Source organism: Malus sylvestris, chromosome 15 (genome assembly GCF_916048215.2).
Source record: "Malus sylvestris chromosome 15, drMalSylv7.2, whole genome shotgun sequence".
Taxonomy (NCBI): Eukaryota; Viridiplantae; Streptophyta; class Magnoliopsida; order Rosales; family Rosaceae; genus Malus; species Malus sylvestris.
Window position 1 is genome coordinate 24625246 of NC_062274.1, and position 53447 is coordinate 24678692.

General features: G+C 39.4%; 1 protein-coding gene and 1 pseudogene across 1 annotated transcript; one reads left to right on the forward strand and one right to left on the reverse strand.

The window, feature by feature from the left end:
• Positions 1-339: 339 nt before the first annotated feature.
• LOC126601317 (cyclin-dependent kinase inhibitor 6-like) lies at positions 340-1791 on the reverse strand. The gene is made up of 4 exons (XM_050268008.1): positions 1385-1791; positions 1206-1261; positions 806-970; positions 340-692 (listed from the first exon to the last, which is right to left on the reverse strand). Exons 1-4 carry the CDS (start codon positions 1640-1642, stop codon positions 623-625), a joined length of 549 nt encoding a protein of 182 aa, XP_050123965.1. The 5' UTR covers positions 1643-1791; the 3' UTR covers positions 340-622.
• A 27549-nt stretch (positions 1792-29340) lies between these two features.
• LOC126602847 (uncharacterized) lies at positions 29341-31621 on the forward strand (annotated as a pseudogene).
• Positions 31622-53447: the final 21826 nt, after the last annotated feature.

Here is a 53447-nt window from a genome sequence, read left to right on the forward strand (position 1 = left end):
GTCATGTCAATTAATGAATGTATTTGATTAGATGTTGACTGTATGCATTACTTGTTGCATGTGATGGTACACCATGTGGTATAAATATGTGGTCTCAAACAATAATAAAAAAAAGGCTAAAATGCATGAAAATTATTGACTGCATTTGCATGTATTGTTGGTACACTATAGGTCTGGAAAGTTAGTATTATTATCCTTGAACACATATTCGTGATATAACAAATACTGTTGTAGTATTGAGATAGTATGATCGTACTAAAACAAAATTAATAACGGGATATAACAATATTAGCTACTATTGTAATAGGAGATAGGTAGAGAGAATGAGACACCAGAAAATGAAGTGAGATCAGAATTCTAGAAGCTTTTGTTATTCCAACAGTCGTTTGTTCTCTTCTATACTTCAGATCGTACACAAAAACAAAACAAACTGCTTCTTCTTCTAAACTAACTTACAGTGCTAAGCTTAGCTGTACATGATTAAAAGAAGAAAAACAAAAAAACTAGCGAAGAACGGAACTTAATTAGGAGAACCTAATTAAATAATAATAATAATAATAATAACAGATTATGCATGAGAATTACCGATCCTTTTCGATTCCTTTCGACCCTCGCTCGTGTTTCATGGCTTTAATCGAACCCACTCGTATCGTCCTTCGTGCGGCTCGTCCTTGGCAACATCAAAATTGTACCTGAAAATATATCACCAATTTAGAAATTTCATGCTCGGACAATGAGAACGTAAAACCTAAATTCGAACGAGCTATAAATTTAATTTTTTTTTTTTTAAAATGAGTTGACTTACATCTCCTTAAATTTTTGCTGGCTTTCCTTTTCCATGGCAGCGAAGAATTCTTCGAGCTCCGACGCGTTCACTACCGTCGGTGATCGTCGTTGAGACTCATCTTTAAGCCTCGCCGTCGATTCTGCTTCCGCTCCAACTTTGCTCGTCGCCGCCGTCATCTCTCTCCTGCCGCGAAAGCACAAAAACGCACGCAAAAGCGAGAGAAGTGAATTGAGAGACAAATAATTTAGACACTGTGCAAATTTAAATACACTTCACCTACGTGAGTGAAACCAATTCGAATTTTGAAACAAAAAATTAAACTTTTGAATTTTGAAATTTAAGATAGGACGCAAAAAATACAGTAATAAATGTTCGAGTATATTATATACATGTATGTGTGTGTATGTTTGAATAAAACCTTTCGTCTCTGCTGGAATTATACGTCCACGATTCGACCTGGTCACTCTCATCTTCCTGCAAAAAATAATTAATTAAAATTCCAGTTAATTAAAGCGCGACGAAACTGAAAGACTCAAAGAGTTACAAGAGAATTGAATTTATTGCCGAATTTATTTCATTAATTAATTTTGAATTTACCAGCTCGCTCGAGCCGTTACTCGAGCAGCAGGAGCTCTCCGCGTGATCCGACGTCCAAAAGCCGTCGTTGGAAGTCCGTACGCTCTCCACCTCCCTCTTGATTTTCGGCGCGCTGCTAACCACGACGACGCGCCTTCTCGGCCTCTTGTGCTGAGCCACGTCATACGACGACGGCAATTCGACTGATTCTCCGTCCGCGCTGCCGGCCTTCCTCTTCTTCGCCGCCGTCGCTGACGTGGCAGCTCGAGACACCTCCATCGTCGTAAATTCCTCTTCTGCAAGCTCTTCGTACTGTTGCTTCACTTCCTCATTGTCGTCTCTCTCTGGACCTCGTTTCTAGACACATAGAGAGGAGAGAGACAGAGCGCGATGACGATGATAATGATGGTGGTGATGACGAGTCCGTTGGACGGCTGTGATTGATTTGGTTTATAAGTGCGGGTTGGCCAAGGTGGTCCAGACTCCGTTAACAGTGATGGGGAATCTGAAAACGGGCGTTTTGACGGCGCCGTTACGTAGATCTGGGCCGCACCGAACATTCCTCGAATTGCTTGCCGCCACGTGGATGAGATGCACGTTGAAGATAATGAGATATTTTTAATATGAACCGTACACGGGATGATACACTACGTATTACTGGATATATGTGTTAAAAAGTTAATAGCTTAAAAAATAAAATTTTTCATTTCTATTAAAACACGTGGTGTACCATTTGTGTTCCCATCATAATTAAAAATTTCACGAAGATAATAGTAATGATGAAATGATGAGAGATTTTGCAATGTGCTGGAAACTGGACTCGGTACACTAAGTGTTATGATGTAAAGAGTTGAAATTTTTTTTCCAAGTATTTAAACACTTGTATTATAAAAGTGTACCAAGTCGTATCATCGACTCATTAAAAATCTGTCTTAAATGATTGCCTGCACGAGGGTTCAGGTTTGGAGGCTGTACGGTTGTGGAAGCAGAACGGGATTCACTGAATTACGGGCAGTTAGAACAGAGCTGAATTACTTATATGCCCTCGTGTTTATTTGGAAGCATCTGTGCTGCCATCAACTAGTTTGTTTTACTTGTTCGGTAATTACAAATGAGTTAATGATGGTTTGTGCATGTTAATCTTCATGTTTGGGCCAATTAATTACTGTAAAAGGTTCTTTAGATATAGACTATTTCAACTTTTATTTTTTAGATAAAAATTCACTTAATTTTAAACATCCAAATAAAATTTTAATTTGAAAAAAATTGTCAAATAGAAAAGTAATTGATCTAGTATTACAAAACATTTACAACTTGTGCCACAAACGAATTAATAAATATTATTACTTACCTTAATTATAATGAACAAATAATTATTGCACATACTATTACTCCTAACATATATATATATATATATATATATATATATACACACACACATTCAAAGAATACAATACTACTATATCGTATTACTTTTTATAAATACATTCCAAAGTATACAGTACTACTAGAAATATAGATACATTCAATAGTATATCGTACGACTAAAAGTTCAATATATATATATATATATATATATGGGATATGATCAATTGACAAACATTTTGACAAATATTTTTACACTTCTTTTAAACCTTTAGATTACAAAATATCCAAAGGTCCATATTCATTCATTAAATGACATGAATGCTTAAGTGGATTTTAACTAATATTAAACATAAAAATAAAATTCAAAAAGCATAAAATATGAAAGGTAATTAAAAATAAAATTAAAAAGGAGAGAGGAAAATAAATCACACTTTAGAAAAGGAATTTTTTTTTTAATGGATTCCTTTAAACCTGCATATGACTTTTAACATGAAAGATGGTTAATCCATCTAAACCCATCATCTACGGTATTGCCTTCGGTGTTGCTTCTACAATTGTAGACTTAAAGTAGTTCTTTTCTCAGATTTTTTTAATAGATTTGATGTTTTACTCGAGAGTATAGGTCTAGTTGAAGGAGAATCACCATAAGTAGTGAAAACAAATTCATTAATTAACTCATGGCTTTGTTGAATTAATTTATTGGCAATCAATCTTTTGCTCATTCCTTTTTTGTTATTTATTAGGGTTCATTTTTTATAAAATGAAAGAGGAGAATTCATCCAAGGCATTGCAGGGAGGGAGATGGAGGTTATAGTATTTTTCATGTGTTTGTTTTTCTTATTTTTTTTATTTTTTATGCTAGGTTCAAAGTTTGATTATTGGTTTTTTTTTCAATTTTATCCTATTAGATATTAATTTTTAATTTAGATTAGTGTTTTCTGTATTAGTTATAATCCACATCATCATCCAAGTCATTTGATTTTAAAACTCTCCAGAGCACTCTTAATCTAGACCGTTGAATGTTATAAAATCTAAAAGTTACAAGGAAGTGTAAAAATGTTTGTCAAAATATTTGTCCCTTGATCCTATCTCTATATATAATTTACTTATATGTATATACTTCTACTATACGTTCAAATACATATATGCTCTATGACATCCCACATCGCCCAGAGGAGTGATCCTTAAATGTATATTCTCATCCCTACCTAGCACGAGGCCTTTTGAGAGCTCACTGGCTTCGGGTTCTGTAGGAACTTCGAAGTTAAGCGAGTAGGAGGCCAGAGCACTCCCAGGATGGGTGACTCACTGGGAAGTTGCTCGTGAGTTCCAAAAAATAAAACCGTGAGGGAATGGTAAGCCCAAAGCGGACAATATTGTGCTACGGTGGTGGAACGAGCCCGGGATGTTGTGGACTCGGGTCAGGATGTGACAAATGGTATCAGAGCCAATCCCTGGCCAGAAATGTGCCGACGAGGACGTCGGGCCCCTAAGGGTGGTGGATTGTGACATCCCACATCGCCTAGGGGAGTGATCCTTAAATGTATATTCTCATCCTTACCTAGCACGAGGCCTTTTGGGAGTTCACTGGCTTCGGGTTCCGTCGGAACTTCGAAGTTAAGCACGAGGCCTTTTGGGAGCTATGGGCTTCGGGTTCTGTAGGAACTCCGAAGTTAAGCGAGAATGAGGCCAAAGAACTCCCAGGATGGGTGACTCACTGGGAAGTTGCTCGTGAGTTCCCAAAAACAAAACCGTGAGGGAATGGTAAGCCCAAAGCGGACAATATCGTGCTACGATGGTGGAGCGGGCCCGGGATGTGACAAAATGGTATCAGAGCCAATCCCTGGCCGGAAGTGTGCCGACGAGGACGTCGAGCCCTTAAGGGGGGTAGATTGTGACATCCCACATCGCCCATGGGAGTGATCCTTAAATGTACATTCCCATCTCTACCTAGCACGAGGTTTTTTAGGAGCTCACTGGCTTCGGGTTCCGTAAGAACTCCGAAGTTAACCGAGTAGGAGGCCAGAGCACTCCCAGGATGGGTGACCCACTGGGAAGTTGCTCGTGAGTTCCCAAAAACAAAACCGTGAGGGAATGGTAAGCCCAAAGTAGACAATATCATGCTACGGTAGTGGAATGGGCCCAGGATGTGGTGGACTCGGGCCGGTATGTGACATGCGCAGTAATAACATATATGTTAAAAAATTATTATATGTAATTTACCTCTATGTAAATTTATGATTAGAAAATAATATATTTTGTTGGTAAATTAATAATATTTTGCAGGTAAATTAGTATTAAATAAAATAATATTACTTTATTATGTAGGTAAATTAATTTTCATGTATTTTACATAGATAGGGTAAATTATTTTGAGCAATCTAACATTTCAAAATTTTAATAGTAGGTGCATTTGAATTAAATAATAATATTTTTTTCGTAAATTATTTTGCATGAATTTTTACATATATTAGGCATTTTTTATATATGTGTGTGAAATAATTTACCTACATTAATATGTAAAATATAATTTTAGTGACTTAATTAAGCATGTATATATATTAAACATGTTATATATTGTTATTATATATTAGGCAATGTGTGACAACCCGTCCCTAGTTTTACAATTTTATAAATTTAAAAAATATGAATTTACGAAAATGCCCTATAGGTGAGGATATTGAATTTCGTTGACCAACGTATAGTGAGGCGTACGAAATATTCTTTAGGCATATTCTCGAAGTACTTAAAGATACGAACATGTAGGCTTAAGTAGAATCGAAATTAGAGCTACGGTTAATGTTTTACAGAGCTACGAATCCGAAAGTATTTTTGAAGAAATCACTATTTTAATTATATTATTGTTTGGGCCCAAAATAACAGTTTGGGCCGAGGGAGGAATCACTTTCGGCCCGGGAAGACGTACGGCGAGAGGGTCATGGGGCGTTCAGTTCATGGGCTTCTAGGCCTAGGTCGGTTAAATCAGAGTGCAAGTCGAGTCCTAATACAATAGGGACCCTCGACGAGATCAGTAAAACTAGAAGGCGAATCCGGCTCAGTTAAGGACTAGATTCGTAGTCCTAGCAGAGATAGGACTGATCGAGGTAATGTTAATCCGGAGAGGGAAACCTAGTTCGAATAGGATTGGAACTCGGGCTTGGTGTTCTGCTACTATAAATACAAGACATTCAGCAATGGAAAAGCCCCGACAAAATCAATACAAAATTGCCCTGCGCAAACTCTCACAACTTGAGATCTTTTTCTTTTCCTTTTTCGCTGACACATCTTCCGTTGGCATCAACAGCACTGTGGAAGCAACCGGTGGTATCTTAAGTCGGCATAGATAGCTCTATCACCGTAGAGTCGGTCGGTCTCGCAGTATCTTCCGTTGGCATCAACAGCACTGCGGCGAGAACGGTCGGTTACCTATCCAAGTCTCGGTCGAGAAGGGTTTTCGAATCCTTGGTGGTCGAGGTCATCTCATTAGCCTTCTCGGCGAAGTGAGGTGTCACAGTTATTACATTCGGCACATTGCAAGCCGAATTCGGTTCATGAACTTTGTAAGAAATAGCAGCCTTGTCTTCAGGCTCGAGAACCCAAGAAGCCGAGACGTGTTCCTTTCTCGGCCGCAATCGCAAGACGCAGAAGTCAGTAGCGCGACTCAACACAGCATTATCAAATTTACTTCTCGACCGAGCCTCGGCCGACGAGTTGGCACGCCCCGCAATCACCGAAGGACGTAGTTAGCTTAGAATATACTCGGCCTGCGCGCCACGTAGGCTTTGTAATTTCTAGGGTCAACATTTTGGCACGCCCAGTGGGACCTAGTGCTAAACTACGAAGTTCATGCCAATTGAAACACGATCGGTAAAAAAGAAAACCACTATGGGAAAGTCGATAGCTGATTTGCCGAATCAAAGCACGGGACAAAGTGTGCCACAGGCGCAGAATCCCCATAGCGCCGTGACACCTGAGTCCACGAGTGCGACCCGCCGAGAGAGAGAAGTTAATCTCGGCAGTCAACTCCGCGGTCCAGAAATCCCTAACAGGAACACCTGTGTTCTCACTGAAGGGATAGTGGAAGAGTGTGACGAGGATGGTGGTGAAGGATCTGATCCACCAACAAGGTTGTTTCTTCGAAAGCGATTGGACGAGCAGTCTCGGTCAGTCGAGCAGACGTTTAGTCGAGGCATTGACAAGCTGCATGATGCGATACTCAGTTCCAATGATCGACAAACCAGGCTGCTTGAAATGCTAGTTAGTCAAGTTGGTGGTAGCAGGCCTCTCGAGCTTCGCCAACATTGTTTACCAGGAAACAACCCGGTACCGATTGTACCGGCCGAGCCTATTCCTGCCCCGCTCAAAACAATTAACTTGGAGAAGGGAGGAGGGTCGAACAGTAGGTCAGACGGGACCGACCAAAGGGTCGAAGCAGCATCTGTTGATATGACCGAAGTTCAGCGGATGATCGACTCGGCTATGAAGAAAGGGCCGAAGTTTCCCAAGTTTATTCATCCGTACCCAGCTTACGTGGAGACGTTTGGATACCCGAAGGGCTTCAAGATCCCAGATTTTAGTCTTTTTGCTGGTGAATCGTCCCTGTCTTCGTTGGAGCACGTGGCTCGTTTCACCGCGCAATGTGGAGATGTGAATAGTGATTTCCACAAGTTACGGCTGTTCAATTTTTCATTGACCGGCTCGGCATTTGCCTGGTACATCAATCTCCCGCCTAATTCTGTCCAAAACTGGGAGGAGTTGGTCGAGAAGTTCCACGAGCAGTTTTATCGGCCGGGGATGGAGATGTCAGTTTCTTCATTAGCACGGATGGCTCAAGCATCTGATGAGTCACCAATGGATTATCTTACTAGGTTTAAATCGGCTAGGAATTGGTGCCGAGTGCCCTTACCCGAAGTCGAATTTGTCAGGCTTGCTTTGAATGGTCTTGACGTCGAATACAAAAATAAATTCTTGGGGGCAAATTTTAGGGATATGTACGAATTGGCCCAGCATGTCGAGCAGTACGATTATTTGCTCCGCGAGGAAAAGACTTCGAAGACTCCAACTCGGGGAACGATTTACAAGAACCCTACTGTCAATTATGCATCAACCGAGGATGAATGTGTTAGTGTGGATGCGGCTGAGATAGTAATAGATAAACCATACATTTGCAAGGCATTGACTCAGGTTGATTCTAGAGAAGCCAAAAGTCGCTCGGCCACTGAGGGAACATCGAAACCGTCGAAGGTTTATACTTTTGATATTACCAAGGCTGACGCAATTTTTGACCAACTGTTATCAGCAAGAATCATTAAGCTTCGGCCCGGTCATAACATTCCTAAGGCCGAAGAGCTTAAAGGAAAGGTGTATTGCAAATACCACAATTCGAGCAAACACACGACAAACAATTGCGTCGTATTTCGTGATAACGTCCAAAGCTGGATTGATAATGGCAAACTGAAGTTCCCCGAGAAGAGGATGAGTGTTGATACTGATCCGTTCCCCACGGCAACAGTAAATATGGTCGACGCGTACCTACCCAAGGACAAAGGGAAAGGCAAGGCTGAAGTGGTTGAGACACAACGCCCGCGGAATCAGAATGTTCGGCCACGGTTCATGGCCGATTCGCGTTCAAATAAACCATCTGCGGCCTTAACGGGGCCCGCTATTGTCAAATCTATGACGGAGTGTAGCGCAGATGAAGATAGTGGGACGGCGGTTCTGTGCAGGAAATGTAAAGTGAAGGTCGACAGTGAACTATGTGAGAAACCTTCTTCGCAACCCGTGGCCGTAACTCGGCAAAAGATAGCCAATGAAGACCAACATCATGGGGTTTTTGGGAGGCTCGGTCCTAAAGTACGGATGGAAGAGACACCCCCGGTCAGGCGGCGCCTCGATTTTGATGCTTCATTTTATGACGATGATTACTATAAGCGTAATTCTAGCAGTTCAGGATCATCACGGAGTCAAAAGACCTTCAAGCCTCCTGAGCCTAGAGATCAACGTTGGTATACATACCATTCTTCGAAGGGCGTCTATACCGCGTTGTCCAAATCTCAGAAACGCCGGCATCAACGGATAGATTGTATGGCTCGCCAACAAGCAGCCCAAGAAACTTCGGCCCCTAAGTGGCGGCCGAATGATACAATTGCCAATGATGCGGAGCGACCACCACCAGCAATTATGACAGAGTTGGCTCAGGGGAAACGGCTGGTCGATCAAGACGTCGAGACCATGTTTGAAGAAGCTGATAAACGGATCAAACTTCTTATTCGACCAGGGGAAATGAAGGCACGCCTTGAACATTTCAGGCAAGAGGCCGAAAGCAAATTATCCCCGCTAGTTATACAAGAGCCTTTGGTCAAAATTAGACGGAATTTGCATCCCCCGTTCCTTGGGGAGTCTTTAGAGTATATGCGAGAATTTCATAAGAGTCATTCGGCCAACGATCTGTATGGTTTGCCGAAGGCATGCCAGGACACCATTGATCTGATCCTGACTTGTCCGGATGCCGAGCGAATCATCCAGAAGACCTCAGACCCCGGATTGAAAGCAAGGTTCCAGCACATACGAGAAGCTCGTGTTTTTGGGTTTGAAGTCGACCTGTACATCGATATCAATGCAGCCGACCTTCCTTTCTCGCTGGAGGACCTTCAGTATTTACGGTATCACTTTGAAGTATTTTCGGCGGTTTCTCTCTTCGGCCTTACGACCGATGAAATCGCACGTATTGCCCGTCTGGATGCTTATCTTGACACTAGGGATGCTCGGCTACACTACCAGGAGCAGGTTCAGGTTTTGACCCCAAGTTCATTGTCAGTCTCGACCTTACCTGAGGCGGTCACGCAGAACCAACAAGTGGCCGAAGCGGCTCCGCTGAGTGACATTATTGAAGAAGGGACGGAAGAATCTCATTGTCCGACTCTAACGATAACTGAATACGAAGTCGCTGACCAACCGAACGAGGAAGGTCTTGACCAGTTGGGCCCGTCAGTCTTGGATAATATGGAAATCAGTATGGTTCATGTGTTACCTGCTGATTTTCAATCAAGCACGGTTCAACCAAATTTCCTCGATGGAGATGTGGTTGCTGAGGAACCCGGCCATGTGGATTTTGTATCAATTGTTGAAGGCGAGCCAACAAAAGATGATAGTCTAAAGGCTGCTTTGGCCGAATTGTTCCCTCGTTTATCATCTGCCAAGCTTCACCATTTAAAGCCATTGTATGTAACGGCACACATCGAGGGATATCCGGTTTCTAAAGTTTTTGTCGATTGTGGAGCTACTGTCAATATCATGCCCCTGAACATCATGAAGGCCTTACGCCGTTCAAATGACAAACTTATTCCGTCAGGGATCACAATGAGCAGTTTTGTCGGCGACAAGTCCCACACCAAAGGTGTGCTTCCGTTAACTGTGAATATTGCCGGTCGCACCCATATGACCGCCTTTTTCGTGGTTGATTCCAAAACCGAGTATAATGCACTGCTCGGCCGAGATTGGATTCATCAAACCAGCTGTATTCCTTCCTCATTGTACCAAGTGCTTGTCTTTTGGGACGGCAAATCGGTCACTGTTCATCCAGCCGATAGCCAGCCCTTCGAAGCCAACATGATTCAAGCACGGTATTATGACGATCACGTCGGCTATATTACGTTGCAAGGCTTCAATGAAGAGGGACGGCCGACTCGGATTTCCGTTCAGAAAGCTATCGAGGTTGGCGCCGAGACTGTCCAGCAGGATTCGACGAGACTCGGATTAGCTAACTTTCTCCCCGAAACCGATGTTTGACGCCGATCGGGAAGCACGTAGGGCCGCGGTTTCATCTACTATGGAACGACTGCTGGCCCATTGGTATACGATATCTAAACAACCAAATTCGGGCGTCAACCTCGTCGAGTTCCTTGCTGAGGGAGATAATGGGCCTGTATTATCTTTTGATAAAATTCGAGCCGCCCCGGCCGAGCTCGAAGATCATCGGCCCCTTGTTAAGGACCCGTTGGAAGAGATTAATGTTGGGACGGCCGATGACCCACGACTTTTGTTTATTAGTGCGTTACTTCCTCAACAAATGAAGGACGAGTTGCGGGCCTTGCTTACGGAATTCAAAGATTGTTTTGCTTGGAGTTATCATGAAATGCCCGGCTTAGATCGTGCTTTAGTCGAGCATGAATTACGTATTAAGCCCGGATTCAAGCCTTTCCGTCAGCCACCTCGTCGATTCTCGACTGAAGTACAACTCAGTGTCAAGGACGAACTTGTTCGGCTTTTGAAAGCCGGGTTCATTCGGACAGCTCGATATGTCGAATGGTTGGCGAATATTGTTCCTGTATTAAAGAAAAGTGGTGCACTGCGCATCTGCACCGATTTTCGAAATCTGAATCTGGTAACGCCCAAAGATGAGTATACAATGCCGATTTCCGATCTGTTAATCGATGCCGCGGCGAATCATGCAATCTTATCCTTTATGGATGGACATGCCAGATACAACCAGATATTTATCGCTGAAGCCGATGTGCACAAAACTGCTTTCCGTTGCCCGGGGGCACTCGGCACTTACGAATGGGTTGTCATGCCATTCGGCCTCAAGAATGCCGGCGCCACGTACCAACGGGCGATGAACACCATCTTCCATGATTTAATTGGCACCATCGTCGAAGTTTATATCGACGATGTTGTCGTCAAATCTAAACGCCGACAGACACATCTGGACGATCTCCGACAGGCTTTCCTCCGTATGCGTCAGCACAACCTCAAGATGAATCCTGCCAAGTGTGCCTTCGGTGTATCGGCCGGGAATTTTCTTGGTTTCCTCGTACATCATCGTGGGATTGAAGTCGATGAGAATAAGGCACGCGCAATCATCACCGCCCCACCCCCAACAACGAAGAAACAATTACAGTCCTTACTCGGCCAGATCAATTTTTTACGCCGATTTATTACTAATTCGGCAGGTAAAATGAAAGCATTTTCCACACTTTTGAAGCTCAAGGACTCAGATAAGTTCATGTGGAATGAGGAGCACCAGGCGGCGTTCACGCAGATCAAGGTTTCCCTTACAAACCCACCTGTCCTGGTCCCTCCTCAGCGCGGTAAGCCTCTCAAGCTGTACATTTCGGCGGCCGACGAGTCCATCGGTTGCCTCCTCGCGCAAGACAACGATGCCGGACGGGAACAGGCTATCTTCTACCTCAGCCGTAATCTGAGTCCTCCGGAGATCAATTATTCCGCCGTTGAGAAGCTCTGTCTCGCCGTGTTCTTCGCTGCATCCAAGCTTCGGCATTACATGCTCCCGTCGGTCACCCAAGTCATTGCCCAGACCGACGTTATCCGGTACATGCTTACCCGGCCAATTGTGAAGGGCCGAATTGGGAAATGGACGATGGCGTTGTCCGAGTTTAGTTTGCAGTACGTGCCGCAAAAAGCTGTGAAAGGACAGGCGTTGGCCGATTTCCTTGCCCAGCACCCTTCGCCTTACGATTTCGGGGGTGCTGATGTCGAGATTGGCATGGTGGTGACCCGCGACAACTATTGGACGATGTATTTCGATGGTTCCAGTACTTCGTCCTCGGCCGGCGCAGGCATCGTCATTCAATCTCCTCACAACGATCGTTGGTATTTTTCGCTCAAGTTGGATTTCGACTGCACCAATAATCAGGCCGAATACGAGGCTCTGGTCATTGGTCTAGGCCTCCTTCTTGACCTACATGCCACTCGTGTCCTCGTCCTCGGGGATTCTGAACTAGTGATTAACCAAATTAATGGGTCTTTTCGCTGCATGAGTTGTACTCTGGCGCCTTACCACATGGTCGCCAGCTATTTGGCCGAGTCCTTTGACGGTATTACATTCGAGCATGTTTCTCGGGTTCATAATACCGACGCAGACGAGTTGGCTTAAATCGCCTCCGGTGCACAACTCCTGGGGGGCAAGCTAGGCCGGGAGATACCAATATTACAACAATTATACCCGGCCTTGGTTGATCAGCAAATCCTCCGTCGAGACAATGTGATACGCACCAGGGTCATGTCCTTGCCTTCGTTGTTAGATCGGCAGGACTCTATAGAAATTTGCGCGGTCGAGGTAGTACCAGATGATTGGAGAAAGCCCATTATGCAGTACCTGGACAATCCTAACGGAAAACATAGTCGCAGGACACGGACTCACGCCACGAACTATGTCACGTACCAGAACGAGTTGTACCGAAAGGGCGAAGATGGTTTGTTATTGCTATGCCTCGGCCCCCAAGAGAGTGCTCGAGCGATCGCAGAGGTTCATGAAGGGGTATGCGGAGCTCACCAGTCTGGACGGAAAATGCGATGGCTACTCCGACGACACGGTTATTTTTGGCCGAGAATACTGAAAGATTGTATCGAGTTTGCACGAGGATGCGTGCAGTGCCAAATCCATGGGCCTATACAAAGGGTCCCGGCCGAATCGCTACATTCGGTCATTAAGCCGTGGCCGTTTAGAGGATGGGCCATGGACGTAATCGGCAAAATCACGCCGACTTCTGGAGCTGCTAAGCATGCATGGATAATAGTCGCAACTGATTACTTTACTAAGTGGGTCGAAGCAAAATCATATGCCGAGTTAACATCTAAAGAAGTTTGCGATTTCGTGGAGGAACACATTGTGACCCGGTTCGGTGTGCCAGAAACGATCATAACCGACAATGGAACAATCTTCACAGTCGAAAGGTTTAAGGAGTACACGGCCAATTTGAAAATTCGGCTGGAACAGTCCACACCGTATTATCCACAGGCGAATGGGCAGGCCGAGGCAAGTAATAAAGTGTTGATTGGCATCCTCGAAAAAATAATAAAAGAAAGGCCTGGCATGTGGCATTTGAAGTTGAACGAGGCGTTATGGGCATACCGAACGTCGCCCCGATCGGCGACTGCAACAACCCCATACGCATTGACTTATGGACACGATGCGGTGCTACCAGTCGAGTTGAGCATAAATTCGTTGCGATTAATTGAACAAAGTAGTTTGTTTAGCGCCGAATATAATCAGTCCATGAGACAGGAACTAGAAGATTTGGAAGAGGCGCGACTTGACGCTTATAACTTACTGGTGGCACAGAAACAGATTGCCGAGCGAGCCTATAATCAAAAGGTACGACAGAAAACGTTCGGCGAGGGTGAATTGGTGTGGCAAACGGTGTTGCCCGTAGGAATAAAAGATCCTAGGTTCGGCAAATGGTCGCCGAATTGGGAAGGGCCGTTCATTGTGCATAAGGTATACGGCAAAGGGGCGTATCATTTTAAAGACCGGACTGGAGTAGTTCACAAATTACCGATTAATGGGAAGTTCTTGAAGAAATACTATCCGGTCACATGGGAAATGCGTGAATAAAAAATTTGTTGTAGAAAAAATCATTCCATTAAAATTGATAGGTATTACAAAAATGAGTAGGTCGAATACATTCAAGGAGACGAGGGAAGAAGAGTGCTGAGCAGAGCTTTCAACTCCAACCACCGCACGTCGGCCATGATGACTTCGGCTTGCCGATTCTTTTTGTTCAGCCTCAGGCGCTCGACCCGTTTTTTGGCCGCCGCATACTCAGTTAGGCGATCCTTCCCGCCTGACTCGAAGTTCCTCGCAAGCTCAGAAGCAATGACCGACCGGCGTTTTGCTAGTTCGGCCATCTGATGGTCGAGCTCGGCTAACGCTTCTCCTTTTGCCCGTAGATCGTCAATCTTCGGACGGAGGGTGTCTTGAACGGCCGTGGCGGCTTGCAGGTCCTGTTCGGCCTTCAGAGCAGTCTGGAAGATGCTAAATGTCTCCCGAACGCGCTCCAAGGCAGACGATGCCCGAACAATGGCATCTCCACTTAGGCGACCGTCGGCTCCAAGGTCGTTCAGACACACGCCGAGCAGATCAAGACCTTTGCGCTCAAGTACTTGCGATGGTGAGAGTGACAGGACTTCTCGCAACTGGGCTAGGGCGCTTGGATCGGCAGCCTCAGTCGGAGCGGCCGAAGGGCCGGACTCTGCAGTCGTGCTGGAGAGGAGAGCTTTGAATTCAACCTCCCATGAAGCCTGCACGAATAAACAAGGTTAAGCTTAAAGGAAGTCATGACAAGAATAGCAAGAAGGTGTCGTTTTTAACCTGCCGAGAGGAGACCTCGGCCATGTCCCCAGGGTCGTTGCTCGAACCTAAAGAACTCAATGGCCGAGCCCAGTGTCTCAGATTGCTTCTCACTTGACGCGGCCGATGGAGGTTATCTATGTTTGATGGCCACTGAGGCGGCCAGGAAATATAGATAACGCCCTTCGGCGCATAGAATTGACGGTGAAAAGAATGTACAGGCACCTGACATTTAGTTTTTCCTTGTTTAGAATTCTAAAGCAGAAAAGCAATCAGGAGGAAAATTGAAGGTACTTACAAAAGCCGAGGTAACCTCCTGTGGAGGAATGTGAAAGCCTTGGTCTTGAGGATGGACCGGCGATTCCGCCGTGGCCTCGGGTTCCTCGAGCAGCCGTTTGCCACGCTCGGCTGCCGATGGGCCGACTGGCGCAGCTGCTTCAGTGGAGGCAGGGATGTCCTGGTCCTGAGAAGGAACGAGAGGTTCGGCCACCGGGGTCGGTTCCTCGACCGTGCGCTTGCCACGATTAGCCGAGGAGGGGCCGGTTTGAACCGCCATCTCGGATACTGGAGGAGGTTGTTGACCGTGGGCTTTGGATTCTTGGGAGAGGTTCCCTCGGTCGTAGGAACCGCCTGTTGTGATACAGGTGCCTTCTCGACAGAGGGAGGTACAACTGATTTGCCGGCCACAGAGGCAGGCCGTGCTGGGGCCGTCTCTATGGCCGAAGCTGGCTGTTTCTTGACCCCAGAATGGCCGGCGGCGGGACAAGGGGAAGCACTGGGAGTCGTCGTGTGGCTGGAGATAACGTGGATCTCCCGTGCACCTTTCTTCGCCAGTTGTTTGACCCGCTTGGCAGGCGGGGAAGGCTCGGTAGCCGGCCCGGCCTCTTGGCGAGGCCGTTTGATCAACACGGCCCTACCAGCGGGTTTGTCCTTTTGGGCCACGACCGATTTTTTCCCGGCCGTAGCAGCGGCAACTGCCTCCGTCTTTCTCAAAGGTCGACTACCTAAAAAAAAAAAAAAAAAGATAAAGACAATTCAGTGAGGCAAATCAATATGCAAGGTTGATGGAAAGGAGGAAAATGGAACAGGTACCTTGAGTATGAGGGGCCGAGGCCTTCTTAGGTCGGTCGCCGAAGAGTCTGCTCACCACATCTTCGACCGGCGCACTAAAGAACTCTTGGGTGTAATTTTCCCACCACTCACCGAAGGTGTCGGTACAATGAGTTTCTGGGGTGGCTGGTCGAAGCCGGAATTTTTGGCAGTGCTCTTGGAATTCCCTCACGGCGGTTCTACACTCATTCTCAGAGGAACGAGGTTCGCGTCCACGGCTTAGGACCGTTCGGGAGGAGAGAAGGGGGATAGGGCAGCCCTGAAGGTAGCCGAGCTGTCGGGCAAGGAAGTTCGGATGATATACTTCCCAACCTGACCGTTTCCCATCACAGCCGAGGGGGAGGTCGCGAGCAAGCACGAACGACCCCCAGGTCTGACGAAGATCGGCGTCCTCCTCCGCGCTCCATGGGGAGGTAGGCAGCCTGATGGAAGAAGGATAGTCTCGACGACGACATATTAGGAACTCGTCGTTGGAGAAGTCGTCGAGAGCGAAGAGGTACCGAAATACCTCTTCGGCTTGATGGGGAGGTGTCGGTCGAGAGGCCAGTTGAGGTCCAAGTGCCTCTGTTGGTGAGAATTCAGCTATGGTCGGCCGAAAGGAGGCGAAGTATACTTGCAACCAGAGTTGGAAGACCCAGAGATGACCATTCTGGTGTGGGTCGACCTTGTGGAGGGTCGCCTCGGCCAGGCAGCGGAAAAGTTGGGCGAGAATATTGGAACTCAGTGCCAAGACATGACCACTAGCCAGGGCTTCGGCTACCGGCATGTTCTCGACCAAACACTTGTTTGACTTGGTACAGCAAACGTATTTGTTGTACCAGTAGAAGAGAAAGGCTTCATGCTCTCCCTCTCGCAGGTCCTCTTCTCCTCGGCCGGCGAAGTGAAGATAGAGGGTGTTGTAATTGCAGAAGTTCTTGTGGAGCTTCTGAATATCTTCCTTGGACGGGATATGACCGTCACGGTTCAAGGTCTCGAAGGCCCGACGGTCGAAGAGCGTTTTCAGGTCGATATTCAACGGATGCCCAGAGAGGGTCGCGTCGAAAGGGATCCCGGTCGCCGAAGTCCCCAGAATGGCAGTGATATCCAGGACGGTGGGACCAATGGGACCCAGAGGAAGGACCATCGTGTTGGTGGCCGAGCACCAGAAGCACAGAGCGGCTTGGAGAAGCTCCTTGTCGGGGACGATTTCCATAGACGAAAGGAGAATGGCGTCGTAGAGGCCAAGGGCCTTCCATTGCTCGCCGAAGAGTCGTTCCATTCGAATGACCCAGGCTGCCCAGGATGTGGTCGTCGAGGGCCAGGAGCCCTGGGGTTTAGCCGCATCCCATCGCGAACATTCAAACCCTTGAAGCAAGGGTGTTAGGCAGTGCTCCTGGAGAAGGCCGACGATAGTCGGCGGTATTGTAGCCTTGAATAGAGGACCCAGGATTTGGTACTGGGTGCTCATGTCGTTTTCAAACCGGATGGTCTTGATCGAGCTCCGATCAACAATCTTCTGGTGTTGGTCACATTCCCTGGAAAGCTTGGTGATGAAGGACGCCATTGTGAGAAAGAGGCACGGAGTAAAAGGGTTGTCTGGGTTGGGGATTTAAAGACGAAGACTTGGAATAGGAGAAATGCACTAGAAATCAATGGCAGAGGATTTCAGGAAGTTTGAGAGCGTAAAAGTACAAATGAGGGAATTTCGGTATTTATAGAGTTATGGGGGGGAAGAGCAATCGTTCGAAATTCAAAACAAAGGGCAAAATCGACCGGAGGAATCGTTGATCACGATGAACATTTGGGAAATGCGGTTGAGAAGACCGACGGTTTTAGGTTTTGGGGGCGCACGATCGCGTGTGACGGCGAAGTTAATGACGAAAGACGGTTCGACGCCTGCACGATGACAGGTGGGCTCACGGACTGATGTAATGGCTCGCGGATTGAGATAGTGGTCATAATGGCAAGACGGTTCGGGCAGGCGCACGCTTCAGACGTCATTATCGGGGATTGGCCATGTTGGAGGATGCCACGTGGCGAGTGGTTTAGCAGGATCAAGATCGTGCGATCGTGTTCAATAAATGCGCCTTGGAACTCGGGTATTGGGATCCTGAGTGGTAGATTCGCTTCTTCAAGGCCGAAACTCGGCCGAAGGTTTCAGGCCGAGGACCTCAGAAGCGAGGGGGCAATGTTTGGGCCCAAAATAACAGTTTGGGCCGAGGGAGGAATCACTTTTGGCCCGGGAAGACGTACGGCGAGAGGGTCATGGGGCGTTCAGCTCATGGGCTTCTAGGCCTAGGTCGGTTAAATCAGAGTGCAAGTCGAGTCCTAATACAATAGGGACCCTCGACGAGATCAGTAAAACTAGAAGGCGAATCCGGCTCAGTTAAGGACTAGATTCGTAGTCCTAGCAGAGATAGGACTGATCGAGGTAATGTTAATCCAGAGAGGGAAACCTAGTTCGAATAGGATTGGAACTCGGGCTTGGTGTTCTGCTACTATAAATACAAGACATTCAGCAATGGAAAAGCCCCGACAAAATCAATACAAAATTGCCCTGCGCAAACTCTCACAACTTGATATCTTTTTCTTTTCCTTTTTCGCTGACACATCTTCCGTTGGCATCAACAGCACTGTGGAAGCAACCGGTGGTATCTTAAGTCGGCATAGATAGCTCTGTCACCGTAGAGTCGGTCGGTCTCGCAGTATCTTCCGTTGGCATCAACAGCACTGCGGCGAGAACGGTCGGTTACCTATCCAAGTCTTGGTCGAGAAGGGTTTTCGAATCCTTGGTGGTCGAGGTCATCTCATTAGCCTTCTCGGCGAGGTGAGGTGTCACAGTTATTACATTCGGCACATTGCAAGCCGAATTCGGTTCGTGAACTTTGTAAGAAATAGCAGCCTTGTCTTCAGGCTCGAGAACCCAAGAGGCCGAGACGTGTTCCTTTCTCGGCCGCAATCGCAAGACGCAGAAGTCAGTAGCGCGACTCAACACAGCATTATCAAATTTACTCCTCGGTCGAGCCTCGGCCGACGAGTTGGCACGCCCCGCAATCACCGAAGGACGTAGTTAGCTTAGAATATACTCGGCCTGCGCGCCACGTAGGCTTTGTAATTTCTAGGGTCAACAATTATATTATTTTATATTACTGATTTGTTAGGCCACATGGGTGCGGCTGAGATGGGAAAAGAAAAGAATTGGGGAGAAGGAGAAACATGAGGAAGGAAGGGATTAGGCAGAGCTGCCCAATCAAATGAGAGAAGCTGAGAGGGCTGCTGCCCAATCAGGAAGAAGGAGATGTTGCGCGACCGGGTGGTTTTTCTAACCATTTTCTGACGGTTTGAACCTCGCCACCACCTGAAAATGAATCCTCGTCCTTCCCTCTTCCATTTCCACGCAAAACCCAGTTCCATTAACCCCCAATTTGATGAGAATGGAGCCATCAAACCCGTGAAGGTTCCGAAGGGTGCCATGGCAGAATCTGCCATCCTTGAAGCAAACTTTGTCAATCACAATCCCTAATAGACTTCCCACTACCCTTAATAGACTTCCCACAACCCTAGGAACAAGGCCTAAGCATTGGATGAGGCGGTGGAGCTTTAGATTTGACAAATCGAAGCACACCTAATTCTAGGGTTCTGGCAGGTACGTGGCTATTTGAAGCTTTTCCTGGCCAAATTGGACTTGACCACAAGTATAAAACTTGCTCTACTCATTGAGATCTTTATTTCTATGAAATTTGAGAATTTTTATAAATAGTTGATTTTTCCGGCAAGTCGGGGCGGTTGACCGCTGTGCGGCGACGCGTGGGTCGAGGAACCCCCTGACCTTCCTAGGCTAAGTTTGATACACTAATTCCATAGGTGAAGTCCGATTGATGAAATCATCGTTTGAACATAGTTTTGATAGAGATCGCCACTTGATCCTTGTATGAATCGATGATCCGATCGTTGGATCGTCACCGAACTTTAATACGTTATAGCTCGTAAAATAAAACGTTGACCGCCACTTGAATTTGCAATTAGTGGAGATCCAACTGTTGGATCGTAATGAAACTGTATTATGATATTTTAGAAGCATACTGTGGATCTTTGGAAGTTACAGATTGAAATTCGAGGTGCGAATCTTCCGAATTGGGTTACGTAGGGTTGTGGGCCCTACCATCGACTTTTGACCGACGGTTGACTTTTAGTCAATGGGTTTCAAATCATTCTAGAACGTCCATGGGGATGCGTTTTATGTAAGTTACGTGTTCTATCAATAAGAATTCTAAGACATGATTTAAAAATTATTCTAGGTGCTGATCGTTCAAGATGCCCCGATATTCGTGCTAGGGAATTGTAGCGCTAACTTCTAGTGAGTGGGTCTTTTCCTTTTTATAGTGTGTGTGTATATATATATATATTTATTTATTTATATATAGTTTCCACAAATGCTTTTGAAATTATTTATGGATTTCATGCCATGATTAAGAAATGTTGTATTGTTGTGAAATTGTGAAATTCCAAAATGATCATACGATTCACATGTAAGTTCAGGTAAGTTTATTATGTTGGTTAGAATTATTTCATCATTATGGCATGCTTATATTCATATAGTTTACTCATCATTGCTACACCCAGGTGTTAGTGCTCAGCCCAGGGCCAGGCTAGTCTTTCACATGTTGTTCACATCAGCACCGCACGCTCGCCTTGGATCCAAGTAAGTGCCAGTCATGTCGTACAGATTGCAATTGGCAATTCTGACTCGTATGTGACAGTGAATAACGATAGTCTTCACGTGATTGTAGCATTAGAGCGTATATTATTACACATAGTCATGTCATACAGGTCACATTAGGTGACTCTAACTCTTGTGCTAGCATAGATTGATGAGCAATAGGTTCAGTTGTACAGGTCGCATTAGGCGACTCCGACTAATGTGCTAGCATAGGTTGTTGAGCACCTAATTTTACTTATATTACTGTGGAGATTTTGTGATTTTGGGATATCATGCCTTATTTATGTTATGCAGACTACGGTAAGTATTTTCATACTATATGTAGTATGTATATTTTGGAAACTATACATGTTTTATGGCTAGGGGTTATAACGTTTTCAAAAGGTTTTTAATTAAAACTTTATTTTCAGGCCCACTCACCCTTGTTTTTCGCTCCTCCAGGTTTTAGTAGCTGAGCTTTCATATCGACGAGGATTCTTGACAAATCTTGGGGTAGACAGTTATCTTCAATGGTATAATTTCTCACCATATTTTACTGCACTGTACTTATGCTCTGTCATCACATGTGAATTGGGCTCATTCTCGCTCACAACGCACTCTTGTATTTAGGCACTTTTAGGTTTAAATTTATTCATATTTTCCCACATCACTACACTTTATGGCTTCGTCACCTTCCAGGTGTCGGCCAACATAGCTTAATTCGAAGTCCTAGTGGACATTCTGGGTCGGAGTGTGTCACAATGAATTTATAACATTAATGTTTTTTTTAGTAAAATCATTAATTCTCCCTTATAATTCGCATGACATTAATTGTGTACATCAAACATTCAAATATGGGTATTTTAGGCATCCATAAAATTTTAAATGTGTTAAGTCAAACATAATTAATGAATTTGCTGATGTGGAATATAGTAAATGGGTTTTATTCGATAAAAAACTTATGTTGGGCTTTATGTGGAGAAAATTAAGTTTTAAGGGTTAAAGTTATATTTTTAGTAAATTATTTAGATAAGTGTAAAGGATCAACGGCGTTATCTTCTACATTCAAAATAAAAGTTCTCTTCTTGACTTTTTAACTTTTAAATAAAATTAAACAATAAGTTTGACTTTTGGTGCGGTCCATAATACTAAGGACCGAATACTAATTTTTCCTTTATTAGTCCATTAGGTAGGATTGTGTGAAATTTGTGACAAGAAAGGGTAAGAATTTATGCTTTTGAAGCTACCTAAAATAAGGGCGTCATATATGCCTATCATCAATATATTTTATCCATAAATACGGCGAATACAAGATTCACACTTATGAAGAAGGGTAATGCTACCCTTAGAAGAATTTGACTTCTAGTGCTTGCAAAAATATATATGAAGATAAAAAAAAAACTGAAAATATAACTTTAACCTGGAACTCAATTTTCTCCATATAAAACCCGACGTAAATTTTTTGCTCAAATAAAACCCATTGACTAGACTCTACATAAGCAAATTCATTAATTATGTTTGACTTTACCCATTTAAATATTTTTCGATGCCTAAAACACCCTTATTGAATGTTTAATGTACACAATTAATTCTATGCAAATTGTAATAGAGAATTAATGATTTTACAAAAATAATATTTTGCATATAAATGTAGGGATTTGTTGGTTAGTTTGGCTCTCGAATTCCAATTTACCATTACAACGTGTCCATATTATATATAGGTAAATTATTGTACTTTAAAATATATAAAAAAATTGTTGTCAAAGTAAAAATATATAAATTAAAGGAGATAAAAATTGCAGGTAAATTAATTTTAGGACAAAGAAAAAGTTAAGAACCAACTATAGGTAAATTATTTACATATACAGTCTAGATATTTGATTCACATAAAAAATGTAGGTAAATTACGTGTGCATAATTTACCTACTATTATTGAAATTTACCTACTTGCATAATTTACCTACTATTATATTAATTTACCCACTTGCATAATTTAGGAAAAATGCCAACAAAACATGAGAATATTATTTGCATATATCATAGGTAAATTGCCAAAAGAAATATGAGAATATTTTGTTTATATACTGTAGGTAAAGTATAGACTATAGGGCGATATTATTTATATAGGTAAAGTAGGGACGTTTGACTATTATATATAAAGAGAATAATTACACCAAATAATAATGTAGTCATTATTTAAGGTAATGCACTAGATTGTTGTAGAAATTAAAAATAAATAAATAGAAAAAACGTCAGGATGATTAATTAGATTTTAAGGCCCTTGATTGAAGCTAATTTTCAAGTGTGGGTTGTAGCAAAAATTGTAAATAATTTGTACTAGTAGGTTACTTATATTCTTATGTGGCAGTTTATTTGACTTTTGGATTATTGTTGGATGTTTAATTATATATAGGTTTATGTTTAGAAATCATGACTTTTCAGGACCAATATCTAATGAACCCACAAAAAAAAATTACAAATGTTGCAAGACAATGCTAAAAGATACGTGAAGTATGAAAAGACTCAAAACAATTGTAGGACAAGAAATTGACATGCTTTTATCTAGACACTGCAAAGAAGAACGCGGCTCTAGATCACTTCATAATCCTAAAGCACCATGCATTAAACAATAGATCCAACAATTTCAATCAACTTACCTACGGTAATATGGTGAAGAACTACCAAATGTAAACAAACTCACATATAACAAAAATATCAAAGTTGTGTAAAATGAGACTGCAAAACTCGCCTAGAGCAAGACTTTCGATTTTTTAAAGTTATTATAAGCAACAAAGACATAGACCGGAAAGAGAATTGTGGCACTCACAAACTTAACTTGATTCCAAAAACGCCAGCACACAACTCAAATAAAACAACAAACAAAAAAATAACACACAATTTTACTTCGTAAGATCTACCCATATCAACTCCTATCAAGCACTTACCGGATTGGCGTCATTGCCAAATATAATCAAACATGGTTCCATAGAGCACTAGTTGAGGAGATCAATATGTTATGCGACTAAGATAGAAACTAGCTAGTCATGACTCGAAAGCCTCAATAGCTTGTGGGATCCGAAGTTGAAAAGTCGTTTGTCCATCGGGAACACAAAGAATCAAGACAAACAAACAAACACAATTGAATGAAGATTTCACCGAGACAAAACAGATGCCAGGGATTTAACCATGAAAATCCGTCAAACAGAAGAGATCCGCTTGTATCCTCCGCCACCAATTAAAATCCGTCAAATAGAAGAGATCCGCTTGTATCCTCCGCCACATATTAATATTGCTTTGTTTTTCTTCGCTCTTCGTCTAGCTAGGGTTTTGTTTTGTTATCCGATTTTGTCACACCCCGATTTTTTTGTTCTTCATTTAAGGTCGTGAAAAATAAAAATTATAAACTAAAGCTCAAATAAAACTAGACGAGAAAAATCCTGAAAGAAACTTTTATTCAAACAAAAGTAATTTACACGGTACTAACTAACAGTTAGGTCTCCTTGTACAAGGTTTCCGCCGGACACGGGGTTATTTTTTAGGCCGATCCCGATTCCAGGGCATGACAAATTTACTTTAATCACATCCTTTTTCTCAATTTGTTGTATTGATTTGTTATCCAATTCACTTTAAAGGGTAGAAGTACTCATCACCTACGAGATTTCAACCGATATTTGTCAAACTCCGCTCTTTAATCATCAATCAACTTTGTGCATTACTGACGAATAATCACTATTGGATGAAACTTTATGGATGACACAACCCGACAGTAATTAAAGTCACCATTGTAATACTTTGAGCTTGAGAGAGCACATTTCTGGTACCATTTGGCTGTCCTTGGGTACAGTCACCCCACCCAGAGTTCTACAAAAGGTAAATTAATTTATACGCCCACAATATTAGGTGTAAGAGTATGTTGTACAATAAGTGCAAGACTATTGTGTCTTATACTAGTCATGTAACCTAATATAACACATATGCATGGGGATGGGGGCAACAAGTACAAAACTACATACCATATGTATATTTTTATCCTTTGTCTTCGTCGCGCAATTGTTTTCTTTACGACCTTTGTGCGACAACATGTAGGCGACAAAATTTCATTGTGTCAGCTTTGTCGCAACCAAAATTTGCTTAGTGCGACAAACTTCTTTTCCTCGCGCAAGCTATTTACTGTAGTAGTGGGGTTAATTTCACATATATTGCTTTCACATTTATTATGTCCTTCACCAAAAACACTAGAACCAAACTATACGAGCTCTACCTTACTTAATACACCCCATTACAATAACTAGGGAGTTGCAAGGTCCCCTCTCTACAAATGTGACGTTGGTTTCTAATGCAACCAAGCCTAGAAGACTAGGGTTCGGTTAACTTTGAAGTTTCCTATAAGTAGTTTCTGAAAAACCACTTAAAAAAAACACATGTTATGTGATTATCTTGAAGTAGTAAACGAAATTATAACTCAAAGAAATTTTAACAATTTTTTTGCTAAAAGCTAATGAATGTTGTAATATGAACTAAGTATGACATTAGATGATTAAACAGATGATGAAAGATAATGACAAGACCTAAGCCTTGGAGGTTAGAACGACACCACCCACTATGGGTAGGTTAAAAGTTGGTATCGAACTTAATATTCAAGAGATTCAAACCTAAGACATATTACTTAAAAGTGAGAGTATAACCGTCGTACTAAGTGACAGAAAATTATAGATATTACAAATAGAGCTCGTAGTGAACCTTGAACTTTTCATAACAAAATCTTAAAGCAGTGTTACAAGTTTTGGTAATTCGATAATGATTTTTAGTCATCTAAAAGAAGTGTCTCAGTCACAAGTACTACACTTTAATGTTATTCCTTTTCATTTATAAGTGAAAAATTCTAGCTTTGACTCTCTTAATTAACAAGTTTGCTATTAAATTGCGAATGACCTATTGTGTAGTCCAAATTTTCCAATACTATTTTACACTAGAAAAAACTATGCATCTTAGAATTCTAAAATAAACTTTTGTGAAGATAAATATATATTAATTTTGAGGCATTGGTTTTAGAGGCATATATTGGCAGACAAGATCATTTAAGTTTGGGCCATAATGGGATAACGGTTAGGTAAGTGCATAAATTAATTTGGAATAGTGGAGTGTTGGTTATAAGATGACCTATACGATGGACCACCATGCAAGCCATAAAAGGGTTTTCTCAAGTAGAATTCATTACAGCTACCGCTTTGTCCTGCCTACCTTCCCAAATTACAACAAATTATAACGGAGGCAGATTTTCTGCCCTCTCATTTTCCGTGCCCTTCCGTGCCCTTCTGTTTGTATGGTCACGGTTAAACTACGTCAACATTTTATATTACTATTCATTTTTGTCTTATTATCTCTATAAAAAATAATATAAAATGTTGACGTGGTTTAACCGTGACCACACAAAACAGGAGGACACGAAAAGTGGGAGGGCAGAGAATCTACCTCCAATTATAACACCCCCTTTCACTAATGCAACTATTTGGTAGTTGAGTAGTGCACGTTTAATTTCTTTTCCTCTTTCGGGGATTGCGTAAATGTTCACGGATCGATACAAGAATGAACAGCTTTCTAACCATAATTGTAACAAAACTATGTTTTTTTTATGACAAACAAAGTGAACTTCATTTAAAGAAAAAGCTAATACAAGATAAAGACAACTCCAAAAGAGAGTCCAAAATAGCCAAGCAAAAGTCCAACTCCATAAACGAAAACTACAATGAGAAGGGCCCAAAGTGGGCAGCCCATAGCAGCAACCAAACCGAAAAACCTAGACAGCCACCTCCATCAAAATAGCCGCACCGCCACCGCAAATCCGTCACGACCACCCGAAAGAAGGGCCAAAGAATCAAATGGATGAACGGAAAATGGGGGTAGGCAAGCTACCCGTGCTAGGAGCGCTCCCATAATCCAACCAAATAGTGCAAAATGCACTTTAAAAGGGTAGCAGGTAGAAGATTCATAATCGAATTGTTTAAACTCAGATAAACTCAGGAAACCGTCATGTAAAACTTTCATAATCGAATTGTTTAATCTTCTAATCTTCAATTGAAGATCATCCCAACATAAAATCATTCGATTTAGATATCATTTAATTATCAGAATGTATGAAATAAATCAATTGTTCATCCTGCTATTTGGTACCTACATCGTTGATTTATTTGTTAAATTTAGATGACTAAACGATATCCGATTTGACAATTTTTGTTGGGTGGTCTTCAAATGAAGATTAGGAGATTGAATGATTTTGATTATAAAACTTCTACAGTGAAGATCAATTATTTACAATTGGGGAAATGAATTCATCCCCTCAAGGGGAACGCAAGTATTATCCTAGCATTTTTTTTTTCTAAAAATAAACTATGTGATAAAAGGGGGAAGAGAGAGAGAAATAAAAGTTGCAACTGTCATTGAAAAGTCCAAATTTTATTTCTTAGAAAAAAAAAAAACATAAAAGCATATGAAAAATTGAAACAGTGGATTAGAGAAGTGAATGAAACGGCTGCGGTTTATAGAAGTTTAAACATAGGAGGAATGGTTTCTTCTTCCTCGCCAAACTGAACAGCGACTTCAGTGCCGCTCTTTACAGAACACTTGCTCACAAATCGGCGAGAGTGAAGATGTTTAAACATTGGCTGCACACATCCATGGAGGTCTCCACCTCCACCTGCCTAATCGTTGGGGGTCCCGGAAGACCTTCACATGTGTTTCTATGACCTCCGAAGGGTTCTGGGACCACACAGTGTAAGAATTATTGTGGGTATCAATAACTTGTCAATTACATCACTTGATTTGGGTGATCTTGCAGCTCTTGTATGGCTAGAATAATAGAGTCTGAAGTTTGATTGACCCATTAGGTATTCCCTATTTGGTAAAACTTGTTATGGAGGGATATAAAATATGTAATTGTGATTATGAAAATGAATCTCTCTCATTTAAAAATAGGCTTGAATGAGAGATATTCTAGCAACTATATAAAGATTGGCCTTGCTCTCACAATCCACACGTTCTATTCCGAGCAAACCTTATTGTTGTTGGAACACTTCCGTTTGTTGAGAGTACAAGCCTCATTTACCATCTGTAAGAGCCATGTCTTCCTTTTTACATATAAGTTCAATATAATTAGTTCATCTCTATTATATATTGGATCGATTCATTATATCGGTGATCCTAATGTTTTATTGTTATGCTTTTCAAAATATGACTTACACTAGGTCCCTATGTGGATCCGCCTCTGGCTGGTCCACAATAAAAACCAGTCATGAATGAGAGGAAAGGTGACTATTTTGTCTATGAGGACATGGAAACTGAATTTTTTGGACATCAACAACACGTAAAATTTTAGTGTGGTATTTCATTGAACAGTTAGTGGGTTATAATCATTTGTCAAGCTATATTGCGTGCTTGTCGACTGATGCCAACAACTTCCAAATGAATTTGTCAACAGATGTCTATATACGCAAAAAAAATATGTTGATAAATGCCAACAACAACTTACAAAGGCGATACCAAGTCTCACTCAAGCATTTGTCAAACAATTTATATGTATGAAGTGGCTACTACCCGAACAACCAAGAAGTCACCGAAGGCACTTCCAAGGGCGGAGCTACCATGGGCCTAGGGGGTGGATGCCCCCACTGAAGTTTTTCTGATGCTGGCATGCTGCTCAAACTGATCTGGTTTTGCAGCAACAAAGCCCCCACTGAGATGTTTCTGGTTCCTGCGATTTGGTTCTGCAGAAGCAGAGCTTGGTCTTTGTTTTTTTTTTTTTTTTTTTTTTTTTCAAAACCAGGCCAAAACGACGTCATTTTGGTCCTGGTAAAAAAATTAAAAAAATGTAAACGAAACGACGTTGTTTCGTATATGTTTGGGAAAAAAAAGTTATGTTATAGTGGGGGACCATTTGTCCCCACGGTCCTAGACTCCCATTCCTTCCATCTCTTTATTTCATTTTCATTAGCCTTTGCGGCTCCAATCAGAAAGCAGAGCAGCGTGGTGCTGCTCTTCCCCCAACGCCAACAGCTTGAAACAAAATGGAAGTTACGGAACAGGAGCAAAGTTGCTCTTCCCCCAGCCACTCCAGCCAGCCACCCCAGCCGACATATATATATTTAGGTAAATTTTTTAATTCCTAAATCTATAATCCCTAACCCTAATTAATTATTTAAGACGAATTTTTGTTTAATTGGTATAGAAATATAGAATCATATGAATATGGTCATACACTAATATGGTTATTGACTTATTGATTATTGATATGAATTCTATGATTATTAATGAATGAAATTATGAAATGGATATGGGTATACATTTATTCATATGATTAGTTGAATTAAATGTTTATTTGTTGAATAATTTGTATGCTTATTGGTATTGGTTAATTGAATTGTTGCCTTGGTTGGATCTTGGTTTGATTAGAATGCTATGTTAATCAAAATGTCCCATGTAGTATCTTATAGGGTTAAGGTTTTACATAAGTGTTAAAATGTCTCAGTTGCATATCTAACTTGTTTCTCATGTGTTTTCATCCTGAAGGTTAGAAAAGATGGGATTTTTATTGAGATTTTTATTCTAAGAATTTTATTGAGATTTTTATTCTATAAATTCTATAAATTACGTATGAACCTTATATGTTATTGGGGCATCAATTTGAATGACTTTGCAGACTGAAACATCATGGAGAGGTTTTTCAAAAAAATATCAATGCCGCCATCCCCAGTTATTGAGAAAAATAATGATACTCATGGTCATGGACAAGATAGTACAAAATTTATTTTATCAAATCTTCCATCAGATCCTGGTAAGCGAATTCGAATTTTGGATTACAACCCTAATATGCGAGATCAAGTACGAAGAACGTACGTGCTAGCTGGTCCTCAACAACCTAAAACCCATAATTTTCCTTACAAGAAATATAGAGACACGCAAAGACGATTCAACCCTACTTGGTTTGATGATTTTCCTACTTGGTTGGAATATAGTGTAGAAAAAGATGCTGCCTTTTGTCTATGTTGCTACCTTTTTAAACCAAACATTGGAGAACAAGCAGGTGGTGATTTCTTTGTTGGCGAAGGATTTTCTAACTGGAAGAAGAAAGAAAGACTTCTAACTCATATTGGAGGCGTCAATAGTGCACATAATCAAGCATGGAGTAATTTTGAAGCTTTAAGGAGTCAAAAGCAACATATCCAGTCTTTTTTCTCTAAAACTCATGATGAAGCTCGAATTCAATATAGAGCTCGGTTGAATGCATCAATCGATTGTTATCGATTTCTTTTGAGACAAGGGCTTGCATTTCGTGGTAATGATGAATCTGAACATTCAAGCAACCATGGAAACTTTCTTGAGCTTCTACAGTTTCTTGTCGACCACAATGAGGATGTGAAAGCCGTTACTTTGAAAAATGCTCCGGATAATCACAAATTGACATCACCAGATATTCAAAAAGACATTGTAAATGCTTGTGCAACTGAGACGATCAAGGCTATTATTGAAGACGTTGGCACTTCGTTGTTCTCTATTTTGATTGATGAATCTCGCGACGTATCAACGAAGGAACAAATGGCTATTGTATTACGTTATGTGGACAAGAATGGGCATGTCGTTGAGCGTTTTATTGGCATTGAGCATGTTACTAGTATTGCTGCTCTCTCACTCAAGGAAACCATTGATGAGGTATTTTCTAGGCATAAATTGAGCATGTCTAGGTTGCATGGGTAAGGTTACGATGGGGCCATCAATATGCAAGGTGAGTTCAATGGTCTTAAAGCTCTTATTATGAAAGAAAGTGGTTGTGCCTATTATATTCATTGCTTTGCACATCAACTTCAATTAGCTCTTGTAGCTGTGGCAAAGAAGAACATCCAAATTGAGTCTCTTTTTAGTATAGTTACTATTTTGGTAAATGTTGTTGGAGCTTCATCGAAGCGTTGTGATCTTCTTCGAGAGAAGCAATCTATTGCAGTTATTGAGGCACTAAACAGTGGTGAGTTTACAAGTGGTGAGTTTACAAGTGGCAAAGGCAAAAATCAAGAAACTACTTTGAAACGTGCTGGAGAAACATGTTGGGGTTCACACTTTGGTACTAGTAAGTATAATGACTATGTTTTCATCCATACTTGATGTACTTGAAGTAATAGCAGATGATGGAGTAAGATCTCAACAAAGATGTGAAGCGAATAATTTATTGGATTCCATTCAATCATTTGATTTTGTGTTTAATCTACACTTGATGAAAGATATACTAGGAATAACCAATGAATTGTCACAAGCATTGCAAAGGAAGGATCAAGATAATGTAAATGCCATGAAGTTGGTTGGAGTTTGTAAGCAAAGGTTGGAGATAATGAGGAAAAGTGGTTAGGATTCTTTACTTAGTGAAGTCTCAGAATTTTGTCTTAAACATGATATTGATGTGCCTAATATGGATGACATGTTTCTTTCTTGAAGGCGAGGGCAACGAAAAGCACAAGCAGTCACAAATATGCATCATTATTGTGTTGGGATATTTTATGTTGTTTTGGATTGGCAGCTTCAAGAACTAAATAATCGTTTCAATGAGACCAACACTGAGTTACTTCTTTGTTTGGCATGTTTATGTCTAGCCGATTTCTTCTCTGCTTTTGATAGCCAGAAGCTATTGCGTCTTGCCCAGTTTTATCCTAAAGACTTCTCTATGAATGAGCTGGTGATACTTAAGATTCAACTTGAGACTTACATTTTGGATATGCAGTCTAGCATTGAGTTTTCAGGTTTAAAAGAGATTGGAGATCTTGCAAAAACAATGGTTCAATGCAAGAAACACAAGGTGTATTCACTGGTTTACTTGCTTGTGACATTAGCACTAACTCTTCCAGTTGCTACTGCAACCGTTGAAAGAGCATTTTCGGCCATGAAAATTCTGAAGAATCGATTGAGAAATCGGATGGGAGATCAATGGATGAATGACAACATGATGTTGTCATGCAACGCTTTCAGAACATGAAAACGCGTCGAGGGATATTGTAAGGGACTGTTGTATGAAAAACTTTATGGATTAATATATAAGTATTGTGTTTAGTAAATTCTTGAGCTTTTTAATTATGACTTTGTTGTTTGAGGATGCCCCCATTCACACTAATCTCTGACTTCGTCCCTGGGCACTTCCCTACAATTTTTCAGACCGCCAGGGGTCAAATGACCCCGTTGACCCCAATGTGAACCCGCCAGTGACATTGATAATTCTTGTTTTATCTTTTGTATCCCAATGCCATATCTCACTTGAGTTTGATGAACTATATTGCCTTTTTTTTTATATTATTCTCAATTTGATTAATGGTTAATTAGATTGATAATAAGATAATATGACATGTAAGAATGTTTGATAAGATTTTAAATATATATATATATATATATATATATATATATATATATCTATATATTGTTGCAGTCTTATCGGATTAGAAATGTGATTGTGTAAATCCTAGTATTTCTAGGAGTATCTTGTAGTTACCTATTAAGAGTTGATTATCTATTAAGAGATGTAATCCTAAAAGGGTAAGGATTCTACCCTTCCTACTACTATAAATAAAGGCATAAGAGGGTGATACAACACACACCTCAGAATTAAATATCTTTCTTTCTCTCTTGTTGCCGCCGGCCCCCTCTCCCTCTCTGTCCTTATACAGTTCAGTCAAATAGGCCTACAACAAGTTATTAGCCAAAAGCTAAGAAATTGAAGGATCGGAGGAGGAGGCTATCTTCTACAAATTCAAAGGCTCTTAATCATTTTCTGTCAATCAAGTTCTTCTAAAATAAATTAAGATATTTGAAAAAAGCTTGAAGCATGGAAACATTCCCCATGATGCATAAACCCCCTATATTTATAATTTCCTTCCAATTATATATATCGTATATATTTTGTCAATATATATAATTATTCATGCATTACGCATATATGCTATGTGGAATTGTGAGTCAAAAAATTGAAATTAATTTAGAAACAATTAGGGTTTTAACCCTAGAATTCGAAAAAAAAATATGGGATTTTGCAGCACCGCCGTAGCACCACCGTGTTGGCCTGAAGCTTAGCCGTATGGTGACAGACCTCAGGACGATGTCTTTGACACCTTGGACCTTACACATAGCCCTCTAGGCTTGCTGTTTCTTCTTAAACCCAACCAAGCTTCGGTTTGGGTTGCTTGATACACAAGCCTGAAGCCCTAGTCCAAATTCGACCCAACCTGTATGCCAGAAGCTTGTTGGACCTGTCCCTGATGTGAGCCTGAAGCCCCAGCCCGTCTGCAGCAGCCTTCTTGGCTTGCTGTTGGGCTTAGCTTTAGCCACGGCCCATGCCATCAACCAGCACATGTGGTTGGGCTTGTCCCTAGGGCCTAAGTCTTGAAACCCAGTTATGGCTGAGGTTTCTTTACACGCTCGCATGCCTTTGGGCTTGCTCCACGCTTTTGACCCGGTCCAAAATGCTAGCCTTTACGGCTGGACTTACCCAGATTGGCCCGTGGCTTGCAGCCATGATTTGAGTTGCTCATAGCAGCCACCCAAGCCCATTAAACCTTATAGGGATTTGCCTTACTCACGGCACACATGCCCACCGTGTTTGGGCTATGATTTTTCAAACCCAGTGCTAATTTTTGGCATTCTAAATAATTTTAACCCGCATTTTATAATTATTTTTGCTTCTACAATCGACCCCGAATGGTCTCAATTTATTGAATTAATTAAAGTGACCAGCAGTCAATTAATATGACAATTAATCCAAAATTATTGGCCAGAAGCTCATTTTTTGGCATTAACGATTCAATAAATTATTTCGTTTTCTTTGAACCGTTGACTATCTTTTGTAGTCTTGAAGCACTCACACTTTGGTTTCTGAAGCAATCCACAAATCCACTACATTTTATTGCATATTTTGTTATGTGTTCTTGCAGATACCCTTATATGAACTAAACATTCATAAACTAAATCGAACCTGTAGTTTCAAATTTAGTGTCTTTGAAACCCAAAGTTTTCATTCAAAACTTACCACATGAAACCTGTAGCTTTCATGAATAAATTAAACAAATACATGTTTATAGAACCCCTAATGTTCTACAATGTATGTTTATGGATCTTCATACGACTAACCACGTTTTGTGTGCACACTCTGTTTAAAGACATGTCGAACTTGAACAAGCTCGATTTCACAACTCTAGAAGTCTTCGAAAGAAACTACCTGAAATGGGTTTAAGATGTGAAGGTCCATCTTACTGCAAAGAGTCTTAGAGCTACCATCGAAGAACTAATCGACGATTAACCAGTCGACAAAGCTCAAAAAGCTACTGCTATGATCTTCATCCGAACACATATCCATGATGCATTGCCCAAGAAACTCGTAGAAGATGATCCTCATACCCTCTAGCTCACCCTAGTGGATCGCTTTGATCACCAAAAAGACATTTACTTGCCTGAAATAAGACACGACTGACAGCATTTACGCTTCCCAGACTTTAAGTCTGTGAATGAATACAACTTTGAAGTTTGTAGAATCTGATCAATGCTTAAGTTTTGTAAAGAGGACTTAACCGAACAGAATATCCTAGAGAAGACCTATTCGAACTTCAATGCCATAAATATTGTCATGCAACAACAATATAGGACACAGAAGTTCACTAAATTTTTAGATTTGATATCTGTTTTACTTCTCCTTAAAAAGCAAAACCAACTTTTAATGAAGAATCATCAAGCTTGACCTATTAGCTTGCACGCCGCATCTGAAGCCTACGGGACAGCTTCTAGCAGCCACAACCGACGGAGATCCCATCGTGGCCATGGGAAAAGGCAGCAAGGCCCACCACAGGCCAAGGTCCACCTAACAGAAGCCAATCCAAGGGAGGAAACTTGACCTAGAAGTGCCAATCCCTTATCCCAACTTCAAGAACAAAGGAAAAGCTACCGTTCAATCGGATTCCATTGAGATAGACATGTGCTACCATTATGGATCAAAGGACCATTGGTCATGCGTATACTAAGCTAACCTCGAGGCCATTGCCAAGTATCATTCCCGTCGTGAGTCTAACTTTGCGCATGTAGAACTTCCCGAAGATGCTACTACATCCATGGACGTTTCAAATTTTCAAAAGGCATCCGCTCCTATGGAAGAATAAATTTTAGACATGTTTTTAGGGTGTTTAACCCCTGGTGGCCAAACCCACTAGGAGCGGCTGAACCCTCCCTATTTTCTAGGTTTATGGTTTAATTTTCAGACAATTTTTTAAGTTTTTGGAATTATTTGTTTGGTTTGGTCTGTTTTGAAGTTATGGACAATTATTTTATGGATATTATTTCTTGAATTGATTAATTGAATGAATGGAATTATATTTATGCATGTGACCAATTCAATTAATTTATTTCTAAGTATGACTAGTGGAGAAGTTAGTTGTCTGGCTGATAGTGCAACTACGCACACCATATTGCGTGAGAAACACTATTTTACTAACTTTGTACTTAAGAATGCACCTCTGAAAACCCTCTCAGACTCATCGAACCTGATAGAAGGATACATAAAGGCTCAATGTTGTCCAATGGTACTGCATTAACCATTAAAGAGGCACTCTATTCTCCTCGTTCTGGAAGAACACTGCTGAGTTTTAGAGATATTCAAGATAATCAATATCATGTTGAAACCACTGAAAAGAATGGTTCTGAATTTCTTTGTATCACTTCTTACGAATATGGTCGGAAGCGTATTCACGAGAAGCTGGAACATTTCTTGAGTAGGTTGTACATAACAACCATTCGAGCCCCTAATACACACCATGTGGCTGGCCCTAGTGCTGGGTACCAAGACACTTTACTGCTTTGGCATGATTGAATGGGACACCCCGAACAAGATATGATGTGCCGTATCCTCAAAATATCTCATGGGCATCACTTGAAATCTTATCCCGGCTATCCGCTTTGCAAAGCATGTTCCCTAGGGAAGTTGAACATTCAATCCTTAATTACAAAGATTATTCACGACCTTCCTAAATTTCTTCAGAGGATTCAAAGGGATATTTATGGACCTATCCAACCAACATGCCGACCATTTAGATACTTCATGGTGTTGGTTGATGCATCGATGCGATGGTCACATGTCTACTTATTATCCACACGCAATGCTACATTTGCGATACTTCTAGCACAAATTATTAAGCTTAGGGCTCACCACCCTAATTATTCGATCAAGTTGATTCGATTGGATAATGCTGGAGAGTTTACGTCACAGAACTTTGACAATTATTGCATGTCTGTTGGGATTGAAGTTGAACATCAGGTACCCTATGTTCATACCCAAAATGGCTTGGCAAAAGCTTTCATAAAGCGCTTTCAAACGTTAGCTCGGACTTTGGTTATGCAAATCAATTTGCTAGTATCTGCTTAGGGCCATGCAATATTGCATGCAACTATGTTGGAGCACCTGAGGCCCACCACTACCCAACCTCATTCACCGTTATAGTTGGTTACTGGATACGAGCCTAACGTCTCGCATTTACAGTGTTTGGGTACGCAGTCTATGTGCCAATAGCACAGCCACTACGTACTAAAATGGGTCCTTAGAGAAAAATGGAAATCTATGTCGGTTATGATTCGCTATCCATCATTCAATACTTAGAACACTTGACAGGAGGACCTATGGGAAGATAAAATCACTAACGTTCTTGCAGAACGCCACGAATTATCGTGGATTACTTCCACTATGTCTCATTTAGATCCCTGCACACCTGAGTCTGAAATTGAAGTGCGACGCATTCTAGATCTTCAAAGCATGGTGGATGCTTTTACTGATCTAGCAAAGGTGATGAGAACACATATACCCGCTGCAAACACACATGCAAGGATAGACGTACTTAATATATGTCGAACAACCACCGTGGAAGGCCTGACCGACCCCGAAGATGGGGTGGCTGCACCTCCCACATGGCATGGTACATTGGCGGTTAACCAATTACTTGCTCATACCCTGAAGTGTGGTGGGCCTCCTAGTTTAAATGATTCACAACCTCGAAAAAAGAAAACGGCACAAACTACTAGTCTAAATGTAACGATTGCTTACTCATCCATTCCAACACAAGCTGTTATTCTAGATTATGGTGATGCTTCCGAGAATTGTGAGAATTCGGTCCATTACGCAGTTTTGGATGAGGTTTGGAATCGAAATAAGATGATAGTCGATGATGCATTCGCGTATACCATTGCTTCCGACATTATGCTTAGTGATGACATTGAACCATGCTCCGTTGATGAATGTCAATGTAGAATGGATTGGTCAAACTGGAAACAAGCAATCCAAGTCGAACTCAATTCGCTCGCAAAACGAAAGGTGTTTGGGCCTGTAGCTCTTACTCTACCACATGTGAAGCCCATGGGCTACAAGTAGGTTTTCGTGAGGAAGCGTAATGAGAAGAATGAAATAGTGCGATACAAAGCACGCCTCATAGTGCAAGGCTTTTCTCAACGCCCTGAGATTAATTACAAGGAGACATATTCCCCCGTAATGGACGTCATAACATTCCGCTACCTTATCAGTTTGGTAGTTTCCGAAAAACTGAATATGCAGCTTATGGACTTAGTAAATGCGTATCTTAATGGGGATCTAGATACGAAAATGCACATGAAATTTCTAGAAAGACTTCCATTGACTGGTTCAAATAGTTCTACACCACTGAACACTCTCTCGATTAGATTGAGGAGGTCACTATACATATTGAAACAATTTGGGCGGATGTGGTATAACCGTTTGAGTGAATATTTGACAAGTCAGGGTTATGTGAACAACGAACTATGCCCATATGTGTTTATAAACAAGTCACATTCTGGATTTGTAATTGTTGTAGTTTATGTCTACAACATGAATCTTATTGGAACTTCCGCAGAGTTTGAGGAAATTGCCGCGTAGTTGAAATCGGCATTTGAGATGAAAGATCTTGGGAAAACTCGATATTACCTCGGCATGGAGATCAAGCATTGTTCAAATAGAATCTTAGTACATCAATTGAACTACACCCAGAAAGTGTTGCGTCATTTTAATGAGGATAAAGTGAAGCCTTTGAGTACTCTTATGGTCGTTCAGACCCTAGATGCTAAACGAGATCACTTCCGTCCTAAGGACGATGAGGAAGAGATTTTGGGGCCTTAGTTCCATACCTTAGTGCAATTGATGCTTTATTGTACTTGGCTGAATGCATTAAACCCGACATCTCATTCGTTGTTAATCTTTTGGCTAGATACAGCAACACGTCTACATGCAGACACTGAAATGGTGTTAAAGACATTTTCTGCTACCTCAAGGGTACGACAGAATTGGGGTTATTCTACACCCACTAATCCTCAAGATGAGTCGTCGCCCCATCGGTCCTCGGGTTGATTCACACCTTGTTGGTTATGCAAATACTAGTTATCTGTCTGGCCTTCATAAGGCATGTTCTCAAACGGGTTATGTCTTTACCGTTGGAAACACCACTATATCTTGGAGGTCAACCAAGCAAACACTAGTTACGACTTCTTCGAACCATGCTGCGATTCTCGCCCTACATGAAGCTTCACGAGAGTACTTTTGGTTGAGAGCAGTTATGGAACATATTCGATGCACTAATGGTCTTTCTTATGTCATTGACCTTCTTATGACGATCTTTGAAGACAATGCAACATGTATCGAGTAGTTAAAGAAGAGATACATCAAAGGAGATAACACTAAGCATATAACGTCGAAGTTCTTTTACTCTCACCAGCAACAACAACATCAAAACATTGAAGTTAAGCAAATCCGTTCCCAGGACAACCTAGCCGACCTCTTCACGAAGTTACTGCCCAAGTCCACTTTTCAGAAGCTCGTCCAAGGAATCGGTATGCATAAGTTATTTGAATTGAATTACTTGTAGTCTTATTTGTAAGTTATGTCTAACTCAGGGGGAGTATCCTGAAGCATACTCACTTGATCTTAATGTACTACTTTTATATTTTTCTGCATACAGTCATCTGTGAATTCTTGGATGAATGTTATGATGGTATCAAACCCATAGGTCCTGATCTTGTGGTGTTCATTTCTGTTGTGCTGTGCCGATTTGGTTACTGTGCATATTTCTGGGAGGTCAGAATTCAAGTTTATCAGGTGTTATTTTTCTTTCTGCATTCTAAGTGTTTGTATAATTGTCGCAATAAAGAATTTTCTGTGAAAGATTGAAAATTGAAGGTCAATAACCATTTCTTGATTGTATAATTGATGAAGTATTTCTGTCAAAGCATAATGGCCGATAGCCATTGCTGTTTGATTGATTGTTGGGTATTTCACGCGAACAAGGGAGATAGCCAATAGTGTATGTTCTTGAAATTACTGTAATTCTTAAAGATTTTTGAAGATTTTTTGAGTAGTTGGTTTCTTGATTTGCTGTATATTGCTTGTGATTACAATACTACAACAACATGGCATTCAGTTAGTCTTTTGGTCATGATCATTGTTAAGTTAAGAGAAGATAATTTTGTCAAATGGGATTATCAGTTTCAGTCAGTGCTTAAGGGTTATGATTTCTTCGATTTCTTTAGTGGGAAATCTCAATGTCCTCCAAAGTATGTCATCAACACTGAAACTGGGGTCACTAAGGAAATTACTAATGCTTATAAAGAATGGGTTAAAACAAATGTATCACTATTGAGTTTGCCTATTGTTACACTTTTGGATGAAGCTAGGGATTATGTCATTGGGTGCAAAACCTCTCAAGAAGCTTGGAAATGTTTACAAGAAAGATATGCTTCTATCTCTGTTGTTAGGGTTAATCAACTCAAGATTGAGTTTGATACTGCGCAAAAAGGTGCAGATTCTGATGACAAGTACCTACTTCGATTAAAGGGTATCAAGGATCAAGTGGTTGATGCATGAGAGAAAATAACTAAGAATGACTTGGTTATTGCTGCTTTATCTGGATTACCCCCAGAATTTGAAATGATCAAGATAGTATTCTTAGCCAGAGAAACTCCAATTTCAATGAAACACTTAGAGCTCAACTGATTGGGGCTGAAGGGAGTATTTAATCCAGAATTACAACTTTATCAAGTTCTATGTTAGCTGTGTATGTTCAGGGAAATAGTTCTAATACATAAGGATCTTAGGGAACTGATCAAGGTTATGAACAATGGGAGAGTTCGAATGCACATAGGTCTCAAAAAGGCAATAGTTACAATGGTGGCAACAACAACAGGAGGTATAATTTGAACAATCGAAAATTCTCTGATGGCTACAATGGTGGGAACAATAATTACAGGTCATATTCTACTTTTGGGAATAATGGGAAAGGTGTTCAAAATGGAGATTCGCAAAGTTCTTTCTCTAGCAATGGAAGCAAACAAGGAAACACTTGGAGTGGTAGTACCAATTACAAGAATGCTATATCTCCTGAATGTCAAATTTGCTTTAGAAGAGGACATACATCACCAAACTATTTCTTTAGAGCTGATACTAGTCAATCGTCTGGTGGGTTCTTGGTATGTCGGATTTGTGGGAAAAATGGCTATAGAGCTCTGGAATGTTTCACAGGAATGATTTCTTTTATCAAGGAAGTGCACCCCCAACATCTCTTGTTGGTATGGCTGCCCAATGGTCTATTGTCATAAGTGAAGATCCAAATATCCCTGGTTTTTCAGCTGCTAATACATGGGTAGTTGACACAAGTGCAACTTATCACATGACATCAAATGTAGAAGTATTGAATCATATTACTCCTTATAATGGTGATGCCAAGATTACAGTTGGTAATGGAGAAGGTTTGAATGTTCAAAATATTGGTTTTTCTCTCATTAAAATTCAACAAAAACCATTAATTTTGCATAATATGCTATATGTACCAAGAATTACAATGAACCTCTTAATAGTTAAGAAATTGTGCAGAGATAATGATTGCTGGTTTGTATGTGATGATTTAATATTTTTTATACAGGACAAGGCAACTCGAACGATTGTGTACTAAGGCAACAGTGATGGTGGTGAGCTATTTAAGATACCAACAACAATGTTTTTAATGTCAAAAGCTATAAGTTTTGGAAGTTGTGCAGCATTTGTTGGAAAGAAGATAAAGAATGCAATTTGGCACAATAGGTTGGGTCATCCATCTGAAGAGGTGTTTAGTGTCATGTTGAATAATGCTGAAGTGTCAACTAGTATAGATTTGTGTCCATCCATATGTACTGCCTGTATTTAAGGCAAAATGAGTAGGTTACCATTTCCTGTAAGACATGATAAGTCAAATGTTCTATTTGAAAGGATACACTTAGATATATGGGGTCCTTCACCACAGAAGTCTATAAAAGGGTTATAGGTACTACATAAGCTTTGTAGATGATTGCTCTCGATTTGTATGGATTTTTCCAATGGTTAATAAATTAGATGCTTTTACAATCTTTACCAAGTTTCATGTTTTTATTGAGAATCAATTCCATACTTCAATTAAATATTTTTAATTAGATGGTGGATGAGAGTGTATGAGCAATGTGTTTAGGCAATTTTTGGAGGCAAAAAGGATCATACATCAAGTTTCTTTTCCTCATACACCTCAGTAGAATGGTCTTGCTGAGAGAAAGCATAGACATTTGGTTGAGACAACTATTAGCTTGTTATCAAATGCACAAATGCCTCCAGTGTTTTGGTATCAAGCATGTTCTCATGTTACTTTTTTAATCAATAGAAAGCCATGCAAAAATTTAAATATGCAGTCTCCTTATCAAGTTGTGTTTGGTAGGATACCTGAAGTTCAGCATCTTAAAGTCTTTTGTACTGCAATATATCCATTACTGTGACCATTCAACAAACATAAACTGGAGACAAGATCAACTCAATGTGTATTTCTTGGTTTTGCTCATGGATACAAAGGAGTCATTTGTTATGATATCAAGACCAAAAAGTTCATTCTGTCAAGGCATGTAAAACATAATGAAGATGTATATCCATTTAAACAATCTCAAAAGCATAAGGATTCTCTACGTGATTATAGGTCTTCTCAGACACCTGTTTTGGTTCAGTTACAAGTTCCAAGAGAAAGAGTCATGTTTGATAATTTGAATGAATCCCAAGCAATTAGCTCCATGAATATATCAGAGAATTATACTGGTTTAAATCCCAATATTCCTGACAATGGTGACAGTGAGAATTTGGTTGATAACTTGAATGGTTTAAGTCCCAGCAATTCCCTGAGGCTTCAAATCAATGACAAAAATGAAAATTCGACTAATAACACTTCTCTACATGAGTCTCCAAGTTCTTCACACCATCACTCTTCTACAAATCATCACTCTGGTACACAATCATTGTTACCTGTCCATTCATATTCTCAGCTTGAGGTAATGCTTCATGATATATCTCCATCTGATATGATTGCACATACTGAACCATCTACTCATCCAATGATTACTAGATTGAAAAGTGGTACGAAGTTATGCTACTTTAGTAGCACAATGTCATGAACTTCAGTCACTTCACATCATTGAAGAAGAACCTTTCACTGGGGGATATTCTTTTATATTTGAGGTCACTGATGCTTCAAAACCTACAACATTTAGGAAAGCTACAACTCTTCCATAGTGGCAAAAGGCAATGCAGAAGGAGTATGATTCACTTAGAGCACAAGGGACCTGGGTATTGGTCACACCTCCTGAAGATAGAGCAATTGTAGGCAGCAAATGGATATACAAAGTGAAAAAAAATCTAGATGGAAGTGTTTCAAGATATAAAGCAAGGCTTGCAGCCCAAGGTTTCTTTTAAGAACATGGGATTGATTACTTGGATACCTTTAGTCCTGTTATGAAGCATACCACAATTAGAATTATTCTAGCCTTAGCTACAATTAGTCATTGGAATCTCAGACAATTAGACGTCAAGAATGCCTTCCTACATGGAGATTTACAAGAAGAGGTTTACATGAAGCAACCATAGGATTTTGTTGATCCATCTTACCCTTCTCATGTTTGCAAATTTATTAAGTCATTATATGGCTTGAAACAAGCCCCAAGGGCTTGGAATTCAAAGTTTACAAGCTATTTGGCAGTTCTGGGATTTCAAACATCAGCTTCTAATACAAGTTTGTTTGTAAAGAATGATTAATCTAATGTCATCATTTCATGACTATATTTTGATGATATAATCCTTACTGGCTCAAATACTTTGAAGATATAGACAGTGGTTCAAAAGCTTTCTGAGGTGTTTGAGTTAAAAGACATGAGAAAGCTTACATATTTCTTGGGCTTATAGGTTCAATATAAAGAAAATGGAGATGTCTTTGTTAATCAGTTTAAGTAGATTAAGTATTTGGTTCACAAAGCAAGCATGGACTCATGTAAACCAGCAAACACCCCTTGTAAACCTGATCATCAAATACTGCATTCAAAAGGTCAATTATTGACAGATCCAACTTTTTATAGAAGCATTGTGGGTTCTTTACAATATCTGACTTTTACTAGGCCATATATTGCCTTTGCTGTTAACACAGTATGTCAGTTCATGTCCTCACCAACTGAAGCACATTTTGGAGCTGTCAAAAGAATTATTCGATATCTTCAAGGAACCATAGACATTGGTATTGTTTTCTCTGCAAACATAGTAACAAAGCTTAATGCTTTTGTTTTTTTTTATTCTGATTGGGCTACAGATTTGAATACTCGAAGATCCATTACTTTTATGTGGTATATTTAGGGAATAATCCAATTTCATGGCAATCTAATAAACAAAACTCAGTGTCAAGGAGTTCTACTAAGGCTGAATATAAAGCCTTAGCACATAATGCAGCATATATAGCTTGGATACGAAATATATTGAAGGATTTAGGAGTGTTCCTCGATAGTCCACCAACCATTCATTGTGACAATATGTCTGCCATTGCCTTAATTGCAAATCCATTTTTCCACTCACGAATAAAACATCTTGATTCTGATTATCATTTTGTGAGGGAAAAAGTGCAAGAAGGAGATTTCATACATTCCAATTGAGGATCAAACTGCAGATGTTCTTATCAAAGGTCTTCATAGCCCTTCATTTGTCAGACATCGCTACAATCTCAAACTGGAAAACCCCAGTTAAGATTGCGGGGGGATGTTGAAGATATATGACTACCCCATCATTTGACACATCATCACAGCTAGATAAGAATGCCACATTAGCTATTGTAATCTGTTAGTTTGTTAAAAGTTAGTTTCATTGTTTGCTTAGCTGATAAGCTACATTCTGGAAGCTATATAAGCATGTATTGAGTCAGAGTGTTGTATCCTTCATCTCTCTGAGAAATAACAAAGCTTTCATTCTCCTCTTTCTCTCTCTACATTTCTTTGAATACTACTCTTATATTTTTCTGCATACATTCATCTGTGAATTCTTGGATGAATGTCATCAATGTGATTGTGTAAATCCTAATATATCTAGGAGTATCTTGTAGTTACCTATTAGGAGTTGATTATCTATTAAGAGATGTAATCATAAAAGGGTAAGGATTCTACCCTTCCTACTACTATAAATAAAGGCATAAGGGGTGATACAACACACACATTATAATTAAATCTCTTTCTTTCTCTCTTGTTGCCGCCGGCCCCCTCTCCTTCTCTGTCCTTATACAGTTCAGTCAAATAAGCCTACAACATATATATATATATATATATATATATATATATATATATATATATATATCTATCTATAAATTATAAAAATATAAATATCAATTGAGAACCCAAAAAATTATGAGCAGGAGTGTATCTTATTCTATATCAAGTTCTACAAGATACTATATCAAGTTCTACGACATGAGTTGGGATTTCAGCAAATCAAGTTTTCAATTCTCTCTCATATTAGTTCATGTGCTTGGCACCGTGACTTGATCTAACGATAATATGGATGGTAACTGACTTAGGTGATAAATTTGCACTAAATATAAAGTTTAGGTGGTATATTGCCAAGATAAAAAGTCTGGGTATAATTGCGCATACACCTACTAATTCAGGTGGTATTTGTTCAAAATCTACTTATTATAAGAGTGACCTTCTTACCTTTAGGTGACTCATCCTTAAGATATATTCCGACTTCCGAGTAATTAATTTATAAATAGTTAGAAGGGGTCCATTCTGTTCAAAAATTCCTAAAACTGCAATGGTGTGAGATGCTGGTATTTGATGATTGCAATATGTAATGGAGCCAAGGAGATGTAACATCCAATCTTTGGTAAAATTTCAGTTCATCCAATCTTTGAACTAATTAAGGTCATTCCCAATAAGTTACATCAAAAGTTGAGGGGGTCGTTTTAATAATCATTTCATTTTTTTTTTTAAGTTTTTGGTTTTCACTTTTCATTTTTTTTTTATATTTGAAATCTTGTTTAGTAACTACTTTCAGTTTTCAATTATAAAAAAAAACGAAAAATGGAACTTAAAAAGTCAAAATACAAGGCTAAAGTTTATAAACTCAAGAAAGTAGTTTTCAGTTTTTGGTTTTAAGTTTTCGCTTTTTGAAAGCTCAAAACTGAAAATAGTTACCAAACAAGATTTTAGTTCTAATAAAAGTGAAAAGTGAAAAATGAAAATGAAATGGTTATCAAATTACTCCTTAGTTAATTGTGGTTCGTGACATTCAATTAATTCATTATCAGTAAATTTAATGACATCAAATGTCTTTAGGTCATGTTTCCCTTCAAGGAATAGATTTGTAAGGAATGAGCATCATTCATATTCATGTGTTTACTAACAACCAATGATTTGAAAGGAGTGAGTATGATTTTCATTTGTGTGTTTACTAGCAACCATGGAATGAAAAAAATTATAATTGAATCCATGTATCCTATATCTTCTCATACCTGAAAAATCAAGGTACGAGTTTAGTAATCAGAGTTGTTTATCTAATACCGAATCCTTCGTATCCTCATTCCTTCATTCATGCCCTTAATTATGTATTTAGATTTGTGAAAACATATTGCGTTTTAAGTACCTAATCCTTCGTATCCTTATTCCTTCTCATGGTAAGTAAAATATTATTATTAAAGTAAACTTGGAGTAATGATATGAATTTTTGAGCATATCACTCTATAAGAAAGTAATTAAGAGCTAGCTAAACTTACATGTAGCACTTGAATAAAAGAGAATGCTTCTTTCATTGCACAACTAATTAATCACTTTTGAAGATCACATCTAATTATCTATTCGATGTTGACATGTTGTTACCGTCGCAAACATAACAAATGGATAAAATGGAAAAGTGAAAGACACCCATAATTGAAAATGACATGTAATTATCTTTTTCTTTTGGATGTTGGTGCCATGTAATTGATTTTTAATTTAATTCCAACATTGACAAGGACCAACTTAGTACAATTTTATAAGATTAAGAACCAGGAAGGCAATTATAGTTTTACACTTGACTGGGCACTCCTCCTCCTTGCTTGCATCGATCATTATATTACATTTGATTACTGTATATGAATCAAAGCACAACTGTGGAAATCCATTGAATTTATGGAATGAAGGAATTTTCAATGTTATCGTAGAGAGAGATAGAAGGGTGATGGAATGGATATTGGTAAGTAGGAGAAATGCTAAAAAGACTCTAAAAAGTGAGGTTCTTTATGGACTCTTTAACACTTGATATTTTTAGTACAATATTTCATAATATTACCACGAGAATTAACGTTAAACTGTAAAATGACAAAGAGTTTTTAAAAAGTTTCATTTTGAGAGAGAATCCTTAGCATTTTTCAGGTAAGTAGATAGGTAGGGCAAAAGACTGGTTTACTGAATGTTTGAGGTTGGTTTGTTTAAATTAAGGGTAATGCTAAGGAGATTAAATTTAGAGATCAAATTTACAAACTAAATGATGTGTCACCAATAAGAATAAACACGTTTATCAATGTGTAAGTAATAAATCAATCATCAACTTCCATATCCTTTAATTTTCAAATTTTTATTTACAAATTTAATTTTTCTAACATTACTCTTAAATTAAAGAGGAAGTAAGTACCTAACACCGTGATCATTAAATCAAACAAGGGAAAAACATAAAGTAAGATTCCCTATCAAGTAAGAGAATAAAAAAGGGTAAAAAATAATATGCACATTATAGACAAGGTCACATGGATCATGGTGAACGGTGGGCACTCAAAACTAGGACATATTTTTCCCTTCTACGCGAGAAATTTTTACCACACATATCCCACCATTTGTATAATGACACGTGATGTACCACCCTGTGTACCGGTCACACTGAAAAATCTCTCTTTCTACGCTTCTACTACCAAAATTAAGGCGCCAAATCATATACAGCGGCTCAGCGGCTCAGCTCAGCCCCTCTATCCCTAACGCTAAGACTAATTGAACAAAATCAAACCCCAATTAAACGTAATTAAAGCTATTTTATAAAAAGTAAATGAATGATTCATTAGGCTCACCTCACCATTGTTAATTTCCCTAGCTAATTAAACTCTTTTTTATTAATGTTCTTTTGTTGACAAAAGGTCTTTTGATTACTTGAGATTATGAGTCTATGACAAAAGTTTCTCAATGCAAATTAATTCACATCATTAAGGCTCTCGATAATCTTTCTTATTATAATCAGTCTAGTGTTTTATTACAAAACTCCAACAACTACCTCATTAAGTACATTTTCTTATATTTGAATGCATGCAATTACATGGGTTAAGTAAATTCTGGTATTTTTTTTATCTCTTACATTATGTTTGGATGAAGAAATTTAAGATTACTAAGGAATTTTAAAATGACGGAAATTTAAATGATGGAATTTTATTCTATAGAATTTGTGAATTTTCTTGTTTGGATAACCTAAAAGAACAATGGAATTGAATACGGAATTTGTTGTTTTTAAACTCTCAATCATAGAAATTGGAAAATGACACCTATTTACATGGAATTTAAACTTGGGAATTGGAGGTCCCAAATTCCAAGTTTTTTTTCCATGTGGAAATTCTAAATTTCTATGTTTATGAATCCAAACAAGAGAATTGATGCGTGTCAATTTATAAATTCTGTCTTTAATCCAAATTCCAAGTTTATTTCCCTCATCTAAACATAGTGTTAGTGTTTAAACCAAGGGTATCCTAGTTTACAGATCACGCCATACTCATATGTAACCACGCAATAATTAATTTTTCATTTACTACTAATATTGGCATATATATAATACACACACACACACACACACACACATATATATATATATATATATATATATATATATATATATATATAACTTGTAAGGTAATCACTTAGAATTATAATATAGTTAGGTTTAATGTTCGACTCCCTCGAATCAAATTAAACATTAATGAGTATTCAAGGATCACAACTCATCGCACGTTGTGGATGGTTTTCCACATACTCCTACTTATTTGGCCCCCACCATCATTACCAACATATGAATCATTGATGATAGTGAAGTTTAGGTTAAAACTTAAAACTAATTATATGGTTTGGTGGATCCGAGGAATAATTTTTAATTCTGCTGGGGCAGAAAATTTTTCAAAAGAAAAAGCTGGAAAAGTGAGATATACAGTACTTCAAAATTCAAATTGTGACAGTGTGTGCATAGATCACGGTTACAAGCCAACAGCCAAAAGCCAAAAGCGATGAGTAAAGAACTTTACGCAGTGTAAAGACGTAATGACCAGTTTTGCTAAAAGAAATGGACAGGAAAGAGAAATAAAGAGAGCGAGAAAAAGAAGGAAAGCATAAAAGCAAATAATTATGATGAGGAAACTGAAGGTGTGTATGCAGAAATGAAATGAAGGCATGCGAGCTTTCCAAGGGAAATCCATTCATGTCCACAACATGTCGTCGCTGAGCTTATAGTGGTCAAATGCATGGTCCTTTCGTTTTCTAAGAGCATCTCTTTAATTTCCTTTCCCGAGTCAGGGTTACGGTACAAATTCTGCCATTAGGATCCTCTCCGGATCCTTTTGGTAATGATCTTGAGAATGTGTAAATTGTATTCGTTTATTATACATTATGCGGTCAGTTTTTGTCAGCTACTGTTTATATTTGATTTTAAATAAAAATATTTAAAATAATTTCTAACCGCACGATGTACGATAAACGAATATGATTCACGGATCATCATGATCCTCACAAAGAAGATCAGGCGAGAATCCAGATTCCAAATTCTGGACCCTCCCTCTCTGAGAGCAACTCCACCCTTGGAGCCCTCCCCCTGACAATCCACTATTGAATCCACCATATTGAACAGTAACTGCCTTTAATGAATAGTAACTACCATTAATGAACAGTAATGACTTTTTGCATCTCCACCCTTGGAGCCCTCCCCCTGGCAATAGGTAATAAAATAGTAGTTTTTTTTGTTTGTTTAAATAATATAAAATAAAAAAAAACAGGGAAATGGAGTTGTAGGGCCTCGGGCTGACACAAAAAACAATAAAAAAATGCCTTGGCCCTCGGGCTGCAGGCTTGTCAACTCTCCACCCCCCTTGTGCTCGGGCTCCCACCCTCACTCGGGCCCTCCATGGCTGGAGAAGAATCAACCAGCCCTCGGGCCCCTTCTTGCAACCCGTCCCCCGAGCAAAGTAGAAGGCTGGAGTTGCTCTGATCAGTCTGCTTTTAAAAGTGTTGAGGATGATACAATTTTGCGGCTTATGTCTTTTGTGTCTTCTTTTCAAAGTGACTTCATGGCCAACATATAATGGTGCTGCATGTTTACGTTTCTAATATGTGTGTGTTATAATTTGAGTGAATTCGAGTAATAAATCAAACATTAGTATGTCATGTGATGTTAGACATGATATTGTCACACTGAGTAATTTTTGTTAGTGCCAGTGAATATATTGAGGGGCAAGTGCTTGGATTTACACTTAATTGGTATGAGCGAGGGGCAAGTGCTTGGATTTACACTTAATTGGTATGAGCTAGGACTAGACAAAGTGCACCAAACATTTTTTTTAAAAGCTGAAATAAATTACAAAGAAGATCTTGAAAGGATCTTAAAACCACATATGTAAAAAATTAATCTAGTAATGATAAAACTAGGGAAACTGTCTGACTAGATACAAGACTAATTAAGGATAATAATGACGAAGAGTAGCAAATTCGTCGGCTGCCATATTTGCTTCCCTATATATATATATATATATATGTGTGTGTGTGTGTGTGTGTGTAATAATCACATAAGGAATTTTCTTGATAAGATGTCAAATATCTTGTATTGTGGAAGAAATTATCCAAGGAATTGGAGTTTATTAGTTTCTATCATATGGTCATCTGTTATAAAAAGAAGAACTTTAGTGTATATATATTTGGTAACCCAAGGTCAAGGGTTTTTGAAGATAATGTTAGAAGAGTTTTCCCTCTCAAATTCAAACCTTACCAAATTCTGGCCAAAAGAACACATCATTAAACTTAGGCAATTTTAGATGCATAAAAAACTATGGGAATAAAAATTGGGAATAACAATGATTGAAGTTATCTTTTTAGTAAAAGGAAACACACACTTTCAATATCATCCGTTTGGGAGGCTCTCTATAAAACCTTAACCATACAAACAAAATAGGATTTTGTGTCCTAGTGGTACCCATAAAAAGATCCCAAAGCTCAGTGCATATATGAAAAAGCTGAATGTGACTATATGCGGTGGCATTTTATTATTGGGGTGTGATATCCACACACCCCATTTTACTTCTCACACACCTTTTTAATTTTCAGCCGTCGGATCGGATGAATTGAAGAAGATCAACGGACATAAATTATCAAGGGGTGTGTGAGAAGTAAAATGGGGTGTGTGGATAGCACACCCCTTTATTATTATGTTGTGCATGCAAAAGGCCTTAGATCATCTCCAAGAGAAAATTTTATATTTTTGTTAAACTAACAAGTAAATAGTGTTAAAAAATTATTTTAACTATTCAGAATTTTTCATCCTCTACAACACTTTCTATTTTAACAAATTTTGAATATTTTATTATTAACTTCAAACTCAACTCACTCATTTTTTTAAGAGCTAGTTTGGGATTGCTGCGCTTTTTCAAAACTACTTCTATTATGTTGTGAGAATAGACAGTTGTGAAAAAAAAAGGTAAGTTTTTGGAAAACTATAATGCTAAAAATGCATTTAGCAAAAAAAAAAAAAAAATTGGGAGTCGTAGGATTGGCAATATGAAGGTTCCAGCTGTTTTGGACCCATAATTTTGAAGAAAAAAAACATGTCATTTATCAAACATAATTAAGGCCACCACCTTTTTAAAAAAGCTGATTTTATAAAAATTTAAGCAACCCCAAACCAGCCCTAAAACATTCTTATCTCTCTTCCAATTCTCCTTGATCAAGGGTCCATCATTGAGTTTTATTTTTCTTTAATATTTAATTGATGTACAGTTGCTGTGTAAATTTAGAGAGTGATTGCTCATTTTTCTATAGTAGAGACTCTTTTATACGAGAATGCTTACATGGAACAATCCACCTCCACGTGGGGTCTCGTATCTAATAACACGTTGTCATGTACAAATTTTTCTCCACATGACAATATATTATTAGGTTTGGATGCCATGTGGCGGTCAATCGATTCCAAGTAAGTTGCTCTTATTTTATAGTCTATTAGAGATGTGCTTTTTTAAATTTGGCTCTTTAAAATAAACTATTGGTTGTTTACAGCATCTCTTAGAGATCGATGCTTTTAAGTTGCAATTAGTTAACTTTTACGATTGTTGTAAGTGAGATGCTAGTTCAATCAAGGTTAATTTCTATGCCTCAAGTGCCGAGAACTTTACATCTTTATTTGTTGTATGCTCAAACTAAAGAGAATAGAATTAAATATAATTTCATTGATAAGGGGTAGGCGTACAAATCTTAAAATAAAAGATAACAGACTGAAATCTAATACAAATTTTTAATGAAAATAAGAAACGTACGTAAAGTTGAAATGAAAGAGTTAATTAAAAGAAAAAAAAGGCAAGATCAAGCCACATGAGGCTAACTCCACGAATTCTTACGCCATGACAATTGAGCGATGGTACAAGAACGCGTCGCACAAAGTACTCTTTTGGGGAGATCAAAGCACTTGTCTTTGCTTTGGCCGGGGCTAAAAATTTATATGTTTATATTAATCTCTCTATCACCTATACCATAACCAGTTTTTGTGCCATTTTTAAATCAGCCAAATTGTTCATTCAGATTCGACTTCAAGATCTTTTGTGTTATCGTTTTGATAATGTTGGTAGTGTGTTATAGTGTTATAGTTTAATCGTGAGTGATGATTTTGAAACAGTCAATTTAATTAGTGTGAGATTTTTGTCGAGCAATTACTTCACTATGAGATGAATTTTAAATCCGCTTCTCTGTACTAAAATCTCAAATCACACTCTCCCTGCTCTCTCCGATGTCGATTTGTACTCAGAATATAGCTTTCATGAATTGGTGAACTATGCAAATCATTAGAGCTAGCTAATGTTCTCCGCAGAAACTTAATAAATCAAGGTGGTCGATGTTGCTGCATATATTTTTCAAGTTTGTGTTTTGGTTTCACCTACATATTGAGTTAAATCTTGTGACAATACAAAAACAAAAATTCATAATAATTCGTTACCTTTTTAGGGTTAAGTAACATGAGTTTAAATACTTACAATTATCTTTAATTAGAAAACCAAAAAAGAACACCAAGAGTAGGATAAATTTTTCATTGTGACCGGAACACGAGTAGTACATCACGTGTTTTTATATAAAAGGTGGAAAATTTTAATATATAAGTAATTAAATTTTTAACACACATATCCTACAATTTGTATAGTGATACGTGATGTACCATCTCGTGTTCCAAGCACACTGTAAAATCTCTCCAAGAGTAGATGCTTGTGATCGTGTAATATTAATATAAAACTCGATCCCATGCAGTTCGGGCCCTATAATATTTACTGCGCAAAGGAACCTTCTATATACGACTATGAAACTTTGCTGGTTTATGCAGAGACTGAGATGGCTAACTGATCAGTACTAGTCAGTTCGATCTGCTAAAAAAGAAAAAACTAAAAACCAAAGCCCAAAGAAAAAGAAGAAGCTGAATTACAAGAGGCTGCGACAACCATGGCCTATAAATATGTATACGAACGATAAGACGAGGAAACACGCAAACTCTAGGCCAGAAAAAATCCACAATATTGCAGCGTACGTGGGTCTGAGTGTTACAACTGCATGCATGCAATCCGAGCCCTTGATGTATACGAGGTTCCTGCCTCTACTCTAGCAGTATCTTTTAACCATTTTCTTTCACTTTCACTTCCGACGAATCGAGTTTTTATCCTTTTTATGAAATAATTAGTTACAGCCAAAATTCATATGATATGTAGAGATAAATATTGCCTTATAAGGTGGTACATGCTGAACCTCAATTCAACTACAGTAAACATATTTTAATATTTGTTTTGTCAAAATGATTGATTTTTAGTAATGACATTAAGCATATACCTATGACACAACTATGACATAATAACACAATAATAACATAATGACGATTTAAACACTTATTATTTCTGCAATTAAATTTCGAAATATATCTGTTGTAGCTAATTAACATAATTTTTCTTGTGATAATGTCTAGAAACTAAACACATATTTGTGCAAATCCTTCCAAAAGTTAGAGAGATCAAATTTTTTAAATTAAATTTGCAAACCAAATGATGTGATTATTGATGATTGAAATGCTTATTTCTTATTAAAGTCACATCATTTAGTTATAAATTTAGTTTAAAATTTTGGTCTTGCTAACATTATCCTTTCTTTAAAATTATCCTTTGTGCTCAATCACCATCGATCAAATAAGCTGTTGCATTGAC

Coding starts and splice junctions, on each gene's coding strand:
- LOC126601317 (XM_050268008.1), bottom strand. CDS start 1,642: ATGGAGGTGTCTCGAGCTGCCACGTCAGCGACGGCGGCGAAGAAGAGG. Junction 1,262..1,384: donor GTAACGGCTCGAGCGAGCTG/GTAAATTCAAAA, acceptor TATTTTTTGCAG/GAAGATGAGAGTGACCAGGT. Junction 971..1,205: donor AATTCCAGCAGAGACGAAAG/GTTTTATTCAAA, acceptor CTTTCGCGGCAG/GAGAGAGATGACGGCGGCGA.